The sequence below is a fragment of the Salvelinus namaycush genome, chromosome 15, assembly GCF_016432855.1.
Source record: "Salvelinus namaycush isolate Seneca chromosome 15, SaNama_1.0, whole genome shotgun sequence".
Classification (NCBI taxonomy): domain Eukaryota; kingdom Metazoa; phylum Chordata; class Actinopteri; order Salmoniformes; family Salmonidae; genus Salvelinus; species Salvelinus namaycush.
Genome location: NC_052321.1, coordinates 18,022,804 through 18,083,751, shown reverse-complemented (window position 1 = coordinate 18,083,751; position 60,948 = coordinate 18,022,804). Strand labels below are relative to the sequence as shown.

General features: G+C 44.0%; 1 pseudogene; it reads left to right on the top strand.

Annotated features, from left to right (window-relative positions):
* The first annotated feature begins 6,937 nt into the window (after positions 1-6,937).
* On the top strand, positions 6,938-30,531 carry LOC120059974 (annotated as a pseudogene).
* The last annotated feature ends 30,417 nt before the right edge of the window (positions 30,532-60,948 follow it).

The following is a 60,948-nucleotide window of genomic DNA, read 5'->3' as shown; positions in this document are numbered from 1 at the left end:
AAGAACTGTAGCGATATCCACTGTGTGCTGTGCACAAATCTGTTCAAAGTATCCTGCTACTTGTGCCTGCTGTTTTACAATAGTCCCAAGTGTTTACATTATGTTTGTTTACATCTCAGTGTAACAGATACCCACCATGACAGGTTTTCAGTGCAGCACTACTCAACTGAGGCTTACATTTCACTGTGATACAGTGTGATGGTCCAACCAGCAACGGAACCTCCCCACCACTCAGTGAAAAATAAGCCTTTCAAAGAGTGTTTGCTGGAAATAGTACTGACCCAGTATTATGTAATGCGTTTCTCTTTCCTTTGTGGACTGTAACTACAGAGCGTTCAATCAATACACCTCCCTCACATGCCGTTCAGTTCAAGTAGAAAGCATACATACATACAGGCTTGTTTTTTCCCCTCTCCAGAGCTCACCAGAAGTGAGTCAGAAGCAGGAATATGAAAGAGAGAGAAGGAGATATATCTGACTATATGCTGTGGCAGATTGATAAACAATGGGCCTTGCCTCTGTTGAACACATCTTAGGCTGTTCATACTGTAAAAGTCACAGATTTGAGGCTCACATGAAGACATCGACTGTAAACTGACTGTCCTTTGAGCTGTAGGACAAAAAAACTGTCCGGATTATCACTGGTTCTTAATTCAACTTGGTAGCTGGTTAAGAGTTGAATATGTCTACAACAAGCCCTTTGACTAGATAGTGATATAACATTGCTTATCTAATATATTTTACCAGGAGATAAGCAGACTACGCAATTTGAAAACAGCTTCTATTAAATTTGATTTATCAGAGACCTGTATCAAAATATCGTTTTTCATAAACAATTTCAGATCTCTCAAAATAAAATGTTTTTTTTATGAAAGGTGTTATTATTAAGTTGCTTTGCATGAACCTTTTTTAAACAAAATCTAAATGAAGAAGCATTTTACAAGGAAGTTTATTTGCCTCGTAATATATGCCTAGACCTAACATAGTCTTAATAAAAAGTGTTGAATTAGACTAAAAGTTTGATCAAGGCCAAAGGATGTTCAATATCTGCCCTATATACATGATCAAATACTCAATACATTTACATGGTTATATGCACATACCTGAGCTTAACTCAATAATACAGGTGCCTCTATGCCAGCAATCCAGATGTATCCGTAAAAGGAAATATAGAGGACGAAATGCTATTTAAATGCGTCCTGTTATTCAACAGCTCGGCCCATCAAAGGCAGTGATAAATGGTTGTGTTATAGAATAACATTGGAGGCCTATAAGTAATGGTAGTTTACATATCCTGCAAAGGCATATATCCTACCAGTTAAATACAGGTGTGTTATGTCCTTGTCCATAATATGGTTATAAATAAATTACTTGGTGGAGCTGTCCAAAGCAAAGATGACTTACATCAATTAAGGCATACAGTAACAGAAAACGCATAGTATTTTAGGGTAAACAATATTTCTTTTAAGCAGTTTAAGTCTATAATTGTCAGTCATACACATTCAGATTATTGGTATATAGATATCAATAAAATACGTGCATGAAGCCTGTGCAATTCTCGCAGCATCATCTGTTCTTTGATATCTCTTCCACGAAGACCACTGTCTGTAGGCTATCCGACACCCCTGCATAAGTCTGTCAAACACTCCTGGTTCGATTCCTGTTTAATGGCCTGGTTACTCTCCTTTACGCAAACCTTGTTGTATCGTAGCGGAGGTGCGCTGCGGAACCTTTGTGGATGAAGGAGCAGCATCCGCAGCTGCTTGATCCGCATTGCCAGTAGTTGATCGGTCCGCATCCATCTCCCCTTTTTCATTATGCATGGTGTTGTGGGCTCCAGTGCGCAACGGGCTCCGATTGTCCACAGCAGGCTGAGACGCCTGGTTATCTCTCCCCGCAGTGTTTGGTCTCTCCGCAGTTTGTGCGGCTATGTGGCTTTGGGCAGACGTGTAGAGCCCTTTCGGTTGCGAATGCGCACTTTCTGATAAAACGCCGTCTGAGATGACCGCGGCGCTCTTGCTTCTGCCCTCCCAGTGAAATGCCTTGGTCTGAGACCTTACACCAAACCTGGTTTCATTGACAGATAAAATGTCTGTCTGTGTAGAGTTAGTGTCTGAGACGTTAGTGCTTGTGGATATGTTTGTTGAGATGTTAGCAGAGGCTGTGACCTCATCGGGCACCCCTAGCTTCCCCGCTGGAGAGGATGCGCTCGTTGGCTTCCATATCAAGCTGTAGTAAATGGCTAGAATGATGGCTGCTAAGGACACAGACAATACATATGCGAAGACAGTGGCTAGTCTCACCCACTTTTTGTTCGTCTTCGCAGCCATTTTAGCCTTTTTGTCCCCTGTATAAGTGGCAGGTTTGCCCCTCTCCATGTTGGGCATAAAGTCCCGCTCTCTCATATTGCCCCGATGTTTCCCTCGATGCTCCACTACCCCGTCCGTCTTGAAGATGTATTGTTATCCACAATCCAAGAGAACACAGGAACCTATCCCGTCGAGAGAAGACTTATAGCCTCAGGCTTTCTGTGGACCATATGCGTTCTTGAACCGTTTACTGCTAAATATATTTTTGGTTAATTCATTTCATCCTAGAAGGCACTGCGGTTTGTCTCAGAAACCAAGTTTAACATTGTGTTTCATCATGGACATCATGGATGAGGCAGGCAGCTCAGGGTCTCTTGCGAATTTCAGCATCCACCAGCAGAATCCCGGTCCCGTACGACCAATGTTTATTCCGACGGCATTTCCCAAGGAATCATATATACAGCGAATCCGCAGTAAAGGATGTCATTTAAAAAATCAATTAGGTGAAATCATACGGTACACAGCTGTCTTTACGGTAGCCTACAACAAATGAAGTGGTTGTCTCAGCTAAAAATATAGGAGAGGGGGGCGGGTGAAGGTTCTTAAAGAGCCAGCAGCTATATGCAGCTATATAGCAAATATATATATATTTGCCATGGGCATGGAGAAGATTTAGCAATTTTATAACAAATGTCATGACATTTGCCCATCCCTGATCTAATCTAATGGAAGTAAGATACATTATTATTACCACAAACACTTTTATCCTTATGTAACTTGGGTCCTCCGATCCCTATACAATTTTCCTAAGGTATTACTTGCTGTTAAAATGAATATTACCCAAATGACAGGGAGGGAGGAGTCAGGAGCAGAGGCCATGAATCAACATTAATCAGTGCCCTCCCTGCCACATCTGGACATCTAATATGATGCAATACATTTCATTTCTCGTCTCCACAATACTAAATTCTAATTAAAATCAATATACCGGTAGATCAGCAATCACAGATTGAACAAGCATCCTGGCTATTGTCTCTCAATATTGTACAGTATGGCAGTCTACATTTGGGTACTGATTGTTATGTAAGGTATGCAGTGACATTTGCTTAAGTCTTGTAAAGCATGTGTCTGAGGAGAGGAAAAACGTCAACAGACTTAATTATTGCTAAGGTCCATAGAACGTCAGTCATTTATTTGCTAGTGACCAGGAGTGATCAAAATAAAATCTAATTGAAAACGGAATAATTCACATCATCAAACATAAATTCAGTGTCACACTAGTTTAGTGAAGTTTCCTGACAGCCCCTTCACCAAGTAAAATAATGTATTTTTTGTATTGTTGGGCTCATTTGCTGTATCTGCATTACATCTCTTCAAGAGTACAGTGAGAGAACAGGTAGGGTAGAGCAGTCACTGGTCAGGGCCATGGTATAGAGGGGTCACCTCCACCAGTCACACAACAGGAGAGGAACAATAGGATACACAATGGACAAGAGACGGCATACCCTGGAGCCACCAGAGGTCAAACGCTACTTGGTCAAAGGAGGTGGGTTTACCAAAAGGTCAGAGGTGAGTTGGCTATTCTTATAAGTGCAGCAAATTCCTGGAGAAAATCTTCAGTTGAAAACAAGTTAATTAGTTCACTTTGAATGAGAATCAGAGAAAGCTCTTTCTGAAATACATAATATGACATTTACAAGACTCCATTAATGTAAAACATCCATTGCAATTTACAAAGTGTTGCCTCTATAAATAATACAACTTGTCTGTCTTCAATACCAATAGCCATAGTTCGGTGGAAGTCGTGACAGTACCCCCTCCCTTGACGTGCGGCTCCAGCAGCGTCCCGACACCGGCCTCGAGGACGACCCGGAGGTCGAGGTGCAGGGCGATCCGGACGGAGACGGTGGAACTCCCGCAACATTGAAGGGTCCAACACGTCCTCCACCGGAACCCAGCATCTCTCCTCCGGACCGTACCCCTCCCAGTCCACGAGGTACTGAAGGCCCCTCGCCCGACGCCGGAACCAGTCGTCCACCGCAGGAGCCTCGGTCTGACTCTGATGCCAAGGAGCCAGGACCGGCTGATACCCCAGCACGCACTGGAAGGGGGAGAGGTTAGTGGAGGAGTGGCGGAGTGAGTTCTGGGCCATCTCTGCCCAGGGCACAAACGCCGCACACTCCTCCGGCCGGTCCTGGCAATAAGACCTCAGAAACCTACCCACATCCTGGTTTACTCTCTCCACCTGCCTGTTACTCTCGGGGTGAAAACCCGAGGTAAGGCTGATCGAGACCCCCAGACGTTCCATGAACGCCTTCCAGACCCTCGAAGTGAACTGGGGACCCCGATCAGACACTATATCCTCAGGCACCCCGTAGTGCCGGAAGACATGCGTAAACAAGGCCTCCGCAGTCTGTAGGGCCGTAGGGAGACCGGGCAGAGGAAGGAGACGGCAGGACTTAGAGAAACGATCCACAACGACCAGGATCGTGGTGTTTCCCTGTGATGGGGGGAGATCGGTCAGGAAATTGATCAACAGGTGCGACCATGCCCTCACGTCCTTGGCCAAAGTGGGCCACCAGTACTTCCCACTCAGACAGTACACCGTTCGACCGATGCCTGAATGACCAGAGGAAGGTGACGTTTGGGCCCAATAGATCAGCCAATCATGAACAGCAGACGGAACGTACAGACGCCCAGCGGGACACTGGAGGGGAGCGGGCTCTGCACGTAACGCCCGCTCAATGTCCGTGTCCAGCTCCCACACTACCGGTACCACCAAGCAGGAGGCCGGGAGTATGGGGGTGGGATCCATGGGCCACTCCTCTGTGTCATACAGCCGGGACAGTGCGTCTGCCTTCACGTTTTGGGAACCTGGTCTGTAAGAAAGTGTGAAAACAAAACGGGTGTAAAACATGGCCCACCTTGCCTGACGAGGGTTCAGTCTCCTCGCTGCCCGGATGTACTCCAGATTGCGGTGGTCAGTCCAGATGAGAAAAGGGTGTTTAGCCCCCTCAAGCCAATGTCTCCACGCCTTCAAAGCCTTGACGACAGCCAACAGCTCCCGGTCCCCCACGTCATAGTTTCGCTCCACCGGGCTGAGCTTCCTCGAGAAGAAGGCACAGTGGCGGAGCTTCGGTGGCGTACCCGAGCGCTGAGAGAGCACGGTTCCTATCCCAGCCTCGGACGCGTCCACCTCCACTATGAACGCCAAACAGGGATCCGGATGGGCCAGCACGGGAGCCGAGGTAAACAGAGCTCTCAGGTGACCAAAAGCCCTGTCCGCCTCAGCCGACCACTGCAAACATACCGGTCCCCCCTTCAGCAGTGAGGTAATAGGAGCCTCTACCTGACCAAAACCTCCGGTAGTAGATTGCTAACCCTAGAAACCGCTGCACCTCCTTTACCATGGTGGGAGTCGGCCAATTACGCACGGCTGGAATGCGGTCACTCTCCATCTCCACCCCTGAGGTGGAAATGCGGTACCCAAGGAAGGAGATGGACTGTTGGGAGAACAGACATTTCTCAGCCTTGACGTACAGGTCATGCTCCAACAGTCGACCAAGCACCCTGCGCACCAGGGACACATGCTCGGCGCGTGTAGCGGAGTATATCAGAATGTCTTCAAAATATACACCACTACACCCTGCCCGTGCAGGTCCCTGAAAATCTTGTATACAAAGGCTTGGAAGACTGATGGAGCATTCATCAACCCATACGGCATGACGAGGTACTCATAATGCCCTGAGGTCGTACTGAACGTCGTCTTCCACTCGTCTCCCTCCCTGATACGCACCAGGTTGTAAGCACTCCTGAGATCCAGTTTGGTGAAGAAGCGCGCCCTGTGCATTGACTCAATCGCCGTGGCGATAAGAGGGAGCGGGTAACTGTACCTCACCGTGATCTGATTTAGGCCTTGGTAGTCAATACACGGGCGCAGACCTCCCTCCTTCTTCTTCACAAAAAAGAAACTCGAGGAGGCGGGTGAAGTGGAGGACCGAATGTACCCCTGACGCAGGGATTCGGAGACATATGTTTCCATAGCCGCCGTCTCCTCTTGCGACAGGGGATACACGTGACTCCTGGGAAGTGCAGCGTCTACCAGGAGATTTATCGCACAATCCCCCCCGTCGATGGGGTGGTAATTGAGTCGCCTTCTTTTTGGAGAAGGCGAGAGCCAAATCGGCATATTCGGGGAGAATGCGCACGGTGGAGACTTGGTCTGGACTTTCCACCATAGTAGCACCAACGGAAACCCCTAAACACCTCCCTGAGCACTCTCGCGACCACCCCGTGAGAGCCCTCTGTTGCCATGAGATGGTGGGGTTATGATGAGCTAACCAGGGAACGCCTAGTATCACGAGAAACGCAGGAGAGTCAATGAGGAAGAGACTGATTCTCTCCTCATGACTCCCCTGTGTCACCATGCCCAGGGGGATGGTAGCTTCCCTAATTACCCCGGACCCTAATGGTCGACTGTCCAGAGCGTGAACTGGGAAAGGCCTAACCACTGGAACAATAGGGATCCCTAACCTATGGGCGAATGCTCTGTCGATAAATTTCTCAGCCGCTCCTGAATCGACAAGCGCCTTATGCTGGGAATGCGGGGAAAACTCAGGAAAGTAAACATGCACAAACAGGTGTACAACAGAGGGCTCTGGATGAGTGTGGTGCATGCTCACCTGGGGCGACGCCAGAGTGCCCTGCCTGCTGCCTCGACCCCTAAAGGAATCAACCCGGCATCGACCAGCAGTGTGACCTCTGCGGCCACAGATGGTATACATGAAAGCCCGAACGCAGCACCTCCCAGCTCCATAGGCACCGGAGCGGTGGTGCTGGAAGAGGGAATCGACAGAGCCCTCTCTGGACGTCCGCGGGTGACCAGCAGGTTATCCAACCGAATGGACAGGTCCATCAGCTGGTCGAAGATGAGGGTGGTATCCCTGCAGGCCAACTCCCGAAGACTGCCCGGAAGCGGCGGGTGAACACCGTTAAGTTGTCCAACGCCGTATCTCCTTCTCCCCAAACGGCGTTAGCCCACTCCAGAGCTCTCCCTGAGAGGCACGAGACGAGGGCAGATACCCTCTCCCTTCCCGAGGGAGCCGGGTAAACGGTGTCCAGGTATAGGTCCAGCTGTAGCAGGAACCCCTGGCACCGTCCCATCATCCTCCCCGGGAAGGGTGAGACGCATCCCACTGGGACCGGGTACAGGAGGGACGAGTAGTGGCAACCCGGGTTGTGCTGGTGGAGGTGCTGGAAGGACTCCCTGTCTCTCCAAGCAGTCCATGATCTGGACGACGTGGTCCATCGCGACGCCGAGATGTTGTATCAGCACCGTGTGTTCTCTGACGCGCTCCTCCACTTCTATATCCGGGGTACCTGCTCCTGCTGACTCCATGGTGTGGTGTGGAATTCTGTAAGAGGTGCGTAACTGGTGGAAGTGAAGTCAGACGCAGGAGAGCATAACGAGGTAATAGCCGGAGCAGTTTAATTCAAAACCAACGGCATACAGAAAATAACCATCATGGGTACAAAACCCGACACGCACCAGTAACCAATGTGCACAAGCACTTACAAACAAACACAAAGACATGGGGGAACAGAGGGTTAAATAGACAACACTAAATGATGGAAATGAGAACCAGGTGTGTAGGAAAACAAGACAAAACAAATGGAAAATGAAAAGTGGATCGACGATGGCTAGAAGACCGATAACGCCTACTGCCGAGCGTCGCCCGAACAAGGAGAGGAACCGACTTCGGTGGAAGTCGTGACACCTGTCACCATGAAGATGGACCCTAAGGGCTAGTACAACCAGAAATTACTTGGAAATAATTGGTTTACAGTGAGTAAATACTGCCACATTATATTATCTGCCTGGTTGTTAAGTTGAACAGTTTAGATCCGTTTGTATTGAATCCAGACCAATAGAAATGTGTCCTGGCAGCTGTGCTGGCTGCTTCAGACTCCACAGCTCTGGAATGGGGTCCGTCAGGATGTGGGATGACTCAGTGCCCCAACCACTGTTACCAAAATGTATGTTAACAGATGTGAATTGGATCTAGTTGTGAGATGGTTCATGGCTCTGCATTGCGCGTCACAGTCCCAGCAGCCTCGTGCATTGTATTGATCACAGCTGATGTGGGTTTTGCCAGCCTGTTGTTGCACTGCACAATGTTCACTGGGCTGACAGCTGCTTCCTTCTCTCTCTCTACTGTAGTGCTCTCTCTTTTGCTCTTTTGCTTTCTACCTCCGTCTCGCTCCTCTCACAGCACCTTCTGTTCTGCAGTACATCAGTCTGTTAACCACGTGTTCCATACAGAGGATTCAGGCAAGTAGTAGAAAGCATAATTCAATTTACTATGGGTGCTGCAGATGCCTATCTGTTCATGCAATCATAAAATAATAATTGTTCTATCATAGTCATTGGCTTGTGGTTTTATAATTCCCCATTTCTAGTAGACAGAGCTCCTGGATGTTGAGAACATATCAGGAAAATATGCAAAACTTTCTAAAGTGAGTACCATTGTCTAAGAGGTGTACAGCTTCCACTGCTGCGTGATCAAATCAAATCAAATTGATTTATATAGCCCTTCTTACATCAGCTGATATCTCAAAGTGCTGTACAGAAACCCAGCCTAAAACCCCAAACAGCAAGCAATGCAGGTGTAGAAGCACGGTGGCTAGGAAAAACTCCCTAGAAAGGCCAAAACCTAGGAAGAAACCTAGAGAGGAACCAGGCTATGAGGGGTGGCTAGTCCTCTTCTGGCTGTGCCGGGTGGAGATTATAACAGAACATGGCCAAGATGTTCAAATGTTCATAAATGACCAGCATGGTCAAATAATAATAATCACAGTAGTTGTCGAGGGTGCAACAAGTCAGAACCTCAGGAGTAAATGTCAGTTGGCTTTTCATAGCCGATCATTGAGAGTATCTCTACCGCTCCTGCTGTCTCTAGAGAGTTGAAAACAGCAGGTCTGGGACAGGTAGCACGTCCGGTGAACAGGTCAGGGTTCCATAGCCGCAGGCAGAACAGTTGAAACTGGAGCAGCAGCACGGCCAGGTGGACTGGGGACAGCAAGGAGTCATCATGCCAGGTAGTCCTGAGGCATGGTCCTAGGGCTCAGGTCCTCCGAGAGAGAGAAAGAAAGAAAGAGAGAAAGAGAGAATTAGAGAGAGCATACTTAAATTCACACAGGACACCGGATAAGACAGGAGAAGTACTCCAGATATAACAGACTGACCCTAGCCCCCCGACACAAACTACTGCAGCACAAACACTTGATCTGTTGAAGATATAGTAGATCCCCAGTTCCTCTGCTGAGCTGCTGCTCTCATCTTTCTCTGCTCTTGTCTGGAGTTTTCTTGCAGTGATTTGCCTGTCTGGTCAGGCTTGAGCTCCCAGGCGTCCTGTGTATGGAAAACAGACACCAGGACGTAGCAGGCCTCATTTCCCCCTCTCCAAATATACATGGAGAAGTAGAGGATAGTAGAGGATGACAGGGAATACAAGAGAAAGTGTCAAATAATGTACTTTTTTTACTGTGTGAAAGAAAGAGAGCATAAAAACACAAACGAAATGCTTTGCCTACACAATAATCATCATTGTGATAACATGGGAACATAGGAATTACTTTTGGTCACTCATCTTTGTTTTATTAATGTCTGTCCGTTCTCATCAACAGCACCCTAAAGTCAGGAATGTGTTCAACCTGAATTTTCCAAACAGCGACCATCTAGTAAAAACCCTCACAGGCCCTGACATGGTGAATTTGACTTACCACAGCTTCTTTGCTAACAAGGAGAATGTGATACAGGTAATACACATCACAATCCTTACGTCATTACATATTTTCATCACAGCAACATGACATAACCAGAGCTCATACTGCACATACTGTATGTAGCATAACTTCAAATCATTAAGTGTCATAAACATGCATCAATAGGTATGTAAACGTCTAGAGTACATTTGCTTATCAGCATCACCTAACCACCAACATTTGTTTATATTAGTTGCCAGATTCCAAACTGGCTCTGCAGCACTAACCTTGCCTCAGGTCAACCACTAATATGAGCCTTCATTTCCACCACAAAGCAGCCTCTGTCCTTGCACTCTTTATGAGTTTACGACTACAATATCCAGTTTTAATGAACTCCAATGAAAATAACAATTGGTTCTCTTCCTGAGGCACTGTGACTGATAATTTCTATGCCCTCTAGTGGTCAAAAACGAAACAGTTATTATCATGACAAGTAGTAAATCCAGACAGCAATTTCATGCGGTTGTGGTCTGATGTTATAGAACTGGGCTGCTGATATCCTGTCCATTGCTTACAACCCATCGAGGAGCAACGCATTCAGACATGTCTTCACGGAGAAAATGTGAGTGGACAAGGACCGGTCTCTCTTTATGTTGAATGTAAAAAAAATTATGTAAAAAAATTATGATCCTCTCCCTCCTAGGTATGTCCGCATCTCCCTTCAGACCAATAAGGATGTTCAGATCCCTGTCAAAAAGTGAGTCACAGACAATTTTGTTGAATTTGTTGAACAGCACCCACAACAGTTCAACATATTCAATCAATTTAAACTAGATTCATGTGTTGTCTTTATTTTCATCTTCAGTATTTACAAGATGTTTCTAGCCGATAAGAGGGTGGAGAGTGCCCTGGCTTCAGCACACCTCCCCACAATTCTGAGTTTTGCATCTGTATAGGGCGGCAGGTAGCCTTGTGCTTAAGAGCATTGGGCTGTAACAGAAATGTTGCTGGTTTGAATCCCCGAGCAGACTAGGTGAAAAATATGTGCTCTGAACAAGGCACTTAACCCTAGTTGTTCTGGAGAAGAGCGTCTACTAAATGACAAACACATATAGTTTCAGTACTTATAGTCCTTTCTGAATGTGTGTCATGAATTATTTCCAGTGGAATGTAATAATGTTAGAGGTAAATTGTGTGTTCTCTCAGGGTTTGGCGTGGTCAACAAGAAGCAGCGTGACCCCCGCCTCACTGAAGAGCTCTTCTCCCGTATCGGACCTGACCAGGTGAAGGCCCTCATCGAAAAGTATGAGCCCTGCTCCTCCAACGCCAACAGAGGAGAGATACACATAGATGTAGTCTGATTACTACATACAGGACAGGAGAACTAACCGATCATCATTGACTGCACTTTATTCCCAATCATTACTGTATTTTCAATCCAGTGTTTTATAGAAGAGAGATGTGTAACACTGCTATAATGTGCATGTGTCTTATTCTACAGGTCAGCTGTTCTGACATCTGTGGTAATACTGGACAAACTGGCCAAGTGTCAGGACATGAGCCAACCGCTGCCACATTGCCTAATCAAGTCCAACACATACCAGACAGGTCAGACGAGAACTGCCTTTAGACCTGATATCACACATTTGAACACGGCTATGGTAAACAAGGTTTATGAAAGTCTACTCAGAGCTATAAAAATGGAAAGGCATTTTCTTGTCAGTAAATGTGAGCACAGAGCTAGTAATAGAAGCAATAGAAAGTCTATGGATGAATGATAATTTATACAATCCTTTTTGTGTTATTTCATTAATTAAAATGACTGGAAATCGTACAGACGGTTGCTTATGCCTTTGAGTGTAATGGAACATATTTCCCTGTGATCCCTCCACAGTGGGTCAGTTTTCCGGCGTGTCGTCTCCGGAGATGTACCGCCAGTGTCTGCTGGCCGGCTGCCGTTGCCTGGAGCTGGACTGCTGGAAGGGAAAACCACCATCACCCACGGATTCACCATGACAACCGAGATCCTGTTCAAGGTCAGGTGTCAGTCAGTCCTCATCTCTCAGTGCCAGGCAGTGCAGTAGTAAACAAATTATTCACCCATTTTCAACGGAATATGCAACCTATGTTGGGGGATTCTAGCCCTAGTCCTAACACTTACCCCAATGCTATATTGGACTGTAACGGGTGTCGTCGTCTGAAGAGGAAGAATCGGACCAAAGCGCAGCTTTTATTTAAACTGAACACTAGAACAAAATAACAAAGTGCAAACCGAAACAGTCCTGTCAGGTGCAGAAAACACTAAACAGAAAATAACTACCCACAAAACACAGGTGGGAAAAGGCTTCCTAAGTAATGTTCCCAATCAGAGACAACGATAGACAGCTGTCCCTGATTGAGAACCACACCCGGCCAAAACAAAGAAATACAAAACATAGAAAAATGAACATAGAATGCCCACCCAAATCACACCCTGACCAAACTAAAATAGAGACATAAAAAGCTCTATAAGGTCAGGGCGTGACATGGACCTTAATGCTAGAGAATAGTCCTATTGATCCGATATGGTGTGTGCCAACAAAAACAAAGCATCTAACTAATGTAGACCATTGACCAATTGTCGACCCCTCTTGTAGTCCCCATAAACACATCCCTCATTCATTAAGACTCACAGACAACAGAGATAGAGTGTTACTAATGATAGAGACTGTTACAACCGTAGTCCAGACCCCAGTGCCTACAGAAACAGTGTACCAGGAAGTGGCCCCTGCTTTACATCTCACAGTGACAGCTTCCTTTGTGGCTCTGCCAGCAGGTGTCCATTGAGACACAATACAGAGTGTCATATTGGGCCTGGGCACTGGAGCATGCGTGCAGCACAGCAGCCTCTCCACTCCACACTACACCACACCACACATCCCATGGCCCCTTCACTCAACACTGCCATTTAAGGGCACCCAGAGCTCCGCTATAACTGGTAAACAGACCAAACCAAACGCCTCAGCATAGTTTACTGTCACACACTGATTTCCTCCAGTGAACGTTATTTATAATAAGGATTACATGGAGAAAATCGGAACTCTTTGAATTGAAAATGGATGGCCCTCCCTTCAGCAAAATATATTTGTAAAAAACAGGTGATCCTCCCTTATACCCAAAATAATAATTAAAAGATAAAGTGGATACAGAGAACATGTCTCTTCATTCTGTAAGCATTACATGGCAACGCAGGAATTTTGATAGCGGGCCATAAACATATTATGCAAATCTACGTTATTTTACATATATTAGCAGAATATTTTTTATACCACACAAATCACTGAAATTTCAGGCTAAGAATGGACAGAGAGATAGGCCTATGTGTTCATCTTATCATATTTCTCCAGTGCCAGTGTGTCTTGTTTGCAATGAATCTGTCACGCCTGCTCCCGCTCTTCCCCCCTGGCGCTCGAAGGGCGCAAGGCTCCCCAGTATTACGCACTCCTGCCACCATCATTACGCACACCTGCCTTCCCCCGTCATGCTCATCAGCGATTATTAGACTCACCTGGACTCAATCACCTCTGTCATTACCTCAAATCAAATCAAATCAATCAAATTTTATTTGTCAAATACACATGGTTAGCAGATGTTAATGCGAGTGTAGCGAAATGCTTGTGCTTCTAGTTCCGACAATGCAGTAATAACCAACGAGTAATCTAACCTAACAATTTCACAACAACTACCTTATACACACAAGTGTAAAGGGATGAAGAATATGTACATAAAGATACATGAATGAGTGATGGTACAGAACGGCATAGGCAAGATGCAGTAGATGGTATCGAGTACAGTATATACATATGAGATGAGTAATGTAGGGTATGTAAACATATAAAAGTGGCATTGTATAAAGTGGCTAGTGATACATGTATTACATAAAGATGGCAAGATGCAGTAGATGGTATAGAGTACAGTATATACATATGAGATGAGTAATGTAGGGTATGTAAACATTATATTAAGTGGCATTGGTTAAAGTGGCTAGTGATACATTTTTTACATCAATTTTTCCATTATTAAAGTGGCTGGAGATGAGTCAGTATGTTGGCAGCAGCCACTCAATGTTAGTGGTGGCTGTTTAACAGTCTGATGGCCTTGTGATAGAAGCTGTTTTTCAGTCTCTCGGTCCCTGCTTTGATGCACCTGTACTGACCTCGCCTTCTGGATGATAGCGGGGTGAACAGGCAGTGGCTCGGGTGGTTGTTGTCCTTGATGATCTTTATGGCCTTCCTGTGACATCGGGTGGTGTAGGTGTCCTGGAGGGCAGGTAGTTTGCCCCCGGTGATGCGTTGTGCAGACCTCACTACCCTCTGGAGAGCCTTCCGGTTGTGGGCGGAGCAGTTGCCGTACCAGGCGGTGATACAGCCCGACAGGATGCTCTCGATTGTGCATCTGTAGAAGTTTGTGAGTGCTTTTGGTGACAAGCCAAATTTCTTCAGCCTCCTGAGGTTGAAGAGGCGCTGCTGCGCCTTCTTCACCACGCTGTCTGTGTGGGTGGACCAATTCAGTTTGTCCGTGATGTGTACGCCGAGGAACTTAAAACTTACTACCCTCTCCACTACTGTCCCGTCGATGTGGATAGGGGGGTGCTCCCTCTGCTGTTTCCTGAAGTCTACGATCATCTCCTTTGTTTTGTTGACGTTGAGTGTGAGGTTATTTTCCTGACACCACACTCCGAGGGCCCTCACCTCCTCCCTGTAGGCCGTCTCGTCGTTGTTGGTAATCAAGCCTACCACTGTTGTGTCGTCTGCAAACTTGATGATTGAGTTGGAGGCGTGCATGGCCACGCAGTCGTGGGTGAACAGGGAGTACAGGAGAGGGCTCAGAACACACCCTTGTAGTGCCCCAGTGTTGAGGATCAGCTGGGTGAAAGATGTTGTTACCTACCCTCACCACCTGGGGGCGGCCCGTCAGGAAGTCCAGTACCCAGTTGCACAGGGAGGGGTCGAGACCCAGGGTCTCGAGCTTGATGACGAGTTTGGAGGGTACTATGGTGTTAAATGCTGAGCTGTAGTCGATGAACAGCACATAGGTATTCCTCTTGTCCAGATGGGTTAGGGCAGTGTGCAGTGTGGTTGTGATTGCGTTGTCTGTGGACCTATTGGGGCGGTAAGCAAATTGGAGTGTGTCTAGGGTGTCAGGTAGGGTGGAGGTGATATGGTCCTTGACGAGTCTCTCAAAGCACTTCATGATGACGGAAGTGAGTGCTACGGGGCGGTAGTCGTTTAGCTGGGAACAGGAACAATGGTGGCCCTCTTGAAGCATGTGGGAACAGCAGACTGGGTTAAGGATTGATTGAATATGTCCGTAAACACACCAGCCAGCTGGTCTGCGCATGCTCTGAGGGCGTGGCTGGGGATGCCATCTGGGCCTGCAGCCTTGCGAGGGTTAACACGTTTAAATGTTTTACTCATGTCGGCTGCAGTGAAGGAGAGTCCGCAGGTTTTGGTAGCGGGCCGTGTCAGTGGCACTGTATTGTCCTCAAAGCGAGCAAAGAAGTTGTTTAGTCTGTCTGGGAGCAAGACATCCTGGTCCGCGATGGGGCTGGTTTTCTTTTTGTAATCCGTGATTGACTGTAGACCCTGCCACATACCTCTTGTTTCTGAGCCGTTGAATTGCGCCTCTACTTTGTCTCTATACTGATGCTTAGCTTGTTTGATTGCCGTGCAGAAGGAATAGCTACACGATTTGTATTCGGTCATGTTTCCGGTCACCTTGCCCTGGTTAAAAGCATTGGTTCGCGCTTTCAGTTTCGCGCGAATGCTGCCATCAATCCACAGTTTCTGGTTTGGGCATGTTTTAATAGTTGCTGTGGGTACGACATCGCCGATGCACTTGCTAATAAACTCGCTCACCGAATCAGCGTATTCGTCAATGTTGTTGTTTGACGCAATGCGGAACATATCCCAATCAACATGATCGAAGCAATCTTGAAGCGTGGAACCTCCCTTATATCTGTCTGTTCCCCCGCTCTGTTCCCCGCTTCAGCATTGATTGTCATATGTTCTTGTATACCCGTGTGCTGATGCTGTTCCTGTCTTGTTCCATGTTTGTTTCCGATTAAATGTTTGACTCCCCGTACTTGCTTCCCGACTCTCAGGGCACTCGTTACAGAAACTGTCCCTGTTTGCAATGAGAGAAGGTCACAAGTGTTTCCTTATAAGCTGTCTGGGTTTTAAAATCTTCTATTGTACAGAAAGTGAATAGCTTAAAACTTCTTCTCAATAGGGGGTGCTATTTGCACTTTGTAATAATTTCGTTCCCAAATTAAACTGCCTCGTACTCAATTCTTGCTCGTACAATATGCATATTATTATTACTATTGGATAGAAAACACTCTCTAGTTTCTAAAACCGTTTGAATTATATCTGTGAGTAAAACAGAACTCGAGTTAGAGCATTTTTCCTATGAGGATGTGAGAATGCAGAATTCTGCAAGCTGTTTCCAGGTCAGTTTATTAATTTGCCTGTCTTCTATTGGTTGAGATGCACTGCATATGCCTTCCCCTGGATGTCAGCGAATAGTGAGATTTGAAATGGAGTCTCTAGGCAGATCTGAGAGGTTATAAATAGCTTGGGAACGAAGGGTCCGGTCTTTGTTCACTTCGCTCTGACGCAGGAAGGACCTTGGCATGTCGTAGTAGAAAGCTCCGGTTATAGCTCTTAGATATATCCGGCTCTGTTTTTATTCGATATAGCTGTTAAAGACATCATAATGTTGTTATTTTAAACCGAGTTATATCAGTTTATGTCAGTATATTGCGATTTTCGGATATTTATTAGTGTTGCGTTCTAGGGAGTTGGTGATGTCTGGCCCACATGGCTAATGTTTACTGCTAATTGCAACGTTGAAGACTACATTCTACAACCGAGCAACGATTCTTTTGGACAAAGGACACCTTGCCCAAGATTCTGATGGGAGTTCATCAAAAAGTAAGAACTATTTATGCTGTTAATTCGTTGTTCTGTTGAAAAATATAAAATGCATAATCCGCCATTAATTTCCGTGCGGTCTCGCTTTAACGCACGCTGTATGTCGTAGTAACGTTAATTTAAAAAATGTGACACAGCGATTGCATTAAGAACTAATGTATCTTTCATTTGCTGTCCAACCTGTATTTTTTAGTCAAGTTTATGATTAGTTATCGATTAGAATAGGTGCCTCTCCCAAGATTTCTCCCGACATTTTGTTGGCAGCTTGGCTACTTTTCTCATTGTATAACCACAATTTGTGCCGCTAAATATGCACATTTTCGAACAAACTCTATATGTATTGTGTAATATGATGTTATAGGACTGTCATCTGAAGAATTCTGAGCAGGTCAGTGAAAAAATTAATATCTTTTGCTGGGTTATACGTTATCGCTATTTTTGGCTTGAATCAATGCTGTTGTGTGGTTTGCTATTGTGGTAAGCTAATATAATGCTATATTGTGTTTTCGCTGTAAAACACTTAAAAAATCTGAAATATTGGCTGGATTCACAAGATCTTTGTCTTTCATTTGCTGTACGCTGTGTATTTTTCAGAAATGTTTTATGATGAGTATTTAGGTAATTCACGTTGCTCTCTGTAGTTATTTTAGTCGCTTTGGTGAGAGTTGTGATGGTGGCTGCAATGGTAAACTATGATTTATACCTGAAATATGCAAATTTTTCTAACAAAACATATGCTATACAATAAATATGTTATCAGACTGTCATCTGATGAAGTTGTTTCTTGGTTAGTGGCTATTTATATCTTTATTTGGTCGAATTTGTGATAGCTACCTATGCAGGAAAAAAATGGTGGAGTAAAAAAAGTGGTGTCTTTTGCTAACGTGGTTAGCTAATAGATTTACATATTGTGTCTTCCCTGTAAAACATTTTAAAAATCAGAAATGATGGCTGGATTCACAAGATGTGTATCTTTCATCTGGTGTCTTGGACTTGTGATTTAATGATATTTAGATGCTAGTATTTACTTGTGACGCTATGCTAGGCTATGCTAGTCAGCTTTTTTACTGATAGGGGTGCTCCCGGATCCGGGATTGGGAGGAATTAGAGGTTAATCAATTGATAGTGAACAGAATTAGATTACTTCCCAAGCAAAGTAAATGTTTTGTCTCCCAGGCTATAGGTTGTAGCTCAGCCTCTGAATGTCAAAGAAACAAAATAATGATATCCTCATATGCATTGGAGTCACATTTTTCCCCGGTATTTTACAGCTTGTTTCTAGCATTGTTGACCAAAGTGCTGTTATAGATCACTTTATATAATCGGATCTGTTTTATTTTCCTCAAAATCTTAAGTTTACAAGGGGTAGGCCTGTGCTTTTTGCCATTTTCTTTATAAAAAGGTTGGCCTATGGCATACCCTCTCATACCCCCTCAATTTGAGTCTTGGTTTTAACTGAACAGCCCTTCACTGGCAAGGAAGTTGTCACGCCCTGACCTTAGAGAGCCTTTTTATTTCTCTATTTGGTTAGGTCGGGGTGTGATTTGGGTGGGCATTCTATGTTTTCTATTTTTTGTTGGCCGGGTATGGTTCCCAATCAGAGGCAGCTGTCTATCGTTGTCTCTGATTGAGGATCATACTTAGGCAGCCTTTTTTCCTACCTTAGGTTGTGGGATCTTGAGTTTGTATAGTTACTGTGTAGCCTGCAGAACGTTACAGCTGTTTATCGTTGTCTCTGATTGGGGATCATATTTAGGTTGCCATTTTCCCTTTTGGTTTTGTGGGTTCTTGTCTATGTGTAGTTGCCTGTTCAGCACTCTTTGTATAGCTTCACGGTTCTGTTTTTTTTGTTTTGTTGTTTTGTTCAGTGTTCATTCGTTAAATAAAGAGAATGTACATATACCACGCTGCGCCTTGGTCTCCTCCCTGCGACGGCCGTGACAAAGGCACTACATTTGACTCTTCTTTTCAGATTAAAAACATGGTTTGACTTTAGCCATATCAAAAGCTATCACAAACACTTATTTGTATGCTATTCATAATATGATCCCACTGGGCACATTCAACGTCTATTCCACGTTGGTTCAACATAATTTAATTGAAAACGACGAGGAAACAACGTTGATTCAACCAGTGTGTGTCCAGTGGGATGTGACTATTTATATAATATGATTGAGCCTGTAACCTGCATGTAGACTTTAAGGGATCATTATCTAAGCTATATTGTGTTTTCAAGGGTGAAGCAGGAGGAGAAAATGGCTAACTATTTTAAAAGCATATTTGGAGATATGCTGCCAACGGATCCTCTGGACAAGTACCCTGTGAGTGGGACTGTCTGTTAGGAACTGACAGGTCCCTTTGTCTCAGTCATATATACCTTCATAGACAAGCCAGGTCTCCCATTACTTTTTGTCTTAAAAATACTGTACCTGAGCAGTTCAGATGGTCTATGGCCACAGTTTTAAGGCTTATGAATTTAATCTAACATTGTCAGATGATTCTTAATTTCTCAGTGCAGTCATGCTTGGTTTGTGTGCTTACGAAGAAGAAATGAGGCAGAACCTTCAGCCTCCCCACCTTTTCCTGTTTCACATTACTACATTGCTAGTTGACCCGTATGGGTCTTTGTAGCCTTCTAAACTCATTGCTGTGTAAAGCCACCTTCCCTGAACAGAGTGTGTTTCCGCTTGTGTGTGTGCATGTGTGTGGGCATGCCTTGTCTCCCTCCCTGAGGTGCTGACTTGCTGCACCCTCGACAACTACTGTGATTATTATTATTTGACCATGCTGGTCATTTATGAACATTTGAACATCTTGGCCATGTTCTGTTATAATCTCCACCCGGCACTGCCAGAAGAGGACTGGCCACCCCTCATAGCCTGGTTCCTCTCTAGGTTTCTTCCTAGGTTCCTGTCTTTCTAGGGAGTTTTTCCTAGCCACCGTGCTTCTACACCTGCATTGCTTGCTGTTTGGGGTTTTAGGCTGGGTTTCTGTACAGCACTTTGAGATATCAGCTGATGTAAGAAGGGCTATATAAATCAATTTGATTTGAAGTGTGTTTTCTCCCCTGTGTGTGGGTGACTCAGCAGCTGAAGCCAGGTCTGCAGATCCCCAGTCCAGAGGAGCTCATGGGGAAGATCCTGATCAAGAACAAGAATGGCAGCCATGAGAAGCCCAGCCAGGCCAGCCCCAAGAAGACAGCAGGATCAGACCAGCCCATAGTCACAGTTAGCACTGACCAGGAGCCCAACCAGGAAGGGCCCGCTAACCCTGAGGGCCAGTGTGTGACTGGAGTGTAATACAGGACAAAAACTAAACCAAATTACATTGTATTGTGGTTGTACTGTGCTTGTTATACAGATGATGTTGCAGTCACATTTTTGTAGTGAGTGTTGAGGCTGTATGTGTCTTATGGGGGAGGTGACCATGACCGGGGAGGAGGTGACCATGATCGATGACCACGAAGAACAGCAGGAGGACGAGGACCAGGATGAGGAGAAGATGAAGAACTCTGATGAGGTGGAGAAAGATGATGGTTCTATGCCTGTTTCTATGTCACTAAATCTTTCAGACAGGAGGTTAATTTATGTATATCCTTCTATAGGGCACAGCGGGACAGGAAGTGACAGCATATGAGGAGATGTCTGTCAATTACATCCAACCCACCAAATTAATTTATTTGGATAACTCCAGAAGTGACTGGTGATTTGCTGATGTTAAGTTGGGGCAGGAGTTAGATGAGGGTAACTTTTGCCTCTACAGAAATAGGAATGAGAGATGCAGTTTTTCTTAAAATAATAACCTCATATGATAAAAAAATTACTTTACACAAAGTACATGTTATAGAACCTGTTTATCTAGTTGTTGTTGCTGACGGAAACTAATATTCTGCATGATCCCTCTGTCACTTCCGCCAAAGTCGGTCCCTCCTTGTTCGGGCGGCGTTCGGCGGTCGACGTCACGGGCCTTCTAGCCATCGCTGATCCACTTTTCATTTTCCATTCGTTTTGTCTTTGTCTTACACACCTGGTTTCAATTCCCCAATTACTTGTTCATCATTTAACCCTCTGTTCCCCCATGTCTGTTTGTGAGTAATTGTTTGTATAGTACGGTCTGTTAATGTGGGCTCTCTTTTTTGTATTGCATTTGTATATGTTGAGTAAAGTACATTTATTTACTCATATCTGCTGTCCAGCTACACACAGACCTCATTACACCCTCTCATTATCCTGTGGACAGAGAAAAACAAGAGCTACCTCATCTCATCTTTTGTGGAGGCCAAAGGGGAGAATATGATATCCAAGACTGCAGTGGAGTTTGTGGGGCATCCTTTTCTCAACTGTTACTTTACCCCTGATTGAATTACCCTCAAAATACTAATAAATCATAATTATTTTCTGCCACACATTGTGAATGCAAACTCCCTTAACATGTCAATCCAGGCATAACAAGAGGCAGATGAGAATAATCTACCCTAAAGGAACCAGACTAGTCCAACTACAGCCCACAGCCCCCTGGAATGCTGGCTGCCAGATGGTGGCGCTCAACTATCAAACTATGGGTAAAGCTACTGTATAACATCTATCTGGGATTATGATTGTTTTATGGCTGATAAACTGGTGTAATAATTTATGATTGTTCCCATTATTATTATTAGTCATGATAAGGCACATTTGTAGAGTTTCTTTATTGATGTTAAGTGTTTCTTATATTCACCACTGCAGGTCAGTGTTGCACTGTTTTGAGTTGCACAATGCTCTACTGCACATGCCACAAAAATGCAGATCCATCTCGCATGAAAATGTTGTGCTGTATGCAGTAGTGAAGAAACATGAATGTGATTTTGAAAAGTTCTGAAAATATGTGTTTTTTTCTCCAGATTTCCCAATGCAGCACAATGTGTCTTTATTTGAATTCAACAGAAGAACAGACTACCTCCTCAATCATGACCTCTTCTGCGGTAGTAACAAGAAGTTTGACCCCTACTGTGACAGGATCGACACCATCGTTGACAACACACTGACCATCAAGGCACATTATTATTATTATGTTAACTCCAATCTCAGAGAGAGCAGCAGACATCGGCACTATTCGGTATTCTTGCTTTTGTGCCAGGCATTTAAAACATCTCATAATTTTTTTTATAGGACTAACGTGTGTGAGTTCTAATGTAGTTATTGGACTGCTTAGTCATTATCAAACCACTCTGGATCATTATCCACGGTTCCACTTTGGAAGAGCTGATGCAGCTGGCTGTTTGTAACTGGGGGCAATTTTCCTCCCACTTGTTTTTCAGAGTAGTATACCCTCAGGCTTTCTCTCTCTCTGTCTCTCATCTCTCTCTTTCTGTGTGTGTGTTGATCTTGGTTGAATATGTCTGTCTGTTTTGTGATAGTCTACTGTAAGTGGACAGTCAATATGTATACAGGTCTGCTGTGTCTGCAGCTCTATTTCTTCTTGGATTTTTCTATAAATAATGGGGAAATTTGTGACATTGGGATCAAATTTCTAAATGGTTTGAAACAACAACAAAAATATTTTTATGCAGTTCCACATGTGTACTTAGAGGAATAGAGGTGAATATATTCAAAAAGCCCATAACTCCAGCTATACAACATCATAGGCCTAGGACTATACATCCTTTAAGCAGGCTTTATACAGACATTTGGCAAATCAATTCAAGGTTTTTCAGGGACTTTTTCAAGCACTTAATTGTAATCTTCAAGGACCTCAATATTATACAATTGTATCATTTATATAATTGTACATATAGGGCCTAATATAGAACCCTCCCCCCAAAAAGCATGCAAAAAGTAGGCTATTACCAGTTTAAGAATAAATATGTATTTTTGGTCTTGCCAATGCATTGATATTCAAATTATTGTTACATTCTAAAATATGTGAGAAACAATGTGGACATTGCCTGACTAAATAGATTGGATGCATGCATGCTGATTTTTCTGTAGCCTATGTGGCCGACACAGAGACACATAATAAACCCATGTGTCACGTTCGTCGTTTAGATGAAGAGAGGAGGACCAAGGCGCAGCGTGATAAGAATACATTCTTCTATTTATTTAACGAAACGAAGAACACTTAAACAAACTATGCAAAACAACAAACGAACGTGAAGCTATATATTAAACAAGTGCAGACACAGGCAACTTACATATAGACAATAACCCACGAAATACCCAACGGAATATGGCTGCCTGTCTCGATCGTCTTTCGGTGAAAGAGTGGACCAAGGCGCAGCGTGAAGTGAATACATCTTCTTTTATTTTTAACGAAGACGAAACGAAGAACACTGACAAACTATACAACACAACAAACGACCGTGAAGCTACAAAACGAAAGTGCAGACACAAGCTACTAACGTTTAGACATAGACGAAACGAAACAGTCCCGTGTGGTACATAAACTGACACGGAAGACAATCACCCACAAACAAACAGTGTGAACAGCCTACCTTAATATGGTTCTCAATCAGAGGAAACGTCAAACACCTGCCCCTAATTGAGAACCATATCAGGCAACACATTGAACCCAACATAGAAACACATAACATAGACTACCCACCCAGTTCACGTCCTGACCAACTAAACAAAGTTAAACAAAGGAAAATAAGGTCAGGAACGTGACAGTACCCCCCCCCAAGATGCGGACTCCGGCCGCAAAACTAAACCTCTAGGGGAGGGTCTGGGTGGGCATCTGTCCACGGTGGCGGCTCTGGCTCTGGACGTTGTCCCCACCCCACCATAGTCAATCCCTGCTTCCGTAGCCTACCCCAATTGGCCACCCTCCAAATTAACCCCACTGGATTAAGGGGCAGCACCGGACTAAGGGGCAACACCGGAATGAGGGGCAGCTCCGGACTGAGGGGCAGCTCCGGACTGAGGGACGGCAGCTCCGGACTGAGGGACGGCAGCTCCGGACTGAGGGACGACAGCTCCGGACTGGCTGACGGCTCTGGCTGCTCATGGCTGGCTGACGGCTCTGGCTGCTCATGGCTGGCTGGCGGCTCTGGCTGCTCATGGCTGGCTGGCGGCTCTGGCTGCTCATGGCTGGCTGGCGGCTCTGGCTGCTCATGGCTGGCTGGCGGCTCTGGCTGCTCATGGCTGGCTGGCGGCTCTGGCTGCTCATGGCTGGCGGAAGGCTCTGGCTGCTCATGGCTGGCGGAAGGCTCTGGCTGCTCATGGCTGGCGGAAGGCTCTGGCTGCTCATGGCTGGCGGAAGGCTCTGGCTGCTCCTGTCTGGCGGACGGCTCTGGCTGCTCCTGTCTGGCGGAAGGTTCTAGCGGCTCCTGTCTGGCGGAAGGCTCTAGCGGCTCCTGTCTGGCGGAAGGCTCTAGCGGCTCCTGTCTGGCGGACGGCTCTAGCGGCTCCTGTCTGGCGGACGGCTCTAGCGGCTCCTGTCTGGCGGACGGCTCTAGCGGCTCCTGTCTGGCGGACGGCTCTAGCGGCTCCTGTCTGGCGGACGGCTCTAGCGGCTCCTGTCTGGCGGACGGCTCTGAAGGCTCAGGACAGACGGGCGGCTTTGAAGGCTCAGGACAGACGGGCGGCTTTGAAGGCTCAGGACAGACGGGCGGCTTTGAAGGCTCAGGACAGACGGGCGGCTTTGAAGGCTCAGGACAGACGGGCGGCTTTGAAGGCTCAGTACAGACGGGCAGCGCAGGCGGCGCTTGGCAGACGGACAGCTCAGACGCCGCTGGGCAGACGGCAGACTCTGGCCGGCTGAGGCGCACTGTAGGCCTGGTGCGTGGTACCGGAACTGGAGGTACCGGCCTAAGGACACACACCTTAAGGCTAGTGCGGGGATCAGCAACAGGACGCACATGACTCTGGAGGCGCACAGGAGGCTTGGTGCGTGGTACCGGAACTGGAGGTACTGGGCTGGAGACACGCACCACAGGGCTAGTGCGTGGAGGAGGAACAGGGCTCTGGAGACGCACAGGAAGTCTGGTGCGTGGTGTTGGCACTGGTGGTACTGGGCTGGGGCGGGGAGGTGGCGCCGGATATACCGGACCGTGCAGGCGTACTGGCTCCCTTGAGCACTGAGCCTGCCCAACCTTACCTGGTTGAATGCTCCCCGTAGCCCGACCAGTGCGGGGAGGTGGAATAACCCGCACTGGGCTGTGTTGGCGAACCGGGGACACCATGCGTAAGGCTGGTGCCATGTATGCCGGCCCGAGGAGATGCACTGGAGACCAGACGCGTTGAGCCGGCTTCATGGCACCTGGCTCAATGCTCAATCTAGCCCGGCCGATACGTGGAGCTGGAATGTACCGAACCGGGCTATGCACACGTACAGGAGACACCGTGCGCTCTTCCGCATAACACGGTGTCTGCCCGTACTCTCGCTCTCCACGGTAAGATCGGGAAGTTGGCGCAGGTCTCCTACCTGACTTCGCCACACTACCCTTTAGCCCTCCCCCAAGAAATTTTTGGGCTTGGCTTACAGGCTTCCTACCGCGTCGTCGTGCTGCCTCCATTCGCCGGTATCCCTCCGCACATTGCTCCATCGAATCCCAGGCGGGCTCCGGCACTCTCCCTGGGTCGACCGACCACCTGTCTATTTCCTCCCAGGTTGTATAGCCCAGATCCTTCTCATGCTGCCAAGCTAGCTCCTCAAAATGCCGCCTCTCTGCTTTCGCTGCCTCCAGCTCAGCTTTGGGGTGGCGATATTCTCCCTGTTGTGCCCAGGGTCCTTCGCTGTCCAGAATTTCCTCCCAATTCCTATAGTCCTGCGTTTGCTGCTGCTGCCTTGAATCACGCTGCTTGGTCCTGGTATGGTGGGTAATTCTGTCTCGATCGTCTTTCGGTGAAAGAGTGGACCAAGGCGCAGCGTGAAGTGAATACATCTTCTTTTATTTTTAACGAAGACGAAACGAAGAACACTGACAAACTATACAAAACAACAAACGACCGTGAAGCTACAAAACGAAAGTGCAGACACAAGCTACTAACGTTTAGACATAGACGAAACGAAACAGTCCCGTGTGGTACATAAACTGACACGGAAGACAATCACCCACAAACAAACAGTGTGAACAGCCTACCTTAATATGGTTCTCAATCAGAGGAAACGTCAAACACCTGCCCCTAATTGAGAACCATATCAGGCAACACATTGAACCCAACATAGAAACACATAACATAGACTACCCACCCAGTTCACGTCCTGACCAACTAAACAAAGTTAAACAAAGGAAAATAAGGTCAGGAACGTGACACTGCCTAAATATGGTTCCCAATCAGAGACAACGATAAACAGCTGCCTCTAATTGAGAACCAATCTAGGCAACCATAGACCTACAAACACATAGACTAGTAAACACCCCAAGAAACATACAAAACCCCTAGACAAGACAAAACACATACATCCCTCATGTCACACCCTGACCTAACCAAAATAATAAAGAAAACAAAGATAACTAAGGTCAGGGCAGAGTACCCCACCCCCAAAGGTGCGGACTCCGGCCGCAAAACCTGACACAGAAGGGGAGGGTCCGGGTGGGCCTTCTTACGGCGGCGGCTCGGGTGCGGGACGTGGACCCCACTCCACCATAGTCATTACCCGCTTTGGTGGCGCCTCTGGAGCGGGGACCCTTGCAGCGAGTCCCGGACTGAAGACCATCGTAGAGGGCGCCACTGGACTGAGGGGCAGCTCCGGACTGAGTGGTAGCTCCGGACTGAGGGGTAGCTCCGGACTGAGGGGCAGCTCCGGACTGAGGGGTAGCTCAGGACTGAGGGGCAGCTCCGGACTGAGGGGCAGCTCAGGACTGACGGGCAGCTCCGGACTGAGGGGCAGCTCCGGACTGAGGGGCAGCTCAGGACTGAGGGGCAGCTCCGGACTGAGGGGCAGCTCCGGACTGAGGGGCAGCTCCGGACTGAGGGGCAGCTCCGGACTGATGGGCAGCTCCGGACTGAAAGGCAGCTCCGGACTGAGGGGTAGCTCCGGACTGAAAGGCAGCTCCGGACTGAGGGGTAGCTCCGGACTGATGGACAGCTCCGGACTGACGGGCAGCTCCGGACTGACGGGCAGCTCCGGACTGACGGGCAGCTCCGGACTGAAGGGCAGCTCCGGACTGAAAGGCAGCTCCGGACTGAAAGGCAGCTCCGGACTGAAAGGCAGCTCCGGACTGACGGGCGGCTCTGGCGGCTCCTGACTGACGGGCGGCTCAGGACAGACGGGCGGCTCTAGCGGCTCAGGACAGACGGGCGGCTCTAAGACAAAACACATACATCCCCATGTCACACCCTGACCTAACCAAAATAATAAAGAAAACAAAGATAACTAAGGTCAGGGCGTGACACCATGAATAGCGGTAGAATTCATCTCACCATTTGAATCTCACCATCGCCGTTTTTATGATGAGAAAGTGGCCAAAAACCAGGTTATTTTTTTAATGGAATGATTTGTATGGAAAGCCAAGTTGAAGCCAACATCAGATGTTGTCATCCTCATAATAACCGCATGTGTTTTTACCACAACAGAGTAGCGCAATACCCTTCAATTGAAGTGGTGGGAAACAAACGTAAATGCCCACATCTCTCACAAAAATGGATAAAAAATTAAATCACAGATAATTATATGGGAGCATGAGAACTTATAAATTGACTACAATAATTACAAGAACATTTCAAGCACCAAATTGAGGAAATGTTCAGATTTTCAAGGTAAGCCTATTCCAGTAGGCTGCTTAAATTTCTGAGCTCCAAATTCAAGTTCAAGTAGTCAATATAGGTTTTAAGTATCAAGGTCTTTAAGAATTTGATTTTGCAATGCATACATTATTTTAGATTTCTGTGCCCACGAAAACTGTTTCCACCCCATTACATAAAGACACAAAATGTTACCTATTTACACTGCATTTCTGAGATCTCTATACAAAAAACTGTCCGACAGCTAGATCCAGGATTCTTACAGGGTTCAAGTTCAATGACTAATTTAACTGATTCATACTTAACAACTTGCACTGTCATAAATGCAAGGACAGAAAATAAATGTTTTATGCCACACGATTGTGGACAAATCCGTCAATACAGCAACCATGATAAAGGGTTAAACGTAGGTTGTAAATCAATTCGTAAATTTGATTGAATCTAGCTATGATCCTCCCTTATATATTAAGGTAATGACATGAAAAACATGGGGAGATTATTATCAATGACTTATCAACAGTTGTAACAAGGTGTCCAGTGTAGGAAATCCTCAATGTTAACCTAGTTAATAGAAAAACCCTTACCATAGGCCAACATGTGTTTCTAAAGGCATTACAGTCATTTAACTGACTTGCCTAGTTAAATAAAGATTAAAGAAACATTTTAAATAAAAACAAATCCTCAGTGGAGGCTGCTGAGGGGAGTACGGCTCATAATAATGGCTGGAACGGAGCAAATGGAATGGCATACAAAAAAATGCTAACCATGTGTTTCATTCCGCTCCAGGCATTACCACAAGCCCGTCTTCCCCAATTAAGGTACCACCAACCTCCTGTGTATCATATATATCCGTTATCATAACTCCATCATCATTCCTTACAGATCTATTTAGGCCAGTTTCTGTCAGACGAGTGTGAAGACTGGCGTGTAAGAAGTACCGGACCAAGTGGTATCCCATACCGAACACCATTAACCCAGTGTGGAACGAGGAACCATTTGTTTTTGAAAAGGTATACTCATTCAATTCGTTCAGCTATAATTTCTATAAGCTAACCATTTTGCCTTGTTGAATGCATGTAAGAAGGGTCAAGCTTGTTGTTGTGTGGACAGATCCTGCTGCCTGACATGGCCTCCCTCGGGATCGTGGTTCACGAGGAGGGCGGGAAGTTTCTGGGCCACAGGATCATTCCCACTGAGACCCTTCAGTCAGGTCTGTATGATAACATGTTACATTACCTTTCTCTTATACCTGTGAAGTAACACTGTTATTAATCTAGTAACACCACAGTATTAACATGGTGTTGTTACAGTGTTGAGTGATTACAGCTTTACTACACAGATATAAGAGCAACTTCATGTAGCGTTAACTACAGTATTTCTACATGGGTTTAAACTGCACTTCTGCCCAGTCTTACCGACAATGAGGCTGATTGAAGTAGACCTTGAGTCAGAAGGCTTCTGCCTGTGTCTGATTGATTCATGGGGGTTTGTGCCCTGCAGGCTTCCAGCACATCTGTCTGCGCAGCGAGAGCAACATGCCGCTCACTCTGACAGCTCTCTTTGTGTACATCAAGGTCAAGGACTACATCCCTGCTGCTTTTGCAGGTACAGCGCACTTACTTTCAGTTTCTATTTTCAGAAAAGGTACAGAATAATTTGTATTCACATTTCAATTTTCACATTTCAATTCGGATGTTTGTGTAGGTAGGATAGGTAGGACACCTATAGATGGTGTTTTAAGTCATTGATTTTAAATACAATTTTCACTAGGGGACTGATTTCTTCTGTACTGTCTTGTTCTGCCTCAGATTTCAAAGATGCCTTATTCAACCCAACAAAGAATTCTGAGAAGACAACAAAGACAACAGAGGTAAATCAATTCCCAGACAGAGCTCATTGAAACACGTGAAAATGACATGTTTCACTCCTAAGGTTCTCCTTTCACAACAAAACATTTCCATAGTGAGATGTGAACAGGGCTTGGTTGGCTTTATGGTGTCTTTGTTAGGGATTTGATTTGATGACTTGTGCTCTGTCCCCACATTCATCAGCAGACTATGTCTCCCCCTATGAGACGCCCCTTGTCAACATAACACTGTGGGAGAGGAGACTGCATTTGCAGAAACAGGTAAGAAGGCTGTTTCCTGTTGGGTAGGGCCAAGATTTCAATTCACTATACTAAAGATACTAAAGCTTAATCTCCAGTGAAGTAAGCTGATACTTCTACTAGTACCCAGGATACCTCACCTACTCCTGAAGAGGCCCCTTCAGAGCCTAAACCCAACATGGATTCAATGTCACCCCCAAACACTGTCAGTGTGGAGGATGAAACTGCCCCAATCATTCAGCCATCTGTTGTTGACCCCATCCAGAGTGTTGAGAAGTTTCCAGAGCCTGAGGCCCTCCCTAAGGTTGACCCAGAGGCTGAACCAGCCACAGAGTTGACTCCTGACCCCAAGGTTGACTCCACTCCACTTGATTCCACCCTAGATGTTTCACCCGATGTCGGCCCTACCCCTGATCCAGATGTTGAATCCACCACAGGAGGTTGGTGGCACCTTAATTGGGGAGAACGGGCTTCTGGTAATGACTGGAGCGGAGTCAGTGGAATGGTGTTTGATGCCATTCCATTATTTCCGTTCCTGCCATTATTATGAGCCGTTCTCCCCTCAGCAGCCTCCACTGGAATCCACTCCTGTTGCTGACCCTGCTGTGGCTCCTGACCCTCCATCTGAGCCCAGCTCATCTGATCCTGCACCTGAGGACTCCACTCCTGTAGATGCCAATGAAGGTAACACCAGTGACTCTTCTGTGTTGTAAAAAGGAAACACATCAGTGGCGGTTGATGCATTTAAGATGAGGGAGGATGTTTTTTTTCATGAGCATTGCTGATTCAGAGGGGTTGGGTTAAATGCGGAAGATACATTTCAGTTGAATGCATTCAGTTGTACAAGTGACTAGGTATCCTCCTTTCCCTTATTTATATTACAGCATATTGGATGACTGTCATTCATATTCCATTCACCCAGCTCAATGTAACATCGATAAGTTTAGACTACTACATGATACTCTAATTATCCCTATACCCATCATGAGGTTGCTACAACCTAGCCTATAAATGAAAGTGTACAACATAGGTGTACAGGTTGATAGAAATTTGAGCAATCAAGTTGATTGATCTTGACACATTCAATAACACCTTGCACACTCTTGCCTGTATCTAGCTGATCTAGGGTGTAATCATTAGTCCAACAAATGCAAACAAGAGTTCAGGTATGTTTATTCTCTTTTCGTTCAGCTTGCTTCCATTTAAGAAACGTTTTTCAACAGAATCGGCAGAATGAATGAACCAACCACATACAAACAGCATGATCCCTTTGATCGTATAATTCCTCTCACCTGTTCCCTTCGCTTGTGGACTTCAGTTCACAACACATCAGCTGTCTGTGACCAAGCAAAAAAAACTTTCCAAGCCAAACCTTCAAATCATAACCGCTACATACAGCCTATATCTTTGTCACCATATTAGCTAACGCCATAATCAACATAGCAACTAAAACTAAAACGTTAGTAAATCCACTACAATCATGCAGTACAGAGTACAGTAAGCAAGTAGTCCAGGTGGAAATAAATTAATAAAACCTGTCACGTGTGCTCCCTCTCCAGCCTCTAGGTTACCAGGCTGCTCGTTATGGCACACACCTGTCACCACCGTCATCAGACTCACCTGGAATCCATCACTTCCCTGATTACCTTCCCTATATATCCCTTTGGTTCCTTCCCCAGGCATTATTGTTTCTGTGTCATGTCTGTGCTTTGTTCGTGTTTCTTATTTTGTAGTGTTTATTTATTAATACACTCACTCCCTGAACTTGCTTCCCAACTCTCAGCGCGCATCATTACAGATGATTTTCGGTGGGAATGACATCGGGTCCGGGAGTCGCTACAGGCCTGCGCTGGTTCGTCAAGCTCTCATGCCTCAGCCGGATCTCCAGGCTCCCCTGCCACAGCCGGCTTGCATGCTTCCACCGGCTCGTCAGGCTCTCATGCCTCAGCCGGATCACCAGCTCCAGTGCCTGTCAGGTTCCCGCACCCCAGCCGGTGACAGGGTCCCGCGCGTCAGCAGGGGTGACTGGGCCGCTCCTGATCCCTGGGATCGTCCCTTTGGTTGGCGTCCTGCGGCTGGAGCCGAACGCAGGGGAACAGGGTACTGTCACGTGTGCTCCCTCTCCGGCCTCTAGGTCACCAGGCTGCTCAATATGGTGCACACCTGTCACCATCATTACCCGCACATGTGTGTCATCAGACTCACCTGGACTCCATCACTTCCCTGATTACCTTCCCTATATATATATATATATATATATATACTTATACCTTTATTTAACTAGGCAAGTCAGTTGAGAACAAATTCTTATTTTCAATGACGGCCTAGGAACAGTGGGTTAACTGACTTGTTCAGGGGCAAAACGACAGATTTTTACCTTGTCAGCTCGGGGATTCGATCTTGCAACCTTTCAGTTACAAGTCCAACACTCTAACCACTAGGCTACCTGCCACTCCCTTTGGTTCCTTCCCCAGGCATTATTGTTTCTGTTGCTGTGTCATGTCTGTGCGTTGTTCGTTTCTTATTTTGTATTATGTTGTGTTTATTTATTAAAACACTCACTCCCTGAACTTGCTTCCCGACTCTCAGCATGCATCGTTACAAAACCAAAAGCTTACCTTGACTTGGAAGAGTTCCAATGTTGGATAGCCATAGCCAGCTAGCTACCTTAGCATCCCTCTCTATTTGAGCCGGGTGTTTGAGTAGGCTAAACTAGCTAGCTAAGTAAGTGAAAGTAAAAAATACTATGAAATATAGCTCTCTCCCTCTGTCTCTCTTTCTTCTCCTTTAAATTAATTTGTTCAAAACATTTCAACTATTGTCTTTTTCTCTCTGAGAACTACTCACCACATTTTATGCACTGCAGTGCTAGCTAGCTGTAGCTTATGCTTTTAGTACTAGATTAATTATCTGATCCTTTAATTGGGTGAACAACATGTCAGTTCATACTGCAAAAGCTGATAGGTTGGAGGACGTCCTAATTACTGTGTAAGCTATGGAAGGGAGTGAGAACCTCAAACCTCCTAGATTTTGTATTGAAGTCAATGTACCCAGATGAGGCCAGACACTAGCTGTCCTCCAGCTACACCATGGTGCTACCCTACACAGTGCTGTTGAGGCTACTGTAGACCTCCATTGCAAAACAGTGTGTTTAATCAATTATTTGGTGATGTGAATATATTTAGTATCTAAAAAGGACAACTTTTTTAAAGTTTCACAATTTTTATTTTTATGAAATTCACTAAGGAGGATGCTCTGATGAGCCTCTGAAATGCATATATCATATATGTCCTCTTTCAGAGCTGTCCACAGTTGCCTGTGAGGACATGAAGGAACTGGAGAAGAAGTTCCAGAAGAAAATCCATCCAGAAATACAGCGACACATTCAAAGCGTTCAAAAAGAACGCCATGAAGAAAGAATATTAATGGAATACACTAGATGTTTTTAGGCCCTCTGTAGTTAAAGTTTTCTGACTCAACAAATTCATGTTTTATTTTAATCTCATCCACTAGGGGTGGTGGCAGACACACAGAATGTATTCATGTTGTTTTTCTCTTGGCCAGTTTAATTAACAAGAATTATATTTAGACTGATAATAATTAGCTTCAGGAAGATTTGGAATATTCCTCAGCTAATGTGTTTTTCTTGGTAGAGCACTTAATGAAGGGATAAAAATATCCTCTAAATGGGTCTGCTAAATGACTAAAATGTAAATTGTAAGATATGTTTTTAACTAGAAACATTTATTGCTTGTGGAAGAACAATTCTAGGCTTGTACCCAGACGCTTTTGTTGAGTAATAGGGCCAGGTGTTTTACCTGACCATTCCCTGGTCAGGTTACATTATCAGGAAAACCTCCTGGCCCTAGGATCCTACTTTAAATCGGCATACTGCTGCTAGGATGAAGTAACAGACCTCTATGTGAGGCAGTGATGTGGAGGCCTGATAACGCCCCTGGAGCCGCTGATAGAGCCACGTGAGTTTACAAAGATCATCCCATATAATTAGAAAATAGATTACTAGAATGGGTATGAACCTTCTTATGATGGGATAAAGGTCAGACATTTTGGTCAGGGAGTTGTTCATACATGGTTTGCTAGCGATGTGATAAGATATTGTGTAAAATAATGAATTTGAATAATTTATCTGCACTAGCTTTGTTAGCTAGGTAGCCAGACAGTTTTAGAGGAATGATTCCAATACTTGTTCAAATGAACTGCCAATATGCCAACATTCCATTCAGACAATGCAGTCAATCCACAGCCATACACTGGCTGAAATCTGTTGATGATAGGACTTAGACAAGTTGTAAATGCAACAAGTACTGATATTGTAACACATAATAGCGCTCACAGCTTTCTAAGAAAACATACATTTTATGGTCTGTTTACATATATTTTAGAGGCTATTTATACAGAAATTTGGTATAAGGTTGTCAATAATTCTATTACTCAATTCATGATATACCACATGCCTTACTTTTATTTTCATGCATACGTCAAATATGGATTATGCCTATACTGTCATTCATTCCAATTAGACTGGTTTGGAGTTCTCCCTGATCAATATGGCTGCCATTTTCACCCCATTATGGAACATTGAGAGTTTATGAGATAGCCCCTCTAGTAATTTAATAGGATCTCTATGGATCATCCATCCCCCTTTGGGTATTACTGTAGGGATCAGCAGCAGACTATTGTCCCCTTCGCCATGTCATGTCTAAAACCTGGTCTCTGATGGTGAGACGGCAGAGACCGTCCCCAGGGAGGAGAGCGTGATGGAGCAGAAGGCGAGGCTGCAGGTGGATCTCAGAGCTCTGTGGGTGGAGCAGTGTGATCAGATGAAGAAGAGGTACAGTGAAGTTCAGACAAACTGCCAGAGTCAATTCGATATTAAGGATATTATTGATAGTTCTTTGCATAAACATAATGTATCTCTTATTCAAGGATGTCTTTATTTTTACATTGCATCCATGTACTGGATAAGCAGTTGAGGTAAGGTGTGTTTATTTAAAGCCAATAGTGTGTAATGAACTTACACCTGTGACTCTATTCACCTGAGCACCCTAACCACTTCTCAACATACACAGCTCTTGGCTCTGTTTACCACGCCTATCAATTTCCTCTGGACTCACCCAAAAGTGGGACTCATTCCCATGTGCACGGCCCCACCATGCACCTCAACTTATGAGTGAATCTCACCTCATGCCTTCAGCTGATGGCTGGAAGCCAGGCCTGTAGCACAGTATTGATTATCCATCACAACCAGGTGCTCTGTGGTGCTCTTAGCATAAGCTCTGGATCTGCATCAGATAGAGGTCAATCAGGTCGTTTTCTCTGGGATGTGACCTCACCGCCCAGGGAACAGACCCCCCCCCCCCCGCGGACTGGAAGGCCAATCGAGCTAGAGACAGCAGCATCTCATAGTCAGGTCTCAGGCAGTCACAGTCATAATCTGTTTCTGTCAGAGTGCGTGCAAATGCATGGCAAAGGTTGTGTTACAGTAGTTTTTATATACAGTTGAAGTCGGAAGTTTACATACAGTACACCTTAGCCAAATACATTTAAACTCAGTTTTTCACAATTCCTGACATTTAATCCTAGTAAAAATTCCATCTTAGGTCAGTTAGGATCCCCACTTTATTTTAAGAATGTGAAATGTCAGAATAATAGTAGTGTGATTTATTTCAGCTTTTATTTCTTTCATCACATAGTATTTGGTAGCATTGCCTTTAATTGTTTAACTTGGGTCAAACGTTTTGGGTAGCCTTCCACAAGCTTCCCACAATACGTTGGGTGAATTTTGGCCCATCCCTCCTGACAGAGCTGGTGTAACTGAGTCAGGTTTGTAGGCCTCCTGGCTCGCACACGCTTTGTGATGGCCACTCCAATACCTTGACTTTGTTGTCCTTAACCTATTTTGCCACAACTTTGGAAGTATGCTTGGGGTCATTGTCCATTTGGAAGACCCATTTGCGACCAAGCTTTAACTTCCTGACTGATGTCTTGAGATGTTGCTTCAATATATCCACATAATTTTCTTCCCTCATGATGCCATCTATTTTGTGAGGTGCACCAGTCCCTCCTACAGCAAAGCACCCCCACAACATGATGCTGCCACCCCCGTGATTCACGGTTGGGATGGTGTTCTTTGGAATGCAAACCTCCCTCTTTTACTCCAAACATAACGATGGTCATTACAGCCAAACAGTTCCATTTTTGTTTCATCAGACCAGAGGACATTTCTCCAAAAAGTACGATGTTTGTCCCCATATCAGCAGTTGCAAACCGTAGTCTGGCTTTTTTTATGGCGGTTTTGGAGTAGTGGCTTCTTCCTTGCTGAGCGGCTTTTCAGGTTATGTCGATATAGGTGGAGGTCTACCATTTGTTTTCTGAGGTCTTGGCTGATTTCTTTTGATTTTCCCATGATGTCAAGCAAAGAGGCACTGAGTTTGAAGGTAGGTCTTGAAATACATCCACAAGTACACCTCCAATTGACTCAAATTATGTCAATTAGCCTATCAGAAGCTTCTAAAGCCATGACATAATTTTCTGGAATTTTCCAAGCTGTTTAAAGGCACAGTCAATTTAGTGTATCTAAACTTCTGACCCACTGGAATTGTGATACAGTGAATTATAATAATTATTCTAAGTTAAATAATCTGTCTGTAAACAATTGAAAAATGACTTGTGTCATGCACAAAGTAGATGTCCTAACCGACTTTCCAAAACGATAGTTTGTTAACAAGAAATTTGTGAAGTGGTGGAAAAACGAGTTTTAATGACTCCAACCTAAGTGTATGTAAACTTCCGACTTCAACTGTATATGAAGTTTTACAGCACATACCACATGTTCATCAGATCTCTAACACATTTCAGTGGAGACTTCCGCTAGGTCTGTTTTGCACTTGGTAGAGCTGCCGCTCTGTTACTGAGACTTCCTGTTGCCTGTTTCCTGTGTGGCTGACAGCGACTTGCCAAGCCGTTGGAGATGTCCACAGAGAGACACATCAGTGAACTCAACACTCTGGAGAGGTGGGCCAAAACACATCACAGTAGCCTACCTATATGATGCAGGACCTCTAAATATAGATAAGGAACTCATGTGTGTGCCTGTGTGTGTCTGTAGAAAGCGCATGTGTGCATGTGTATTAGACAGGGAAATTATTTGACCTTTTACAAAGACAATAACTGAAGTAAAAAAATGAGTCAGCCATCCGTGCAGGTTATTGTGGGTGCGGGCTTTTATGTATGTGTGTATGAGAGAGAGTGAAATACCGTATATATATATATACATATATATGTGTGTGTGTGTGTGTGTGTGTGTGTGTGTGTGTGTGTGTGTGTGTGTGCGCTTATACAGTGCCTTGCAAAGGTATTCACCCCCCTTGGCATTTTACCTATCCTGTTGCATTACAACCTGTAATTTAAATGGATTTTTATTTGGATTTCATGTAATGGACATACACAAAATAGTTAATTGGTGAAGTGAAATGAAAAAAATAACTTTTCTAAAAAATAAAAAACGGATAAGTGGTGCGTGCACATGTCAGATGTGTGCGTACTGGTAGCGAAGTCAGGTACAGGAGAGCAGAGATTTGTGAACAGGCGCACACTTTATTTAGGCAAAAGTGCAAAACAGTCACAAGAATTATGTTCAACAATAAACATCTTCGTGAAAAAAGAACACAGAAAAAACAAGCCAGTCTGGCACGTCAACAATACACACGTAACACAAACAATCTTACATAAAGACATGATGGGGAACAGAGAAATAAATACATGTAGATTAATTGGGAAATGAAAACCAGGTGTGCAGGGAACAAGACAAAACAAATGGATACATGGAAAATGGAGCGGCGATGGCTAGAAAGCCGGTGACGTCGACCGCCGAACGCCGCCTGAACAAGGAGAGGAGCCAACTTCGGCGGAAGTCGTGACAGCATATGTATTCACCCCCTTTGCTATGAAGCCCCTAAAGATTTGGTGCAACCAATTACCTTCAGAAGTCACATCATTAATTAAATAAAGTCCACCTGTGGGCAATCTAAGTGTCACATGATCTGTCACATGATCTCAGTAGATATACACCTGTTCTGAAATTCCCCAGAGTCTGCAACACCACTAAGCAAGGGGCACCACCAAGCAAGTGGCACCATGAAGACCAAGGAGCTCTCCAAATAGGTCAGGGACAAAGTTGTGGAGAAGTCCAGATCAGGGTTGGGTTATAAAAAAATATCCGAAACTTCCACGGAGCACCATTAAATCCCTTATTAAAAAATGGAAAGAATATGGCACCCACAATAAACCTGCCAAGAGAGGGCCGCCCACCAAAACTCACGGACCAGGCAAGGAGGGCATTAATCAGAGAGGCAACAAACCAAAGATAACCCTGAAGGAGCTGCAAAGCTCCACAGCGGAGATTGCAGTATCTGTCCATAGGCCCACTTTAAGTCGTACACTACACAGAGCTGGGCTTTACGGAAGAGTGGCCAGAAAAAAGCCATTTCTGAAAGAAACAAATAAGCAAACACGTTTGGTGTTTGCCAAAAGGCATGTGGGAGACTCCTCAAACATATGGAAGAAGGTACTCTGGTCAGATGAGACTAAAATTGAGCTTTTTGGCCATCAAGGAAAATGCTATGTCTGACACAAACCCAACACCTCTCATCACCCCGAGAAAATCATCCACACAGTGAAGCATGGTGGTGGCAGCATCATGCTGTGGGGATATTTTTCATCGGCAGGGACTGGGAAACTGGTCAGAATTGAAGGACTGATGGATGGCGCTAAATACAGGGAAATTCTTGAGGGAAACCTGTTTCAGTCTTCCAGAGATTTGAGACTGGGACGGAGGTTCACCTTCCAGCAGGACAATGACCCTAAGCATACTGCTGAAGCAACACTTGAGTGGTTTAAGGGGAAATTGAAATGTCTTGGAATGGCCTAGTCAAAGCCCAGACCTCAATCCAATTGAGAATTTGTGATATGACTTAACGATTGCTGTACACCAGCAGGAACCCATCCAACTTGAAGGAGCTGGAGCAGTTTTGCCTTGAAGAATGGGCAAAAATCCCAGTGGCTAGATGTGCCAAGTTTATATAGACATAATTGCTGCAAGAAAGTGGCTCTACAAAGTATTGACTTTGGGGGGTGAATAGTTATGCACGCTCAAGTTCAGTTTTTTGTCTTATTTCTTGTTTGTTTCACAATAAAAAATAGTTTGCATCTTCAAAGTGGTCCAGTATCTGTTTGGATTACACTGTATTACACTCACACACACACTCATGTTGTGTAAATCAAATGATACAAACCCCCCAAAAATCTATTTTAATTCCAGGTTGTAAGGCAACAAAATAGGAAAAATGCCAAGGGGGTGAATACTTTCGCAAGGCACTGTATATGTGTGTATGAGACAGGGAGTGTGTGTGAGTGTAATCCAGTGTCTCCAGCCGGCAGATGGTTATCTAAGTCCAGCCATTAGCCACCAGGTGTTCAAACAGCAGTATAAGGGATAAGATACCTTCTGTTTTTACTTATCAAACAGATACTGGACCCCTTTAATTACCCCTTACACTTACAAAATATGAACTGGAACAAGATCTTACAGCCTGGCTGCAGAATATATTTTTTGAATGGTAGTTTTTATGTAATGGGCTGAGTGAGGCTTTCACTTAAATGGCCTCAAAATCATCTCCAGTGACGAGTGTTCTCTGTTTCCTCCCCAAGTGAATCCAAGGAGACAAAGAAGTAAGGGCAGTCAAAGCGCTCAGGTTCAGACAAGGCAAGGTGAGCTGAATGTGTACTTATGGAATCACATAAAAGACCACTCATTCAACTTATTGATTCAATCATTGTTCGATGTACTGGTACAGTACAAACAATATAGTGCTCATGTATTCAGAGCTTTAAATGCTGGTTGGAAAGCAAATGGTTTGCACGTGGTAGAGTGCTGCTGTGTTCTGAGTTGGAACAACTTAATTTTAGACATAGACTACATAGTTTAATGGTAACATAATCAATTAGATTATTGATATATATATACTTAGGCTGAAAAGGGCAGTGAGCGTGGGCCTGGCTGAGGAGTCTGCCAAGACTGATACAGTGGCAAGTATATTCGTTTTGAGTTAAAATAAAACCTGCTATTACAGATTATAATTATAGATGTCTCAGGACTATGACTTTAATGGCAACACCAGGATGTACATGTGTCTCTGTAACTATTGCAGGGCTTTCCACATCCACATTGGGAAATTCACATGGTTTTCATTATCATTATCTACTGTGGTAGACAGGGAGAGTAACTATGGTAACACTGACTGAAAGAGCTTTTCCTGAAGTGTATTGTACAGAAAAGTGTCTTATTCATTCACATGACCACCCTGTCTGTTCACTCACACGCAGACACACGTGCATGTACTCTCTCTCTCGCACGCACGCACACACGCACACACACACATACACGCTGAGTTGAGTTGAGTGCGGAGCAGAGCACCCTTACCAAAGGGCTGGCCTGGCTGTTATAGGATGTTTACACAGAGTGAGGACAGGGCACATGTGGAGTGGAGAGAGTGAGTGAGTGAGTGAGTGAGTGAGTGAGTGAGTGAGTGAGTGAGTGTGAGAGTGAGATAGTGATGTGTTGTGTTGTTCTTCTCTTTACCATGTTGGCTCATCAGGATTCAGCCCAACTGCATCTGGGTCACCAGCACATCAAGTCTACTCTGCTCCTTTCACACTAGTTCAATCTGGTTGATCTGAACACCTCAACAAGGAGGGTTTAAAAGTAGATTTTATGAAATCTTTTGCTCTTTCATACAGTACTGATCAAAAGTTTTAGAACACATACTCATTCAAGGGTTCTTCTTTATTTGTACTATTTTCTACATTGTAGAATAATAGTGAAGACATTGAAACTATGAAATTACACCTATGGAATCATGTAGTAACCAAAAAAGTGTTAAACAAATCAAATTAAATTTTATATTTGAGATTTTTAAAATAGCCACCATTTGCCTTGATGACAGCTTTGCACACTCTTGGCATTCTCTCAACCAGCTTCACATGGAATTATTTTCCAACAGTGTTGAAGGAGTTCCCAGATATGCTGATCACTTGAATGCTGATTTTCCTTCACCCTGCGGTCCAACTCATCCCAAACCATCTCAAGTTGGTTGAGGTCGGGGGATTGTGGAGGCCAGGTCATCTGATGCAGCACTCCATCACTCTCCTTCTTGGTAAAATAGCCCTTACACAGCCTGGAGGTGTGTTGGGTTATTGTCCTGTTGAAAAACAAATGATAGTTCCACTAAGCAGCGTATCGCTGCAGAATGCTTTGGTAGCCATGCTGGTTAAGTGTGCCTTGAAATGTTCTTGAAATGTTTCATATTGACTGACATTCATGTCTTAAAGTAATGATGGACTGTCATTTATCTTTGCTTATTTGAGCTGTTCTTGCCATAATATGGACTTGGTCTTTTTCCAAATAGGGCTATCGTCTGTATACCACCCCTACCTTGTCACAACCTAACTGACTGGCTCAAACGCATTAAGAAGAAAAGAAACTCCACAAATTAACTTACCCCATGAAGCTGGTTGAGAGAATGCCAAAGCTGTAGAGAGTGTGCAAAGCTGTCATCAAGGCAAACAGAGGCTACTTTGAAGAATCTAAAATATATTTTAATTTGTTTAACACTTTTGGTTACTACATGTGTTATTTCATTGTTTTGATATGTTCACTATTATTCTACAATGTAGAAAATAGTAAAAATAAAGAAAAACCCTTGAATGAGTAGGTGTGTCCAAACTTTTGACCGGTAGTTTGCATTTCAGAGAGGGGTTATAATGTGATAACATATTTGGTCAACACAACAAAATACCACTTGATGGGATTGGACAAGTCTAATCTATTGTGACCCAACAGTATTGATCTCCTCTCAGGTTGCACCTACTGAGTGGCAAGAAAAAGTATGTGAACCCTTTGGAAATACCTGGATTTCTGCATAAATTGGTCATAAAATTTGATCTGATCTTCATCTAGGTCACAACAATAGACAAACACAGTCTGCTTAAATTAAAAACACACAAACAATTATACATTTTCATGTCTTTATTGAACACACCGTGTAAACATTCACAGTGCAGGGTGGGAAAAGTATGTGAACCCTTGGATTTAATAACTGGTTGACCCTGCTTTGGCAGCAATAACCTCAACCAAATGTTTTCTGTAGTTGCGGATCAGACCTGCACAACGGTCAGGAGGAATTTTGGACCATTCCTCTTTACAAAACTGTTTCAGTTCAGCAATATTCTTGGGATGCCTGGTGTGAACCGCTCTCCTGAGGTCATGCCACAGCATCTCAGTCGGGTTGAGGTCAGGACTCTGACTGGGTCACTCTAGAAGGCGTATTTTCTTCTGTTGAAGCCATTCTGTTGTTGATTTACTTCTGTGTTTTGGGTTGTTGTCCTGTTGCATCACTCAACTTCTGTTGAGCTTCAGTTGGCGGACAGATAGCCTAACATTCTCCTGCAAAATGTATAGATAAACTTGAGAATTCATTTTTCCTTCGATGATAGCAAGCTGTCCAGGCCCTGAGGCAGCAAAGCAGCCCTAAACCATAATGCTCCCTCCACCATACTTTACAGTTGGGATGAGGTTTTGATGTTGGTGTGCTGTGCCTTTTTTTCCCACACATACTGTTGTGTGTTCCTTCTAAACAACTCAACTGTAGTTTCCTTATCCACAGAATATTTCGCCAGTAGCGCTGTGAAACATCCAGGTGCACTTTTGCAAACTTCAGACGTGCATCAAGTTTTTTGTTGTTGACAGCAGTGGTTTCTTCCATGGTGTCCTCCCATGAACACCAATCCTGTTTAGTGTTTTACGTATTGTAGAATCGTCAACAGAATCATCAGCATGTTCCAGAGATATCTGTAAGTCTTTAGCTGACACTAGGATTCCTCTTAACCTCAATGAGCATTCAGTGCTGTGCTCTTCAGTCATCTTTGTAGGGTGGCCACTCCTAGGGAGAGTAACAACAGTGCTGAACTTTCCCCATTTCTAGACAATTTGTCTTACCGTAGACTGATTAACATCAAGGCTTTTAGAGATACTTTTGTAACCCTTTCCAGCTTTATGCAAGTCAGAAAATCTTAATCTTAGGTCTTCTGAGATCTCTTTTGTTCGAGGCATGGCTCACATCAGGCAAGGCTTCTTGTGAATAGCAAACTCAAATTTTGTGAGTGTTTTTTATAGGGCAAGGCAGCTCTAACCAGCATCTCCAATCTCATTGATTGGACTCCAGGTTAGCTGACTCCTGACTCCAATTAGCTTTTGAAGAAGTCATTAGCCTAGGGGTTCACATATTTTATCCAACCTACACTGTGAATGTTTAAAGGATGTATTCAATATAGACAAGAAATATTCAATAATTTGTGTGTTATTAGTTTAAGCACACTATGTTTGTCTATCAATCAGATCAGATAAAATTTGATAACCAATTTATGCAGAAATCCAGGTAATTACAAAGGGCTCACATACTTTTTCTTGCCACTGTACTGTACCATCTAATTTGTAACAGGTAGAGTAACTGACCAGATGAACTGTTTACAGACATACTCTTCATGTCCTTCAGGCATTCACACTTGCTTGGCATTCACACACAGCCATACAAAGTCTCTGCTCTCATTGACACGTATTGGTACTGTAGTCTACAGACAGCAGTCCTCAGCAGGATACTCTGGTGAAGAGACACCAGGCCTGGCCAATCAAAGTAATCAATGTTTACTTTACTTTCACATACATTTTGAAGTAAGTATTCATATATTTTTTGTTTGAAAATACAAGTAGTTGAATATTGGAATGTATTTGGAAATACACTTGGAAAGCATTGGCATGTATTTGAAAATACTTAAATACACAGAGCATTTTCAAATACATATAAATACTCCCATTCATTTGAACCCAGGTCCTAGGAGTATTTGAAAATATTTTCAAACTGTAGGCTATTTATAGGAAATTATTTGAAAATACTTTCAAATAATTCCAAAAGAAGTACTTGATTTGGTCCATGTTACTTGAAAATACTCAAATACACAGAAAGTAAGTATTTAAATAACAAATAATCAAATACACATGTATTTGAACCCTGGTCTGACACATTCACATACACACACCTGTCCGCACATGTCTGTACGCATGCATTGGTATATAGTGGCGGTTGTCGTAAATGTTGTTACAACAGATTGGCCATCCAGGCCTTAGCTCATCTGCGTATTGGATGGCCAACACATGTAATAACGCATAATGCATATAGTTCAATCTTAAGCATGTACAGATCCTATATGCCTACTGGTAGACAAATTACAAATGTGGAATTTTATCTTGTGTTCCAACATGTGCTAGATACAGAATAGTTCCGATGCTGACATGTAAACATCATATGGAATATTTTTTTTGATGAACGTATAGGCTTCAGATATTCCAGTTCATGCTTCCAAAATTAAATATCATGCAGACCTGAATGCAGGGATGCAGAGGTCATCCACCTTGCCCTTTGGATAACATATACATCTATAAGGGTTAATTATATTATTTTAATTAATACTGTAATTAATAAATATGTTTGTTATTTCTTTATCTCTGCGTTGTCTCCCTCTTTGTTACGAGCCGGTTTGGGTTATGAGTCTCTGTCTCACCCACTCACCCTCTCTGACCTCTCACCTCCACCTGTCTGCAGCTCAATCAGGGGGCCCTGGCAGAGCACGAGAGGAAGATGAGGTCACTTCCTGATGATCTGCGAGAGGCTGTGAACGTTTGTGTGGGGACACACTTCCCTGAGCAGGTAGACCAGGCTGGTGAGAAGCAGCAAGACAGGGTGGGCTTCTATGGAAATGTCTTCCTGTGGTAGACATGCTCCTGGACCTATCTCCTCTCCTTCCTCTTCCTCAGCATTAGGAGTTAGATTTGTATGGTCAATATCTGAGAATATTGGGCGTGACATGTTAGAGGTGTTGATACTACAGTGTGGGATGTTTTTATTACTATTTTTGAATTCTTCTATGTTTCACAGTGCTCTAATACAAATCGGAGAGCCTATTAAGGTTATCTATGAGTTGATCAATTGGATAGTCATCTTAGAGTTAATAGAGGTCCGTACAAGTTGGAATGTTAGGCATTTTTCAAACACAAGCCTCTAACTCTTAAGTCTCATTGTCACAGTCTGTAGTAGTTCTCTTTTTGGCTTAATAGATTGACGAATGAGGTACAATGTGGCGAGAAGGAGAGAGAAATTGCATTTCTCTCAGTCTACTTGAATCGAGGGGATCTGTCACAGTTCAATTGGACTCAGTTTTATTAATTACATTTTCCCACACATATTTCATACAATGGCTTTCTATGCATAAGAGCACAGAATCCATGTTGTAATTTGCTGAGAAACTTTAGATAAAGGAAAGGTCGAAGATCAGAACAGAGAAGTCGCCCATTATGCAGGCTTTGTGTCAATTCCATTCTGTTTTTACGGATGAAATGATGTGCATTTAGGCAGACTTCCTCCCACCGTGGGAGAATATCTTTACCAGCGTCTATGTAGTTAGTAGCAGTGATGTGAAATACAAATTCATACTCAATCATGTGTATTGTTATAACACATTTGTTTTCAGAGTATACGGTAATACAGCTAGCTAACTACTGTACCTTCTGATGATAAACTTTCAGTCACATCGCTTGTTTGTTGTATTGTGTGTGTGAGCTTGTAGAGCTATGTGAGTGTGCTTGTTTGTATACAGGCATATTCAGCAGAAATGTCTACTTTGACATTATTGGGTATTGTGTGTAGGCCAGTGATAAAATAGGCCCAAATGACAAGCGTGTACAGGCCAGGGTGAATCATCAGCAGCATGTCCATTACTGAGTGAACTGAGTGCATCTTAATGACAGTGAAGACAGGGGAGAAGCAATTTAGTAAAAGCATGCAGAGGCACTACGCTATTTATAACTAGCTATGCTGTTTGAGCTCACTGGCTCTTTTGTATTTAAGCAGATGACACATGTGAAGACTGGTTCCTATTGCCAGAGTGCCTCTGTCTCTCTCTACTTTCAATACAGGGAAACCAGAGATTGGAGCCCTGGCAGATCTTCTGCTGTAAAGCTCTTCTTCTGCCTGTCCTGGCCACCAATCTGGAACACAATGGGCTTACTCATTCATAATTACACATAATTACAATGCTCTTTCTCTCTGTCTATTAAAATTTTATCCCCAAATGGGTAATTCATTCCCACAAAGGCAAGGCGATGAGACAGGCACGTGGAAGGTGCAGGTCTCACGCCACACATTTGGGGATATGTTGTCAGGAGCTGAGGAATACTCTGAGTTGAGACATTCATCACACTGGCAGTTAGATGAGGGAGAGGCTGTCACACCAGGAAGAGGCACGGGGACTCGTTTATCAGACCTTTACATACAGTGCCTTCAGAAATTATTCACACCCCTTGACTTTTTCCACATTTTGCTGTGTTACAGCCTGAATTTAAAATGGATAAATTGAGGTATTTTATCACTGGCCTACACACAATACCACATAATGTCAAAGTAGACATTTCTGCTGAATAATTAAACATGAAAAGCTGAAATGTCTTCTGTCAAGTATTCAACCCCTTTGTTATGGCAAGCCTAAATAAGTTCAGGAGCAAAAATGTACTTAATAATTAAGTCACATATTAAGTTGCATGGACTCACTCTGTGTGCACTAGTTAAAGTTATAAACATGATTGTTGAATGACTACCTCATCTCTGTATCCCACACATACAATTATCTGTAATGTCCCTCAGTCGAGCCGTGAATTTCAAACACAGATTCAACCACAAAGACCAGGGAGGTCAGAAGGACAGCTATTGGTAGATGGGTAAAAAAAAAAAAAAGCAGATATTGAATATTCCTTTGAGCATGATGAAGTTATTAATTACACTTTGAATGGTGTATTAATACACCCAATCACTTCAAAGATATATGCATCCTTCCTGACTCAGTTGTCGGAGAGGAAGGAAACCACTCTGGCATTTCACCATGAGACCAATGGTGACTTTAAAACAGTTACAGAGTTGAATGGTTGTGATAGGAGGAAACTGATGATGGAGCAACAACATTGTAGTTACTCCACAATACTGACCTAATAGACAGAGTGAAAAGAAGGAAGCCTAGAGAGAATAAAAATATTCCAAAACATGAATCTTGTTAGCAACAAGGCACTAAAGTAATAATGCAAAAAATGTGCCAAAGGATTTCACTTTTTGTCCTGAATAGAAAGTGTTTAGTTCGGGGAAAATCCAATAGAACACATTACTGAGAACCACGCTCCATATTTTCAAGCATAGTGGTGGCTGCATCATGTTATGGGTATGATTTGAATCACTCCTAGATGCAGGGGACCTGCGTGGTTCTGGTACCAGTTCTGACCGATATTTTCCCTTATAAATCGATCTGTGGACACAGTAGATCAAAATTGCTTGCATTGAGCGATAGCCCTGGTTCCCACGAACACAGTAGTATATCTGAGCCCGTGTGACATAGTATGTGAAATTTGAAACCACTAGAAGCTGGTATGTCCCTCCTACAATTTCATTCTCTCTTCCGACTGTCCATCACCTCCTGGCTGAACCCTACTTTGCAACCACTGACAAAGCACATGTATGGAGTGAGATAGGTACATTCAACCTTTTGGCAGCTATCATTAAGATCATAAGAAAATCCATAAGTAAATTGTTAGGATAGTATGAAAAGCCATGTATGAAACGTAAAGATTAAATTAGATCTGTAAACGCACAAACCCTATGTTACGACTATGAATTAACATTTACATGTTCAATTCTAACTTTACATCTCCCTTTATTCGGTTACAGATCTTTTTTATGCGTACAAACTTTTGTCAGTAATGTGGCACCTGCAAAGGACATGAACCGAACGTACTGTAGCTAGTTGAAGTTAGCTAGTCAATCAAGCAACTCTAGCCCAGACATTAGAGTTGCTTTGCAGCTTCCAGTTTCATTTCCAAAATAAAAGTCTAGAGCTTGGTTTTAGAACTGCATTCAATAATGATGTTATACCAGTAGATGGCGTAGTATAGGCTTGGGCCTTCAGAAAATGACTTGTGTGAGAATGATAAAGACACAGAAAAGCCTTGTCTAGAATAACTGCCTGAGCTGCAAAATAGAAAGTAAATATTATTTAGGCTAGGCCTATTCCGCTATCTAAATATGCCATGTTATTGTGTGTTATTTAATGGGCATTTATTTTTATAGCCGCGTGGGGTTACTGTGGTGATCATGTAACCTAATGAATAACACTTTTTCCAATATTTGGGAGCACGGAGTGTAGGACTTATATTAGACAATTTGACTGTTAGTGATTTCCACTCTGTATGCAGTCTTGTTACAGCCATTTGCGTTACACAACCCCATCACGCAGAGGCTATATCCATATCAATAAATAAGACAAAACAAAATATTAAGTCTTGGCTATAACCTGTCCTGAGTGAAATAGCCGAAGGGTCCCAAGTGGTCAAGACTATCTATAGCCTATTCTTATTGCCAAATTTGTTTTCCCTATCGGCCACTGCACGTGCTTCTTCAACTATTTTGTTTAAAATGTATTTAGAGGCTATATTTAAAGGCCTATGAGCTAGGGTCTCGTTTTAAGGGGAGCCTTATAATAGAAACAGTTATAAAACACAAATTGAGTTCTAAAATTATTCCACAAGACACCAGTACCCAAAATGATAGCATAAATTGTAGTGCCTACAAGTTGAAGGCCTATTTTTTTATTTGGATAGGCCTAAATTAAACATTGAATTATTAAAGTGATAGACTAAAGACCCCCCCCCCCCCCCCCCCCCCCACTTCTAATTTCCTTAATTTTGTAGCTAGAGTCAAGTACTTTCTGTGGCACACATCAGAGTCAAATACTTTCTATAGAACAAACTTCACATCAGGATAGGCAACCGAAATTAATAATTAATGTATGTGTGTTATATTAAACATAGAGGAGGGAGTAGAATGTAGGCAAGGAATAAACATTTCAGAACAACTAGTAGTCAAATAAGACATGGGAGAGATGACGAATTTTGGCAAAGAGATTTATTTATAGACTAATACACTTGAAACAAATAGCTAAACCGAAAACTGCAAGTTTACATTACATTACAAGTGCCTCCCCGCAATTCGCGATCAAACCGACATAAAAATTCAAATGAAACGCAGCCTAACGTGAACAGAAATCTCAACTAGCAAGCAAGTCGCAGCAATCAAGAATTCAGTGCGTGCGCGTTCACGCGAGGGGGGTGGGGTGGTTGGGAGAATTCTGGCAGGGGGGGACTTTTCGGCACAACACCGGCAACCCACATTGCGCACACCTGGCAACCATCATTGCGCACACCTGCTCCCCATCGTTATGCACACCTGGACTTCATCACCACCCTAATTACTCTCCCTTCATATAGCCCTCAGTTGCCTCGGTCATCAGGCTGTGTTGGTTTTTGGGTACGTTCAGTAGCATCTCCTGTTTTGTATTATTATGAAACTCACTATCTGCACCTGCTTCCAGACTCCCTGCGTATACGTTACAATTATGCTATATTTAGAAAGCATATAAGTCATTGCAAGCCTTGCTCATACAGTTTTGTTGAATAGGAAATACATCATATCAAATATTTCATATTTTATCATATTTGTACTGTGGACTTGAGCTTGTGTCCTCAAAAGTGACTACACCTCAGTCATTTATAACAATTTGTACCAGAAAGGTGAGATTTTAACCTTTTTTTGAGCAGCATTACTAGTTATTGTTTATGGCACTCATGATAAATAATTCATTTTGGGGATTATGTAGATGACATTTTCAGTTACATTTAACTGGTTAAGGACTGGGGAGTTTTTCAGGATAAAAAAATGTATGGAATGGAGCTATGCACAGGCAAAATCCTAGAGGAAAACCTGGTTCAGTCTGCTTTCCACCAGACGCTGGGAAATTAATTCACGTTTCAGCAGGACAATAACCTAAAACACAAGGATAAATCTACACTGGAGTGAATGTTCTTGAGTGGCTGAGTTATAGTTTTGACTTAAATCTGCTTGAAAATCTATGGCAAAACTTGGAAGTGGTTGTGTAGCAATGATAAACAGCCAATTTGACAGAGCTTGAAGAATTTTGAAAAGATTAGTGGGAAAATATTGTACAATCCAGGTGTGGAAAGCTCTTAGAGACTTACCCAGAAAGACTCACAGCTGTAATTGCTGCCAAAGGTGATTCTAACATGTATTGACTCAAGGGCATGAATATTTATGTAAATGAGATATTTCTGTATTTAATTTTCAATACAATTGCAACAATTTCTAAAAACACTTTCACTTTGTCATTATGCGGTATGGTGTGTAGATGGGTGAGAATTCAGGCTGTAACACAACAAAATGTGGAATAAATCAAGGGGTATGAATACTTTTTGAAAGCACTGTACTGTAGATTATGTGGCGTAATGCAATTCTACATCATTACAGAAAGCAATGTATTGTATAAACCCTATCTTTGGTATGCACGTTATAAGCACTTCCAATGTAGCTAATGTCCATGCTCCAGGTCCAGAAGGTTGGAACTTCCATTCCCCAATTGGACTTCTCCCATCTTCTAAAGCTTTGACATTTAAAAAAAAGAGGATATCAGTGTCCACAGGCCATTTGCTCAGGACAGCTTGAGCCTGAGATTACTGTCACCTCACATACTGCTGAATGTGTGATACCACTCAGCCTTGAGTCACTTCTATCATAATGTTACATAAGGACCAGCAGAAACTCACCCACCAGCTGGAGGGCGAAGGGCCCAGGCAGGCAGCGTCCAGGCAACACCGTGGACAGCTCACAGTCCAGGGAACACAGCACTAGATTAGGTGTATCAATCAATCGCTTTGGTGATCAAAAACTGTGGGACAGATAAATTCCTCTCTGGAATTGCACCTCCCTTTTGAGAATCAATCAGAATAAAATTATCTGTGGTGTTTGTGATTTTGATTTGATTTCTCTGTCGATGATGAGAGAAAGAGAGAGAGAGAAAGAAAGAGAGAAAGCATCTAAGACATGATAATTTCAGTTGACTGAATAGATGGGTGGTATGAGAGAGAAATAAAGCAGATAGGAAAGGAGAGTGTGAATGAGAGAGAGAGAGAGAGAGAGAGAGTAAAGGACATGACAGAAGGTGCAAGGTTTCTCTCTCCCGCTGAAGATGTGTGTTAGCCTGTGTGGGCTGGGAGGGGGCGGGTTATGAACAACACCATGTGTAGGGTGGAGAGGGATATGAGCACCCCACACCATCCTACACAAAAGGGCAATACATTCACAGCCCAAGGATGAACGGGGTTTTCAAGTCCAATCAAATTAACAACCCAAGGCATATTGTTAAATAAGTGGATTTTAACAGGCCCATCTCCTCTAGTTCTATCAAATAGATGCTGTCCCATTTTTGCAAGGTCTCAGACCTTATGATTTAGCCTTTACTTGTGACTCGAATAAGAGTGACTTCTTGGTCCCACCTATGGTTTAAATCCTAATGCCCCCCCTCCTGTTTGCCAGGGAGGTCCTTCCCCTGTAATATTTACCCTCAGACCTGCCCAGGTGATTAATTCTGCTCTACCTCTGCCTCCCTGCACCATCTGGAAACACTGTTGCCTAGTGATACCTCCATAATGGCTCCAAGCTCCTTTTTTAATGGGCCCATGACTCACAGTGAGCAGAGTAGCTAAAACAACAACAGTTACACACAGTGGCCCTGGTGAGGTCATGATTCCAACGAGAGTGTGATATTTGTAGCTCTTTGACTGGGACTTCGATAGCACGAAGTCCCAGTCAAAGAGTGCTTTAGTTCTCCAAGCCAATTGCCATTTGGAAAGCTGGGAGAGCTGTACATTACCCGCATGAGATGCATGGTTAAAAATAGTAGGGGTTTGAAAGAGTGAATTAATGTAATTCATGGTGGGAAACCAATTAGTATGACTGGCAGGTCTATCCAAGATGGCGTAGCAGTTCAGACGTCTTTGTCGTCTTTGTCGTATATATCTTTTTTTCCTTCGAATATATTTCAAATATATATTTTTTATTTTTAACCTCAGTTTCAACATACTCTCCTGCAACCCGCCTCACCCAATGTGGTATGTATCTGCTATTTTCTATACTTTAGAACCGGAACCCCAAACAGAGGCTAGTCAGCTAACTAGCTACTAGCTAGTAATCAGTTAGCCACTGCTAGCGGTATTCAGCTAACCTTAGTCCGGTCAACTCCTGCCAGTCTGCACAGTGCGATTCAACCCAGCGCATACCGGACTGCTTTCTCTCCACATCTCCGGTTTCCTACCGCAAGCTCTGAGCCTTTTCACCTGGATCATCGCAGCTAGCTAGCTGCTATCTGAGTGGCTACCCCCTGGCTAACGTCTCTGTCCCGAAGCAAGCACCAGTGAGCCTGAAACTAGCCTCGTGCTAGGCCCATCTCCCGGCTAGCTGAAGAGGTCCATCAGCCACTCCTTGGGCTACAATACCTATTTTGCCAATTGGCCTGGACCCCTTTTACTGCCGACACGGAGCCCCACCGATTCCATCACGACTGGTCTACCGACGTAATCCACCCGAGGGGTTTCAACATGCTCCTCCGTCGCGAAGTCCCCTGAAGGCCCATCTGCTAGCCGCGGCCCGCTAGCTGTCTAGAGCATATCGGACTGTTAGCTGAAGAGGACCATCAGCCACTCCTTGGGCTACAATACCTATTTTGCCAATTGACCTGGATCTTTTACTGCCTACATGGAGACCTGCCAATCCAACACGACTGGTCTGCCGCCGTAACTGTCCGAGGGGGCAACAACAGACTTCTTCTGTCGCGACGTCCCCCTAAGGCCCTTCTGCTAGCCTGATAGCCACGGCCTGCTAGCTGTCTGAATCGCCGTGTCTCCAGCTCGCCTAGCTATCCACTGGTCCCTCTGATCAATCGGCTACGCATGCCTCTCCCTAATGTCAATATGTCTTGTCCATTGCTGTTTTGGTTAGTGATTACTGTCTTATTTCACTGTAGAGCCTCCAGCCCTGCTCAACATGCCTTAGCTAGCCCTTTTGTTTCACCTCCCACACATGCGGTGACCACACCTGGACTAAATGATGTCTCTAGAGACAAAACCTCTCTCATTGTCACTCAATGCCTAGGTTCACATCCACTGTATTCACATCCTACCATACCCTTCTCTGTACATTATGCCTTGAATCTATTCTTCCTCGCCCAGTAATCTGCTCCTTTTACTCTCTGTTCCGAACGTACTAGGCTACCAGTTCTTATAGCCTTTAGCCGTACCCTTATCCTGCTCCTCTGTTCCTCTGGTGATGTAGAGGTTAATCCAGGCCCAGGCAGCGCCTAGCTCCACTACCACTCCCCAGGTGCTCTCATTTGTTGACTTCTGTAACCGTAAAAGCCTTGGTATCATGCATGTTAACATTAGAAGCCTCCTCCCTAAGTTTGTTTTACTCACTGCTTTAGCACACTCTGCCAACCCGGATGTCCTAGTCGTGTTGGAATCCTGGGTTAGAAAGGCCACCAAAAATCCTGAAATTTCCATCCCTAACTATAACATTTTCCGATAAGATAGAACTGCCAAAGGGGCGGAGTTGCAATCAACTGCAGGGATAGCCTGCAGAGTTCTGTCATACTATCCAGGTCTGTGCACAAACAATTCGAGCTTCTACTTATAAAAATCCACCTCTCCAGAAACAAGTCTCCTACCGTTGTAGGTACTGTTAGGTGACCTAAATTGGGACATGCTTAACACCCCGGCCGTCCTACAATCTAAGCTAGATGCCCTCAATCTCACACAAATTATCAATGAACCTACCAGGTACAACCCCAAATACGTAAACACGGGCACCCTCATAGATATCATCCTGACCAACCTGCCCTCTAAATACACCTCTGCTATCTTCAACCAGGATCTCAGCGATCACTGCCTCATTGCCTGCGTCCGTAATGGGTCTGCAGTCAAGCGACCACCCCTAATCACTGTCAAACGCTCCCTAAAACACTTCTGCAAGCAGGCCTTTCTAATCGACCTGGCCCGGGTATCCTGGAATGATATTGACCTCATTCCATCTGTAGAGGATGCCTGGTTATTCTTTAAAAGTGCTTTCCTCACCAGCTTAAATAAGCATGCCCCGTTCAAAAAAATGGAGAAACAAGAACAGATATAGCCTTTCGTTCGCTCCAGACCTGACTGCCCTTGACCAGCACAAAAACATCCTGTGGCATACTGCATTAGCATCAAATAGCCCCCGTGATATGCAACTTTTCAGGGAAGTTAGGAACCAATATACAGGCAGTTAGGAAAGTAAAGGCTAGCATTTTCAAACAGAAATTTGCATCCTGTAGCACCTCCTCCAAAAAGTTCTGGTCCACTGTAAAGTCCATGGCGAATAAGAGCACCTCCTCCCAGCTGCCCACTGCACAGAGGCTAGGAATAACTGTCACCACTGATAATCCACGATAATTGAGTATTTCAATAAGCATTTTTCTACGGCTGGCCATGCTTTCCACCTGGCTACCCCTACCCTGGTCAACAGCCCTGCAACCCCTCACTGCAACTTGCCCAAAACGTCCCCAAGTCCCAAGTCCAGATTCTCCTTCACCCAAGTCCAGATAGCTGATGTTCTGAAAAAGTTGCAAAATCTGGACCCCTATAAATCAGCTGGGCTAGACAATCTGGACACTCTCTTCCTAAAATTATCTGCCGAAATTGTTGCAACCCCTATCACTAGCCTGTTCAACCTCTCTTTCGTATCGTCTCAGATCCCCAAAGATTGGAAAGCTTCAAAAAGGGGGAGACACTCTAGACCCAAACTGCTACAGACCTATATCTATTCTACCCTGCCTTTCTAAGGTCTTCGAAAGCCAAGTTAATAAACAGATCACCAACCATTTAGAATCCCACCGTACCTTCTCCGCTATGCAATCTGGTTTCCGAGCTGGTCATGGGTGCACCTCAGCCACGCTCAAGGTCGTAAACGATATCATAACCGCCATCAATTAAAGACAATACTGTGCAGCCGTATTCATCGACCTAGCCAAGGCTTTCGACTCTGTCAATCACCACATTCTTATCGGCAGACTCAACAGCCTTGGTTTCTCAAATGACTGCCTCGCCTGGTTCACCAACTACTTCTCTGACAGAGTTCTGTGTGTCAAATCGGAGGGTCTGTTGTCCGGACCTCAGGCAGTCTCTATGGGGGTGCCACAGGGTTCAAACCTCGGGCCAACTCTTTTCTCTGTATACATCAATGATGTCGCTCTTGCTGCTGGTGATTCTCTGATCCACCTCTATGCAGACGACACCATTCTGTATACTTCTGGCCCTTCTTTGGACACTGTGTTAACTAACCTCCAGACGAGCTTCATTGCCATACAACTCTCTTTACGTGGCCTCCAACTGCTCTTAAATGTAAGTTTAACTAAATGCATGCTCTTCAACTGATCGCTACTCGCATCTGCCCGCCCATACAGCATCACTACTCTGGACGGTTCTGACTTAGAATATGTGAACAATTACAAATACCTAGGTGTCGGGTTAGACTGTAAACTCTCCTTCCAGACTCACATTAAGCATCTCCAATCCCAAATTAAATCTAGAATCGGCTTCCTATTTCGCAACAAAGCATCCTTCACTAATGCTGCCAAACATACCCTCGTAAAACTGACTATCCTACCGATCCTTGACTTTGGCGATGTCATTTACTAAATAGCCTCTGTCGTGGAAAATCGGTTCAAAATATAACGCTTACAAGAACTTGTGAATTCAATTTAGGCTTTTAATACAACGTATCACAAGCCGGGATGGTCCGCGGATCACACACCGTTTCCCAGAGCCCTGGCTCTTGTATTTATACACATACAGCATATGAGTCCCTCACATATGCAAACGAAGATACTTCCCACCATTATCTTTTAATTTAGGCTTCCTGCTTGTTTACGCCCAATAAAGCCCATGTCTGATTTCAGTTAGGTTATAATGGTGGCAGGACCCTTTCTTGTCCTAAAAATAATATATGTCTGTCTATCCTATAGGCCTACGTCTTTGGCATGTTTGCCTTTATTAGAAGCAGCAGACTATGTGTCCCTCTATCATTAGTGTGTTAATGTACTCTTTGTTATGTTTGCCTTTATTAGAAGCAGCAGACTATGTGTCTCTTCTATCATTAGTGTGTCCAGTTGTCCTGGGCGCCTATGTGTCGCCTTCTCTTCCTGTAGTCTGTTTTAGTGTTCAGCTGTTTTTACCAGCCTGTATCCATTCACTCATGTCTGTCCCCAAATGTATCATTCACTCCCACACCTCCAGCACTCTTCTCAGCAAATTGGATGCAGTCTATCTCACGGTCATCCGTTTTGTCACCAAAGCCCCATATACTACCCACCGCTGTGACCTGTATGCTCTTGTTGGCTGGCCCTCGCTTCATATTTGTCGCCAAACCCACTGGCTCTAGGTCATCTATAAGTTTTTTCCTTATCTCAGCTCACTGGTCAGAATAGCAGCACCCAACCGTAGCACGCGCTCCAGCAGGTATTTTTCACTGGTCACCACCAAAGCCAACTCCTCTTTGGCCGCCTTTCCTTCCAGTTCTCTGCTGCCAATGACTGGAATGAATTGCAAAAATCACTGAAGCTGGAGACTCATATCTCCTTCACTAACTTTAAGCATCAGCTGTCAGAGAGGCTCACAGATCATTGCACCTGTACATAGCCAATCTGTAAATAGCCCATCCAACTACCTCATTCCCATATTATTATATATTATTTTGCTCCTTTGCACCCCAGTATCTCTACTTGCACATTCATCTTCTGCACATCTATCACTCCAGTGTTTAATTGCTAAATTGTAATTACTTCGCCACTATGGCCTATTTATTGCCTTACCTCCCTAATCTTACCTCATTTGCACACACTATATATAGATATATATATTTTTTCTATTGTGTTATTGACTGTACGTTTGTTTATTCCATGTGTAACTCTGTGTTGTTGTTTGTGTCACACTGCTTTGCTTTATCTTGGCAGGTCGGAGTTGTAAATGAGAATTTGTTCTCAACTAGCCTACCTGGTTAAATAAAGGTGAAATATATATATATAAAAGGTGCAGATCTCAGGTGAGTGGAAATGGAGACTGACGTAGAAGTGAAACTCAAAAACATCCATACCATTAACACAAAAAATATATAATTTTCATATTATATTAATAGCATACTCATAAAGTAATGTTCTGTCGATGCTTAAAAAGAGTTGGCAAGAAATGTCAGAAATGTCAAGCAAGCTTTTGAGTCTTTGTAACAACTAAAAGCCTTTTCAGTCGCTGTGTGAAGTGGGGCTAAAATAAGCGTTTTCATCATGCCTCTATTTCAAAGCACTTGAAAGCTTTTATTGTTGCAAGTGGCCACAGTAGGATTCCAAGCTGTCAGAAAAGTAAAGAAACTTTTGTTCAAATCTATTTGTACACAAGAATTTCAGCTTTTCATGTTAAAACACAACGTACTGAACTCCACTGCTATGCCAGAACAAAGCAATGAATGTTGTTACAAGAGTAAATACAGTGTTACAAGACAGGTAAGAGCAACATATGTAAAATCCTTTTAATTAAGACCTAGACATCCAGGTGAGGGGAGGTCCTTACTAATTAGCGACCTTAATTCATCAATCAAGTACAATAGTGTAGCGATAACCCGCAGACACTCGGCCCTCCGTGGAATGAGTTTGACAAGTGCTCTAGAGAGTGTTCAGAGAGCTGTATTCCAGCCATTAACTAAGCGTTGTGCTGTTGCAGTCTGAAAAACCTTTCCATCAGTGTTGTAGAACTCGAGCCTAGGACTTGACAATGACTCGACCAGTGGTGACTCGGACTCAACTACTTGTAACTTTGTTGTCAAACTCTCTATTTTTCATAATTCAACATACTAGCTAAAACAGCAAATGTTAGATAGCTGTATTATCTATTTAACCTTAGAAATGTGTAACACTGTAATGAAATTTAGCTTAAAAAATAGTTGGACAGCAACTTTTAGCACTACCAAGGGACTCATGACTCAAGTATAAAGGACCTGGCCATGGACTCAGACTCTTACACTCGGGACTTGAGACTCGACTCAGACTCAAGGTTTAGTGACTTGACTACATCACTGCTTTCCATCATCAAGAGAGTTTTATTGCACAGAATTTATCTTGTAGAAATGAACATGCCAGCATACTGTACAATGCTTGTTGTGCCCCTTGACATTTCGATTCATTCACATCATTAAAAAGACCCGAAGAGCCTTTCTTCTAGAAATGTGTTATTCCTTTTCAGCCAATACAATAGCAATGTTTCCATCTCACAGGCTGGGAGGGAGATGTATTAAACCATCCTAAATTCCAGTCCTTTACTAAGCCAGACAATTTCCTTAAACCTGAAATATTTAGAAGCATTTAGAATCTCAATGTATTTACATTTTGCATTATGTGTTTATCAAAATAAAGTTTTGTTACGAATTTAAATAGAGAACTGTTGCTATGTTGTCAAGCTGCCATGAGCATTGCATTTGACAATTCAAAATAACGTTTCATCCATTTTTGTGTCAATTGATTTATCAAAAATGATCCACCTCCTTGAGTGACATTCTCTCTGATCTGCATTCAACCATAGCATGCTCAACATCTACCTCCTTCACAGACCGGGGTGTGTACACAGCCCACAACGTCTGGGAATGTTACTGCATCTACTGGCATTAGTCACAGAGACATGTGAGCTACACGTGGCAGTGTTTTAAGGCGATGTGTAATGTTGTCTATTCTGTTCTGCCCCAGCCAGAGACTGTGTGCCATTGTCACCAGCCGCCACAGCATCTTCTGGCGTGATTGGGATTACCTTGCAGGTCATTACTCCAGGTGCGCCCAAGCATGGCCCGTCTTCCAACGATGTGGCCATCACAGAAATACATTTGTTATCCAATTGTCCAATTCATTGAGCTGTCACTGGCAAGCGAGAGTGGAAGGCCACAAACAGGGCCTGCCAGGGGCCAAGATGTAGAGGAGGCTCTGCGGGCCTCTGTCTCCTCCTCAGGGTGCATCCAAAGACAGGCAGGGAATCATCGAACACAGGGCCTTGTGTTTGTTGTTAATGATGTTATAATACTAACAGATTCAGGTGTTTTTGTTCTACAGAAATGCAGAATTTATTGATCTGACTTGTTAGAACAATGTGGGTGTGTCAAATTGATCCTCCAATCAAGATGTTCCATTGAGAATCCTGTCTTTAAGGCAATCATTTGATTTTAAAATGAGTTATTTGGAGAATGGTAAGGGATGTGTGAGGGTGTTGGTGAAATGGAGAAAGGTGGAGTCAGGCGCAGGACACAGAGATGAGTTTAGTCCGATAGTTTACTCAAAAAATGAGAGAATAATGTTCCAACACGGAACACAAAATCCAGAGCACAAATAACACGAACCCACATGACAAACAATGACGCACAAAACAGAGAGGGAAGCCAGGGGGTTAAGTAAGGAACATAATAAATGGAATAGAAATCAGGTGTAATAATGAAGACAAAACCAAACGAAAATGAAACATGGATCGGTGGCGACTAGAAAGCCGGTGACGTCGACCGCCGAACGAACAAGGAGAGGGACCAACTTCGTGACAGGATGTTGATAAAACCCCGCTTGATAAGAGCCACACAACTGTTTTTTTCAGACAAGGCTGGATTCCAACACAGACAATAGGAAGACAAATGTCCAGACATGTTGATAATCAAGGCAGACACCATTGGAGTGTGTGTGATCAAAACAAAAACATAATTTTGTCTGGAATGATGTTTTGAATATACTTTTAATCATGTTATTATCCATTGCTCGCTGAATGCAAGGAAATGCACACATTGCATTTGCGTGTCTAATTCCTGGTTTTCCAAAGTGCCTCAGTGAGAGAGCTGATGCTAGGGTGATGACACAGCCTTGTAATTACCATCTGGCCATGGTGGGGACGAGGGAGGCAATAATAGATGGGAGAGCAGAGGGAGCGGGGGTCTGAGGGGCTCAACTTCATGGTCAACAACATGCTGAGGCCCCTGTGATTGACAGGTCCTAGCATGCTGCCAGGCTCCTCATCTGAAAGCCTGTAACTCTGTAATTGTCCTCTCAGTCAGCACTGTGCTGGCCTGGCCTGGGTTCCTTCACTAAAATATAACCATAAACAACAACAACGCACTCTGACTCCCTCTATCTTTTATTCCTGTGAAGTAAACACTGAATGCTAGAGGTGAACCTTCTTTATTAAAGTTGGGAAAACATTTCCACAAGAGAGGCTGTGCAGTTGAAAAGGACATTCTCTCTATAGTGTGCTGCCGACAGTAGAACTGACCTCCGCTAAGTCTCCTCAGAGAGAGACATGGACCAGCCCCATGACAGGAGGCCTGCTGCTTCCTCCCTGTGTGTGAAAACTTTGCCTGAACTCAAGCTGTTGTGTCCTCGTACCAAATCAAAGGCCATTAGTGGAATTAGAAAGAGATGAGGAAAGCAAGACACTCGAGCAGGCTCCTCTCCACTGCATACAGCGAGATCAATCTAGTGAGCCCCAGTCAGATATCTACCAGCGCACAACCAGAGAGGTAGTGTTCAACTAATATGTAGCAGTGGAAAAACACAGGGAGACACAGGGATCTTTGCACAAAGCACATATGGACTGGTGTTCTGCCCTGTCCACACTGATTTATACAAGATGGTGTATAATCTGATGTTGTTGACGGACACATTGAAAACTTCCGAGCTGGGTGGTGTAAGACTTAGAGGATGTGTTAAATAATGGTGCAACATTAGCATCCCAGGGAGTTTTTTAAAATTTCATTTTCGTTTTTTAAATTGAATTTAAAACACAATGCAACTGCAGTGAAGCTGCTCAACTATACAAGACCCCCCCCACAGTCCCCCCTCCTCAAACCATTTGAATGAGAGTGCATGTGTGTGTGCGTACGAGCGCTTGCATGGCATCAGCCTCAGGCAAATAGGCATTGGATGTACTCTCGTTTTTTGTGTAATTTTTAAATATTGTATTA